Genomic DNA, 71,920 nt, shown 5'->3' with positions numbered 1-71,920 from the left:
CATCTCTTGTCAAGTCATTTCCATTACAAGTATATTTTAAAAATGTTGATCAGAACAGTCTGGATTCTTTCGGGTACTGTTGTTTTTGGAATTATGAAATTTTTTTCAAGAGCAAGGCATTTATCACCTGTTAACAAAAAGCACTTCAGTTTTGATCAAAAGCATTCACTCAAAGGTTATTGGAAAATTATATATATATATTATATATATATAATTATATCTTACTAGGGTCATCTTTTGTCCAGTTTTGTTTTTCTTCAAGTATTAACATTCACAGGTGGTTTTTCCTCTCCATGTCTCCAGAGAGCAGACATTCCTGGCACTGATTGGAGAAAGTCTACAACATTCCCGGTGCAGTGGCTGGGACCTCCACAGCCAGTGACCCATGATGCCCTGTGCTCACCCTTCCCCACACCCTATAAGGTATCACCTGCCCAGAACCTCTGAGGCTTAACGTCACCTCTTCCAAATAGCTTACAAAGGTATGCCATTCACAATCCCTCTGTTTTTAGAATTCCTTCCAGGAATCCCAGGTAGGGCTGAGCTGACATAGCAAAGCAAGTCAAGTTGAAAATGGATCTACTTTGACATTGTTATCTGCCCTTATCCTACTTGGAACTCTTCTGGATGCAGCTAGAAACCTCAGAACATCATCCTTGTCGACTCCACATGGCGACCTCCAAACAACCTTTCCTTGGCAATGAGCTTTATCAACCATTTGCTATGGACAAAATGTAATCACTGTTGAAAAATCCCAAACAGTACTCATAAAAGTCAAAGAGATTCTCACACACGGATTCTAGGTTCTTATGGCCACCCAACTTATCCAGAAGACCTATAACAGGTCAGATAGATAAGACACAATACATGTATTATCTCAAGCAATCCTAAGAATGATGGATCGTGCTGGCTACCACTGACAGACTCCCACTAGATTCCCTAAAAGCAGAGCCTGAGGCAAGGGTTATATGCTAACCCTTTGGAGTTGCATGTTTCCTTACATGGCTGGACTCAGGTATTCCTATTTATGAGAATTCTTCCTCCCTCTCTTAAGCTCTTAACATACGGAACAGGGTCCTTCTAACTCCCTTCATCTCTGCATCTCCTTTTCCCTTCAGGACCCCATAGCACCTACTTCTCATCCCCTAAAGCCACCCACAGTTAAACTGGCCTTCACTTTGTCGGTGGCATACTATGAGGTGCCTGTTTCCCATCCTGTGAGTTTATCAATTGCCTGTGGTCTTTAAGGCAACCAGAAATATTCTTTTTGGATCCAAGGTGTCTTGAGTTGAGAACACTCTAAGCTTAGACTCTAATATTACTCTTTTTCCTGTGTTCTCAGTTTGACTTTATTCAATTTGGGCAGGTAAAGAAAACTCACTCATATGGAAAGAAAATGACCCAAGCACCTGCTTTTCTCCCCAAGGGGCTGCTGATGTGAGCAGCTGCTTTGTTCTACATTCACGTGAAAACACAAGAACCCCTTGGGTTGAATTATTTTCCTTCCCCTCAAAATACATAACACTCTTTCATCTCCCACCCCATCCTGGAGGGAGACTGTGGCGGCCTCTTTATGCGCACATGCGTCCCCTTTGCAGAATTTTGGAGAGACAATAGCCCTTCTGGTCAATACATTCCCTACCGGTGGTCACTATGCATGCTGGAAGCCCATCTCCCTTCCTGGAGACCTCAGCAAATGCCCAGCCACCTAGATAACTCAGGAGAATGCATTATGTCCAGAAACTACAGGGCCCCCTCCCATCGCCAGCACAGGGGGGTGGAAACAATTCCGTGGCCCGGCTTTCACCTTTGAAGTGCGGGAGCTCCTGAATGAAAGTTTAGACCACGCGGTGCCTCAGAACAACACGAACCCTGTTTCATCCTGGACACTCCGGGTTTCATCCTTCCTCTCCCTGGACACAGTCTGGAGTTACTTTGCGGTTTTCAGAACCACAGGATAGTGTGCTTATAATATAATATCCCATTACACAAATTACATCACTGACGAGCACTGACATTCTGGTGGAAATCTACAACTGAAACGATGCTGCTGGTGGTTGTCGCCTCGAGGGTAGGTCTATTCATGAAATCCAATGTCGGTGCCAAGGTAGGAGAAAAAAGGCATTCGAATCATCGTGTTACGTTGCTCCTGGCTTCTGCTAAGAGTAGATTTTCTTCAACGTTCTACTCACTTTACCCTTCACCTTTTAATGCCTTATTCAAAACCCGAATTTAGGGGCGCCTGGGTGGCGCAGTCGGTTAGGCGTCCGACTTCAGCCAGGTCACAATCTCGCGGTCCAGGAGTTCGAGCCCCGCGTCAGGCTCTGGGCTGATGGCTCAGAGCCTGGAGCCTGTTTCCGATTCTGTGTCTCCCTCTCTCTCTGCCCCTCCCCCGTTCATGCTCTGTCTCTCTCTGTCCCAAAAATAAATAAACGTTGAAAAAAAAAATTCAAAACCCGAATTTAGAATATAAGCATAAATTAAATATATAAGTATATCCTTATATTAAACTACAGGTGACAATTTGCAAATAATACATATATGTAACTTACGCATTCAATACGTGTATGTATAAATATAAATACAAGCATACCTTGGGTGCCTGGCGGGCTCAGTCGGTAGAGCATGGAACTCTTGGTTTTGGGGTCCTGAGTTCGAGCCCCACTTTAGGGGTGGAGTTTACCTTTAAAAATCATGAAAAATATAAGCATACTTTAAGGTATAAATCTATTTGATGGATCATTGATGTTAAGGATTCAGATACATATATAGATACACTACATTATCTATTGAACCCCTTTTGTGTATGAATATATTTCTCTAGTCATCCAGGGAAATTCCTGTTACAGTTAAAGTTTTTCATGAGTGGGGCACCTGAGTAGCTCACTTGGTTGAGCTTCTGACTCTTGATTTGTGTTCAGGTCATGGTCTCACGATTTGTGAGATTCTCTCTTCCTCTCTCCTTAAGATTCTCTCTCTCTCTCTCTCTCTCTCTCTCTCTCAAACTAAAAAAAATAAATAGATGATTTTTAAAAAAATAAATAAAGTTTAGGGGTGCCTGGGTGGCTCAGTTGGTTGAGCATCTGACTTCACCTCTGGTCATGATCTCACAGTTCATGGGTTCGAGCCCCACGTCAGGCTCTGTGCTGACAGCTTGGAGCCTGGATCCTGCTTCAGATTCTGTGTCTCTCTCTCTGTCTCTGTATCTCTCTCTCTAAAATAAATAAACATCAAAAAAGTTAAACAAATAAACAAATAAATAAATAAAGTTTATCATGAGCTATCTGTGAGTCTCTCCTTATGCAACAAGGTGTTACTCTCCAATAAGTGTCTGTGTAAGATCCCCACTGAGCATCTTTAAATGGGGGCATCCCAAGTTTGTGTTTGTGGTAAACACACCAAGAGAGAGGAGATTCTTAGACATTCTCTTTCTACTTTGGGAGGAGTTTAAACAATCATATGTGTAGATAGTATGTAAAACCACCTTTCTTCTGTTTTCAGTACAAAGATGGGAAAACGCTATTGGTGGTTGGAAAAACAGGAATTATAGGTCATTAAGAGTCGGCCAGGTGTTTTGTCCTAAAAGAAAGAAAACTAACTGAAAATACGGTGGGGCAGGTACTTCATCCTTCGCTTGGTTCGTTGCTATGCTCATGGCTTCCTAAACTCGTGGAGCTGAACTTTCCAGCCTGTCACCTCGCAACCCCATCCGGTATTTTTTTTTATACAGAATACAGTGTGCTGAGAAGCACAATACAAACACATACCAGGAAAGATGCAAACAGGAAAATATGGGTCGCCACACTGTCACCTAATGATCACGTACGCGAAGATGTGTTTTCATTGGTCACGCAACAGAGCAAGTTTTGGCTCTCGATTCCAGCCACGTATTTCCACCATCTATAAAATCCATGACATTCCACGCATAGGTGTCCTTTTCCCTCCAAGAAATGACTGATCTCATTACGATAATCCATATATACATTTGTTCTCATTTTTCTTTGTTCTCATTCTCATACCTTTGCGTAGGCAATGGGTTCTTCTTTCTCTTCCTACCTGAAGACATTTTTTAACATAACCTTTTTTTTTCTTTGAATGAGGAATGGATTGTCTAGAGAACATTTTATTCATTTACATTATCTGGAAACTCTTTTCGTTGAAATTACAAAGTAGATCATGACCTGAGCCAAGCTTGGATGCTTAACTGACTGAGCCACCCAGGCGCCCCAATTACCTACTATTCTTGTGACGATTCTATGGCAGAAAGAACACAAGGAGAGTTGAAGGTAGGGAAGCTTGCTTAAATGTATGTCTGTCACCATTGAGTCTGGCCTCAGGATTAGAACACAGATAGCCACTGTTGCAGGAAAACGAACTCCTCCCTGTATCACATCATTAAATTCTATTGTATTTAATTTCAGAAGCTCCTGATCCTTTTTCTTTCCAACCAGAAGGGAGATGACATCAAGATGGTAAGAAAACACAGACGTGGAGCCAGACGTCTTGGTAGAGAAATCCTGAATCCCTCCGAGATTAAGTGTGTGGGAGCTCATGCATGCATTTACCATCCATCAAGATGTCAGTACTTTAAAATGACCCTGCAAGTTCCCAGATCATCTGTAAATGGTATCAGAGGTGGAGAGCAAGAGCGTGAGTGGGATAATGACGCTGAGCTTGGTTTCCAACGGACCTCCTCACGAAAATGATCCTGTGGTAATTTTCAAGGGTTCTTGGCTTATTTTTTGAAGAGAAGAGCCATTTCAAATATACAAAGTAGCCAAAAAGAACATAGGACGTACTTGGATGGTACATGTTCGTCTATGTGAAAATTTCAGCCACAGGGATGTTTGTGGGCTGGCTTTTCATAAAGGGGGATTGAGAGCAGAACTCTCACTGGCAGACAGCAAACACAGGAGTGGACAGAAGTCTCTGGAAAGAGAAGAGGAAGACAGGAATCATGTGTAGAGGACCTGACATCGCCTCTGTGTTAAACTATATCCTTCTTCAAACACTTGCTTCTCTCACGTCTATATGGCCTCCTGTTTGCTACACCTGAGACCAGCCGTGATAAAACCTGACTTTGACTCTGGTCCACAGTTTTTGAGGAATGATAAATTCCCTATGAGGGCAAGAAACGATTAACATGTTCTTCTGCTCATCTGTGAATGAAGGAACACATTTCTGGGCTCCCTGATAATAGATATTCAGAATTGTGCAGCCCTAACCTCTGAGCTGTTAAAACATATTTTATAAGGAGGCATTTTGGGGCAAGTTTATTTAGAACACATTGTGCCATAGAATGGGCATACGATGCAGCAATTCCACGACTGGGTATTTATTCAAAAGAATCTGGAAGCAGAGACATACAGATATTTGCAGAAGGCTGCTAACAGCATGATTCACGATGGCCAAGAAATGGAAACAACGCAAGTATCCATGGATCGATGGATGGATAAAGAAAAAGTGGCCCAGGCACACGGAGGAAGATGATGCTGTCTTGAAAAGGAAGGACGTTCTGCACCCGCTACAACGCGGACGGACCTTGAGAGCGTGATGCTCACTGACATAAGCCAGTCACTAAAGGACGCATCCTACGTGATTCCACATATGTGGGGTCCCTAGAAGAGTCACCCCGGGGGACAGAAAGTAGAAAAGTGGTTCCGGGGCTGGGACAGGGATGGGAGTTAGTGTTTAGTGGGGACAGAGTTTCAGTTTGGAAAGATAAAAAGTTCTGGACAGAGATGGCGGGGATGATTCCCCAACCAGGTAGTGTGGTTAATGCCACTGAGCTGTGTACCTCAAGTGGTTACAATGGTAAGTTTTGGGCTGTGTATTTGTCCCACAACAACAACAAAGCTGTTGCTTCATCGGGTCCCTGTGGCTCTTTTTAAAAAAAAATTTTTTAAATGTTTATTTAGTTTTGAGAGAAAGAGAGTATGTGGGAGAATGAGCAGGGGAGGGACAGAGAAAGGGTAGGACACAGAATCCTAAGCAGGATCCAGGCTCTGAGCTGTCACCACAGAGCCTGACACGGGGCTCGAACTCACAAACCGTGAGATCATGATCTGAGCTGAAGTCAGACGGTGAACCGATTGAGCCACCCAGGCGCCCCTTTGTTTTATGTTTATTTATTTATGTTTTTCATACATCAGTTATTTTATTTTATTTTATTTTATTTTATTTTATTTTATTTTATTATTTTATTTTATTTTTACTTTATTTTATTTTATTTTACTTTACTGTACTGTATTGTATTGTATTGTACTGTATTGTATTCTATTTATTTTTTAAATATAATTTATTGTCCAATTGGCTTCCTTAGGGCACACTGAGCCCTGGGTGTTGTCTGTGGTGCTCTTAAAGACATTTGTCGAAACTGAAGGAGAAATCCCGCCTCCATTCAGACGCGCCTCAAGCCAGGTCTCGGCAAGTCCCCGACAAGCAGTGTGTAACATGTGACATTTGCCAGGACCTCTCCTCACTGGCACACATCCCTGCTGCCATGTCGCACAACTGCTTGGAAGCCCCATAGCTTGCAGCCTAGCCACGCGGGACTCACTGTCCCTTTGCAATCTGTGTCTCTTGTCACCTCTCTGGTCACCCACTGAAAAACATCCTTAAAGTTCCACAAAGCCACAGGCACTTTTTGCTTCTTACCCAACACTCCTGAGTCGGCTCCGGGTCCCGTCCGCCCACAGGCAATGACAAAGTTGGCCATTTAAGAACACCTGAGACTAAACTATTTCTTTTTAAAAATCCCTTATCCCAATTTTAACTGGGCAATCGGACTCGGAAATTTCGGGGTGGGGTGGTTACAGACAGAGAAAATAATATCCCCATTCTACCTAGGGGCACGAAGCCTTCACCGAACCCGTACCATGTTCTAAAAGCTGTATAGACACTTTCCATTCATAGCAACCTCCCCCCACCCCCCAGGAAATAATTTTATTATCATCATCCCCATTTGGGGGGCAGTGTATCTTTGTTACTTCAACACTAGCAGACTAATACACCATCCATCATCTGTGGTCCAGCTCAGAGGGCTTTGCTTTGCATCGAACAAGACAGAGGATGGTCCAAGGGAGCTTCAAGCTCAGAGTGGACTCACGTTGCTGTCGCCAGGGTGATGGCCGATCTCCAGAGACAGTGTGTGGTTCGGGCAATGGCCCAGGCTGGTTCTGAGTGTGGCATCCATCCATGCGTGGGTGGGTGGAAGGTGGCTAGGAAAAAACAAGAGCATGTGTCTTGTGGGGTCTACCTGGGGCAACTTGGGTGGACAGGGCTCCCTACTAAGTGCTCCGGAGTACTCCTGACGTTCTGCAAGGGCAGACTTTCTGTGCCCACTGAGATTTAACTACCATAGACAAGAGGAAATAGTTACCACACTTACATTTTTAATAACACTTCATTCGGGCTATGTCACCTGAAGCCATTGGACTCCTCAAGACTTAGGTGATCCCATGATCATACGGTCTCTGTACGAGGGACCCTGGGACTTGTACATTCCTGCCTTTTTGTCCTCCTGCCTTACAAACACTCTGAAAGAGAAAGTACTTCTCTAAGAATTGGATTTGCCAAAACGCATGTGCGTTCATTTATTCCAAACAGAGTCCAAATGCTGAATTTTCATCATTCCCTTCTACTTTTTTTTTTTTTTTTTTAGCTTTTGGCTTGAGTTTACCTCCACCCTCCCCCCGCACCTTTTCGTTCCGAAGGCACATCCAAAGAGTACATACAGAAAATAATTTAACGAGTTTTCTCTTCCTAAAGTATTTTCATAATCTCAGATGTCAGTGCCGTCGTCCTAAATTTATGTATTTTCACAAAGAAAAATATATCATCTTACAGGCACAAGAAGCTGGACTTACAGTCAAATGAAAAAAAAAAAAAAAAAGTAGACTTGCTCCAAACACCAGAGGAATGAAGAAAACAGACTCTCTTCTCTCCGGTCAGTTAGAAATGTGTTCAGTTATTTTTATGGCTTCTCTGAGCCAACTTAACAAATGACGGAATGCAGGTGATATTGAAGTCGGGTAATTGAGGTTCTAATACTTGGGAAGTCTCTGAGATTCACGCGTGTCTCTGATCCAGCAGGTCCCAAGTAATGTTCCCAATGGAGCGCTTCTGCGGTCACGCCGAGATGGGTCACTCCCAGCTCCGTGTTGTCTGAGATACTGTCGTCCGGAGGCAGATCTTCAAGCACCGGTCTCGGTCAGAAGTCCTCTGGGCTGGCAATGGGTCCCCACATTGACCCTGCCCAAACCCAGTGTGGAAATTCTCCCAAGCTGGGTGTGACTGGAGACAAACCGCACCCCAGTGACCATTTGTTGGCATTATGTGCCCCAGGACGCTTCTCATGCCACTTTCTACAATCATTATTTTCCATCTCCCCCCACCATCCCCCACCCCGTTTCCCTAAAACGATGCTGCCTCCGTCTAAGCCAATGAGCTCACCTCAAACCTTATAGAAAGTGTACATTCTATCACCTGCCCTCAACCATAACTTCCCTCCATCAAATGTACCATTCTACCTTCAAAACCCCCCACCTTGTCCCTATTGCCTCCAATTCAAGTGGAAGAGGTGTCTGAGATCATTAACATTTCCACCTCCATCGCCTGCCCCTGGAAACTTCCCCCCGCAGTGCTGGCAAGCCCTGTCCGTGGCACATCTCCTCGGCGGTGCTCAGCTCCAGGCGCAGGCGATGTCCGTTGTCCTGTGCCCGTAGGCAACCTTCCACCTGCAGTGCCGGCTGATACCTGGTCCGTCTCAGGGTTTGTTCAAAGCTCAGATTTGGGCTCAGGGAGGTGATGGGGACTGCCTTCTGGCTTCTCCACAACCAACAGGAGTGGGTTTGGGGCATGGGATGTCCAACGCTCCAGTCCAACGTCAGGACTGGTCCCTGACACTCTTCTACAAGCATGCTGATAGAGTCCCCAGTGGGACTCAAGCCCAGCTGTCCCTCTGTCACCTTGCCTGTCTTCCTGTCTCTCTCATCCATCTTCTTCGGACAGCCTCCAAAATAAACCACCTCCTCCAGGTCTCTGGCCGGGGCTCTGGTTTTCATGGCAGCAAGAGTTAACGGAAAGCACTTCCATTTTCATCATGCAGAACAAAGACCTCATCATTTCTCTGACAGTGACAAGAGGCTCACCTCAAACAGAAAGCCCGGGGAAATTCTTCCTTGGGGCGTAGAACTAGGAGCTGGACACCATCCAATCTTCCTTCCCCCCCCCCCCCCCCCCCGCCACCCGGTCAACCCCCGATTCCTGGTAACCACTTTTCTCCCCGCAGTTTCTAGGACTCGCATTTGTATTTAGATTCTATATGGAAGGGAGATCATACAGTACATGTCTGACTTCACAGACTCTGTCTGACTTAACACATTTTCCCCGATGATGAGGGATGTGGAGCGTCTTTTCATGTGTCTGCTGGTCATCTGCATGGCTTCTTTGGAGACATGTCTGTTCTTGTCTTCTGCTCATTTTTAAACGGGATTGGTTGCTTTCTTGCTACTGAGCTGTGTGAGTTCATCGCATCTTTCTTGATGGTGTTCCGGAAACCAAAAGTGCAGTCGTTTGCAAATGGCCGCTTATTTGTGTCACAGACGGGACGCAGCATCGATGAGAGGTAAAGAGGGTCCCAGACAGCAGCACCGGTGGCTAACGGCTCCGGCCTGGGCTATGTTAGAGTTCCAAAGGGGAATCACAACAGCCTTGGGGAAAGGGCCCTGATCTGAGTAGCTCACCTTGAATGAAAGGCTTAGCTGCCTCTTGAGAAACTGTTTACAACTGGGAAGCTACGTAGCTGTTGTATCTTCATTAACATACTGAAAATGAATATTAGTTAGCAGCGGCCTGTGCTCGAAACACACTTGGAGTTTTTGACTCGGATATTGACTCAATGGCGAATACTTGGCTTACATTTCTGTTCGGAAGTGGATTGTCTTCTGAAATGTGGGTACAGCGAGAGGCCCACGTGCATAGTTCTGCCACAATAATTAGTTGAACAGCCAGAGAATTGGTTTCCCAGATTTCTTAACCTGCTAGACAGGAACTCCAAGAAGCAGAGAAAGTGCGTATGTGTTTTTCTTCTCATGGAATGTTTCTCCTTTAGCAAAGTATTACCCAAGAGTGAAGGAAACAAGAATTACAGTCTTCCCGGAAACAGGTGTATCTAATATTATAATGTTTTTTTCATCAACTGCCTCTCTCTCATGATTGTTCTTACTTTCCCTGGACTTTATGGAGGGCTGAAATGACTTTTACCTCCAGATCATAAAATATACGGTAACAAGAGGAGCGGCTTAAGGATTTCCACACAAGCAGAATCGGTGAAGAAAGCCTCTTTTGGCGAGTGGTAGTGGTTTGTTGAAGACGTTAACCCAAGGTATTCTTGGGGGCTGAGTGTCCCTTGATGGTGAATCCAGATGCAATACCCAAACCTAAAAAGAAAATCACTACCTTGAGAGGTTCTGTATATCCCAACGGATATTCCCATCTCTGTGCGTACGTTATGGGCTAAATTGTGTCATTTCCCAAATTCTTATATTGAAACCCTCATCCCCAGGACCTAAAAATGAGGCTGTATTTGGAGCTGGGATCTTTAAAGAGGCGTTTAAGGTAAAATGAGGTCACTAGGGTGCAATCTAACCCCATATGACTGGTGTCTGTGTAAGAAGAGGGGTTGGGGACATAGACACGCACGGAGGGACGGCCACGTGAGGACACGGAGAACACGGGATCGACACGCTGAGGAGAGAGGCCTCGGGAGAAACCAGAGTCAGTCCCTGCCTGGATCTCAGACCCCCAGCCTCAACCCCTCCTTGATCTCAGCCTCCCAGCCTCCCGCCCTGCCTGGATCTCAGCCTCCCAGTCTCAGCCCTGTCTGGACCTCAGCCTCCCAGCCTCAGGCCTGCCTGGGGTCGCCGACTCCCGGCCTCCAGAACCCTGAGAGACAAATCTCCATTATTTAACCACCCAGTCGATGGGCTTTTGTTATGGCCGCCTTAGCAAAATACTACAAGGCTCCAAATGGCTGTTTGATATGAAACAATGATGTCAACCAGAATCAGGATATTGTTCTCTGCTTAAGCTTCCTGATAACACAGGCATATTCAGATTTAGGCCAAGCAAGTTGTCTTTAGCATTTCCACTCTACCCTCCCTGGGGAAATGTGGTTTCAACCCAAACAGTGAGGAGGGGGGAGGGGGAACATGAGTAAATGGAAAAGAGAAAACAGCTAATGGGGGCAGGGATATGGCGGTAAAGGACGGATCCTCCATTAAATTGCATTGTTAACATTGGCTCGTTTCGTTGTTTTCCCATCGCTACGTCATGCACACAGAAGGCAGAAAAACGAAAAAAATATTGCAAAATGAAATGCCGCTTACTTGCTGGACCTTTAATGAAATGACTCAGAGCTCCCTTTTCAAGGCAAGACTTTGTACTACCCTCATTCACACTGTGGGACATTCCCTTTATGGGTGTTGGCAGCTCAAAAACCATTTTAACTCTCAGAATCTAGTCTGTCCTACCTGGGATAACTTTTCACTGCAAGAGAGAGACAGAGAGAGAGAGAAATGAATTGCATAGGTATTACATACTTCCATGAGGTTATTTAAAAACTCACGGAACTGGAGGGGCCCCTGGGGGGTTCAGTCAGTTAAGCATCCAACTTCGGCTCAGGTCATGGTCACCCAGTTCGTGGGTTCGAGCCCCGCGTCGGGCTCTGTGCTGACAGCTCGCAGCCTGGAGCCTGCTTCCGATTCTGTGTCTCCCTCTCCCTCTGTCCCTCCCTCGCTCACACACACTCTCTCTCTCTGCCTCTCTGAAAAATAAAATAAATATTCCAAAAAAAAGAGTATGCATTACAAGTAGATCACCAGAGCACAGAATTACAGGCAGACTGGAAGACTGGTGATTTACGGACTCACAGCAGCTCAGGAAGTAGAAATACACAAAGGCCACTGCACACACATGCACACAAACTGAAATTGACTTCGCATCATGTTTGTCGTGGAGCAAGAGCGGATTTATTAAATCTTAAATCTGAGAGCGGATTTATGGAGTCCATGGCCCAGGCAGCTAACCACCGGGAGATACTGTCTTAGACACCCAGGTTTCGGAGGCGTATGGCCGTGTCCACTGGCTATGGGAATGCGCCCGCTTTCCCTGTGCAATTCCTTGTAAAGCAAGAAAGGACTCGTCATCAGTTTAGAAAAAATCCATGCTGTCCATCATATATAATAAAAACACTTGATACAGGGGCAAAAACACTTTCTCATTGACTTCAGGTTGATTCAGTGCAAACATCCTTGAAAACACTTAGAGGTTTCAAAACGCCCTGATTTTACAGCCCGAATACCAACCTCTGTCATGGAGCTGAAGCGGCATTGGGGAGACGTTCCCATAAAGCGCCAGCACACTGAGCTCAACAGGATACTTTGTCTTCAACTCCAAATCTTTTCAGCGCCCGGAGTTGACGGGAGGGTCCAATTTCGGATCTCCAGAAAAGCCAATTGACCGAGTGTCCCTCAAGCAATCGTTGAATGGCGACGTTTAGCGGGAGTTCTGCACAGGGCAGAGATACAGATTTGGAAGCTGCCTCTCCGGCAAGACCCCAGAGTCCCGATGTTGACAACAAACCAGCCAGTGAAAGCCAGCATTGTGTCTCTTCATGAGCACATGGACCTGAAGCAGCGTCGTGCATCTAACCAACATCGCCACCGCGTCACGTGGAAGAAGGTTGCCTGGCACGAAAATCTCCCCAGGGAATATTTCTGCTTTGACACCAATGTTCACAGTGTGCTCGACGCCATAAGAAGCAGAACGTTGGCCACCGCTGATTATCCTGCACGAATTCGCACATTGTTTACCCTTATCAAAGCCACAGGTCTACTCACGTCCTTCATCAATTGATGTCGTGTGCCAATGTCCCACTTGGCCCGGGGGGGCTGTCGAGAAAAGTTCTCTGCTTTTCAACACTGAACATTGAAAACGAACAATCAGAACTCATCTTGCCTTAAAAGCAAGCTCAGCGTTCCAACATGGTTGATTTTACCGGGTCAGCGTCTGGGCAGAAAAAAAAAAAAATCCGTCTTTGACAAAGATACAGTGGCTTGGCCCCGCTCCCTTCTCCCCGCAGAATGGGAAGGGGCGCTTCTGCAAGGATAGTCCTGCTGTCGGTGGACCTCTTTGTTTAAAAACAGTGCTCTCATGTGAAACAGGCTGCTTGTTTTTTGTATATACTCCTTTTAACATGTTCTTGGGACATGAAACGCACATCAAGCAAACACACGGACATATGCACACACCCAGTGCAGACAACGGACGGACGTTGTACGCGCACACGCACACGTAGGTGTGGTAAGTCTCTTGCCGGCTCTGTTTCTTTGTCTGGGACCAATTAGAGCCCTGATGTGGGTGTAGCGGGAAACCTAGGTCACTCAGGTTTTGGGGGTAAAAATCTACAAAAGGGTGCAGCGTCCCGGCAAAGCCCTGCACCTTCTAATAAAATGACTTTTAGCCCGTTTGGATAAGCAGTGATTGGAAGGTCACAGATGAGATCCTGGGCGAGTGGGGCGTTTTTATCAGCTTCAGCCCTTTGGCCTCTGATCTGTAGGCTGCGCGGCCAGCCTTGGGCTCTCCACTGTCCCCCAGGGTCACCCCTTCACCTTCTTTGCTGCGTCTGCTTACTGGGATCAAGTGACGCTGTGCTCCTGATTGTCTGAGGAACGTAGCCCTGGAAGGACAGCCCAACTCAACACGTGCGGCACTTGCCAACTTTCCTGGCATTCGTGCTCTCAGCAAAGCTGATCGGAAGCCATCAGTGACTTAAGCGCCTGCCTCGTGCACACACGACCTCCGCAGAACAGAGGGTCCCAAACTTGGGTGCACATCGGCATCACCCGGGGAGCCTGCAAAAGTCCTGATGTCCAGTATGCATCCCTGGACAGTTAAACAGAACACCTAGCGTATGTCCCGGGTGTCAGTATCTTTAAAGACGTCTGGATGATTCCAATGCACGATCAAGTTGGTTCCACGGGTGAAGCCATTAATCAATCAGCCAGTTACCTCATTACAATATTTTTCTTTTTCTTTTTTTTTTTTTAATTTTTTTTAATGTTTATTTATTTTTGAGACAGAGAGAGACAGAGCATGAATGGGGGAGGGGCAGAGAGAGAGGGAGACACAGAATCGGAAGCAGGCTCCAGGCTCTGAGCCGTCAGCCCAGAGCCCGACGCGGGGCTCGAACTCACGGACCACGAGATCGTGACCTGAGCTGAAGTTGGACGCTTAACCGACTGAGCCACCCAGGCGCCCCAACGTTTATTTATTTTTGAGACAGAGAGAGACAGAGCGTGAATGGGGGAGGGGCAGAGAGAGAGGGAGACACAGAATCGGAAGCAGGCTCCAGGCTCTGAGCCGTCAGCACAGAGCCCGATGTGGGGCTCGAATTCACAGACCGTGAGATCATGACCTGAGCGGAAGTCACTTAACGCTTAACCGACTGAGCCACCCAGGCACCCCTCATTACAATATTTTTCAAAAGATCTGCTCGTGGCCAACTCTGACATGTCTGAGTGTTCAGGGCTATGTTGGAGGTCCTCACCTTGAGGTCTTTGTAACATGTATTTGCCTGTGTCCCCGTGAGTGATCAAAATTAAATCTGGCATTTCACATCAATTCATATACTAGCTTCATGGAGATGTTTTTTTAAAAACCATTTTTTTTAACACAAAATTAATGTTTACTTTTGAGAGAGAGAGGGGAGAGAGACGTGATGATGATAGTTCACGTGAAGTCATCGGTTGTACCTGACATTCCATCTGGCTGAGATGGTGATACTGGGGAGTCTGTGCCTGTGTGGGGGTTGGGCGTATACAAGCAATCTCTGTACTTTCTTCTCAATTTTGCTGAGAATCTAAAATTGCTCTTAAAACGAAAACACTTAAAAAATCCAATTTGCCTCATGCAGGTTAAATATTTTTTTTTTCCCATTTGTAATTATCTTAAAAATAGTAATTGTAGGGGCACCTGGGTGATTCAGTCAGTTAAACATCCAACTTCAGCTCAGGCCATGATCTCGTGGTCCATGAGTTCGAGCCCCGGGTCGGGTTCCGGGCTGAGAGCTCGGAACCAGGAGCTTGCTTCAGATTCTGTGTCTCCCTCTCTCTCTCTGCCCCTCCCCAGCATATTCTCTCTGTCTCTCTGAAAAAATAAATAAACATTAAAAAATAAATCAATTTTTAAATAGTAATTGTAGAAAGAATTGACCTTTTCCATTTCTTTCTTTTTTGTTTTTTTGAAGCTTGAAAGGTTTACATAAACTGAGTTAGACCCCAGGCACTGCGTTCTCGACTTGCCCTCTACTCACTGGGTGAATTTTCTTCCCAGCCCTGCTCTGCAAAAGGCAGAAGAGCTGAAGGTTTCAGGGTGTCATTAATGCGCACGCGGTAAAGCAAGGACTTGGAGGCTGGTTGACCGCAGTTCTTGAGATATTCTCTCTTGTGAACCATCTTTGGACCTTGTTGGGCTTTGGGCATGATCCAGTGAGATGCCACTCGCAGAAGCCACTCCCTTTGTCATGTACTATGTCCTACAGGCAGTCTCAAAGACTGCCAGGCCAGCAGCTGGAAACATACGATGGATCTCACCCTTGAACAACCCGGGTTGGAACGTCGCAAGGCTCCTTATACAGGTTGCTGGTTTTTTTTTTTCCCCAGTAGAAACAACACAGTCTTGTAAAAGGAGTTTCTCTTCCTTATGACTTTCTTGGTCACATGTTTCCCCCTCTAGTTTACTTTATTGCAAGGATATGGTGTAGAGAACACGGAACACAAAATAAGTGTGAATCGACCGTTTATGTATGGGTAAGGCTCCCAGTCGACAGTAAGCTATCGGTCGTGAAGGTTTGGGGAGAGTCGAAAGTTAAGTACGGGTTTTCCACAATTCAGCAGTGGGCTCCCAACCGCCATGTTGTTGAACGATCACCTGTACCAGGAGCACGTCAATCAGGGATATCGCCAGAAGTCAATGGTTGGTGAAAGTCTTTTCCTTTTCAAATGAATGAGCGCATCTGATCTGGAGAAGGACATTTCACTTGTGTGTTTGGGAACCGCCTGGCTCCCTACCAGGCATCTTGGACCCGAGTCCCTGCAGCTTGACAAAACAGATCTCCACATGCTTCCCAGCCTGGGGTCATCACCCGAATCAAGCAGTTCTTAAGATTCATATGATGTGAGGCAAACAATGCCCCCTGGAGAGTCCTCACCCTCAGGAGTCTGAAGTTTAGAAGTGAGAGAAAGCCACGTAGTCAAACGACATTAAACTCAATGTGTTGCCATGAGCTAAATAAGGAACCTCTTTCAACATTTTCGTGAACTCTGCTGTGGGAGCTACCCAAGCACATTCTTTGCTTTTCAGTATCATCAGGAAGAGCCAGAACAACCACTCCTGGGGGACAGAGTTTCCTGTTTAACGTTCCCATCCAAGACAGGCTTTCTGGTAGCTTAATCTTTAACTAGCTCGGTGGTGCAGTCCTTGTATCCATCTGTTCATGGGCCGTTGCATTCTCCCAGCCAGGCACCGAGCTAGGTGATGGGGATTAGGGAGGGAACACAACCAGACGAGTGTGGATGTGGAGCTCATAGTCTAGTGGAGGCAGGTGGTCACAAAACAGTCAGGCCAGCAGATGAGTGATGGCAGGCTGTGGGAGGTGCCATGATGCAAGTGAGGACCATTCTGGAGAAGGAGGGAGTGCGTTGGTCCCGGAGGTCAGAGATGGCTCTTCTGTGCTTCGGGCTCTTCCGGGAAGACTTGGGTACAGCCACGCATCTCCAGCAGGGCAAGTGCGGGAAAGCCATGGTGCCTGGAGGGCAATGCAAACGGGAGAGAAGTGAGAAATGGAACCAGGGACGCGAGGAGGGCCGGAGCTGAGAGTCTTGTGCACTAGGTCAAGGATATCGTGCATCGTGAGAGCAACGGCCAGCAGCTAGATGGCATAAAGAAGCAGGGCAGTCTCTAGGGCAAGGGGGTTTCAGAAACGTCACTGTGGCTGCAGGATAAGCAATACGGATCGGACCTGGTCCACAAGGTGGCCGCTTATGGAACAGAGAAAGTGTCCAGGTAAGAGTCAATGGTAGTTTCCACTGCATTGACCGTGCTGGCCGTGCAGAGACAGGCACAAATGACAGTGACCCGTGAAGGCTGAAGCTGAGTCAGAGAAGGTGGCATGGAAACCTCCAGGTGCCATCCACCCTGGACCCGCCTGGCTGGAGCACAAGTTTGCTTTTTGGTCTCGATGAGCTTACAAAAGTATGAGACAAGACACGCTGAGGACGTGCCAGGCAGTTTTGGAAACTGGAACTGAAATCACTCATGAGCAGAAGCAGCTCTCTCCCATTTAACATCACGGCCACTTGCCAAAACGCAGCCTTTGTTTTGTTTTGTTTCGTTTTGTTTTGTTTTGTTTTCTTTGAACGTTCCAAAAGTCACCAAGTCTAGGAAAAGCAGAAGACCGCTCCTGAAAATACGTGTTCACGATTTCAGGAAAGAAGCAGGATCTGTTCCTGGAGAAGTCAGGAGGTGGGTCGCAGCCAGCCAGCCCCCTCCCACCCCACCCCCCCCCCCACCCCCGTCCTCAAAATCTGATCAGTGGGAAGTGGCTGAGTTTTCCTGGATGGAAATGCATGTTCAGCAAATGTGATTTCCACGCCTAGCCTGCTGACCAGGCTGGAGGGCTTTGAAGGCCCTCTTGTCCAGATGCACGGGGCCCCCCTCCCGCGCTGTCAGTGTGTGGCCAGCAGCCAGTCCTGCTGGGCGGTGGGGGCAGGGGGACAGGAGACAGCCGGCATTGTCTGGGAAGGGGGGAGGCAAGGAACCAGCAACCAGGAGATGACACACTTTTCTTCCCTCCCAGAAAGAAACCCAGGATGGGAGTTTACACCGTGGTCTCCTGGTCTCTCAGAGGCCACGGGAAAGGTTGCTGGGGAGAGCCAGGCTGCCCCCTGACCCCAGTTTCCTCCTCCCAGGCTCCCTCCCCACCACCGTATTTCCCCAAAGACCCGCCTCTCCTCTCCTTCCATCCCCTACTCCCAGAGGATGACTTTCCCTTCAGCCGACTCACAATTCATTCTCCTTTCTCCCACCATCTCTTCCAAGCACATGGCCACTACACCCAAGTTGCCTCAACGCTGCAACCTTCGAGAAGGGACAACTGAGCAGAGTGTTGATCCGAAGAAACCTTCTGGGTGACTGGATTGAGCCACAAAGGCACCCGCTAACCTCCCCCAGGGCTTGAGGATATGGCTCAGAACACCAACGTCCATGTGAGTGTTCGTGTCTTACGGCTGCCGTAATGAAGCAACAAGCTTTTCATCTTCTACCAACCACAGAATGGGGGCTGACACAAGAGACATTGATTTCCCACCGTCCTGGAGGCTGGCCGTCCAAAATTCAGGCAGGGCCAAGGCTCAGCTCCTCCCGAGCCCTCTCTTCTTGGCGTGTAGAGGCCATCTGCCTAGAACACCAGTCATACCTGCCCACCTTGTCCACATACTTGAACTGGATAGTGTCCATCTTTCTAGGCCTTTCCATGTCAGTGAGAACCAAGGCAGTTTATTTCAACGTATTTGCCTCATGCTCTATGCCTTACCTCAACTTTCAGCTTACGTTCATGATCTATTTTATTTTATTTTATTTTATTTTAATTCCACTATATGTAACAAAAATAAACTCAGAACAGATGAAGGGCCTAAATGTGAGACCTGAAACCATAAAAATCCTACGAGAAAACACAGGCCATACTTTCTCTGACATGGGCTGTAGCAACATTTTTCTAGATGTGTCTCCTGAGGCAAGGGAAACAAAAGCAAAAACAAAACAAAACAAAAAACTATTGGGACTATGTCAAGATAAACAGCTTTTGCACAGCAAAGGAAACCAGCAAAGTAAAAGACAACCTACCCAATGGGAAAAGATATTTGCAAATGACATATCTGATAAAGGATTAGTATCCAAAATATATAAAGAATGTATACAACTGAACACCAAAAAAAAAAAAAAAAAACAAAAAAACCCCCAAAAATCCAATCAAAAATGGGCAGAAGACATGATCTTTAACTCATGTAAAGCTTTATTTTAAAACAATGGTTTATAGAGTTTTGAAACTCTGACATAGACAGTCCATGACAAAGGGTTTCAATTTTTAGAGATTAATAGATTTTGTGTATCTCTTTTCCCATTAGCAATAAAAGCTGCCATTCATTACTAGCTTGTAACAAATATTCATTGAATCAAATCTCAGTAACAGCAAATGTCCAGTCACTTGAAGGATTCCCAAGTAAATCACAAAGGTGATCAGGAGGTATCACACCCTTGAATAGGTTCATAGAAACTCATAAGTCATGAGCCCTTTTGATACACAAGAAACATAAACACAAGCAAGGTAGCATTTTTAGAGCCTCCTAACAACGTGCAAAATCAATTGAGTTGAAGCCCTACATGTGTTCACGTTTTTGTCACATTTGCACAACCACCAATACAGGGTGAAGTGTTTGTTAGGGCCAGAGTAATAAGCCAGGCAAATTAGGCAACACGCGCCCACATGCGCGTGCACCCACACACACACACGACTCATTGTTGCAAGAGGCATGCCATTTTAGATTGCAAAGAAAACATCACGGTCAGCGGCTAATGTTGCCTGCTTCAAAAGAAGCCATTGTAAGTTGGATCGCGGTGACTACTGGAGGTGAGATATGGCGGGCGTAATCTGGCACCTTACATTTGCAGCTGGCATCCTTACAAAGCTTCCATGCTTGGGTCTAATCAGCAGATTATCTCCGTGTCTAGACAGTGAGTTAGGCCTGGCAAGAGGTTGGCTTTGCTCATGGCAGATAGAGGGGGCTGGCAAAGTCTATCAAAGGTCTTTGAGTACAGAGCCCTTCCCACACATGAACTGGCTTCTTGAATTCCAATGGATGTGTTGGCTCTATCCAATGAAAAACCTCCCACACATTATTTACCTAAAAACGTTGCTTGTTGAGATCATTTTTGGCAAGAGCCATGGAGTATGATTAATCATTATTCCCCGGTCTTCATATTGGTGGTCATTTTTGTTTGCATGTGGTATTCTATCATTCCTTGGGGGACGTTTTCACATGCTAATGGTTTACCCTTTTCTGCACACAAATCTATCTAAAACTATCTCATGGCTTCAGCATCTTGTTCGTAGGTAGCATGTCTGGAATAGTAAGGCATAAAAGAAAGCTACTTGTCTGGTTGATAAAACAAAACAAAACAAAAAAAAAAAATGAAGAGAAACATGGCCATGAACGGACTCCTCCATTGTAAAGAAGGAAAGTGCTATAAAACCATCACGATAATATTGGTTGAATGTTATCTGTGCGCTAAGTCCTGTGCTAATTGCTTCACAGACATTATCTTCCTGAAACTAGTGAGTCAGGGCTATTGGGATTATTCAAGTGGGAGCTGGAGTCTGAACTCAGGGTTTGGCTTCAGCCTCTGAGTTCTTAACCACTAGTCTATACAACAGAGCATTTCAGGGCTCAGCATAATCATTCTATGTGGGTTTCTTTTTTTTCTTTTCACATCAGGATCTTGGAGTTCTTTCAAAGTATAAATAAATGGGGAATTTTTTTTTTTTGTGAAACAGAAACTTTTTGCTAGAAAAAAAAAATTTTTTTTTTTGCTTTTTCTATTTAATCTTTCTCCAAGCAGAAGATTATAACTGAGGGGAAAATGGTGAACCCGTTCAAGCAGGAATAGCTGATTATGCGTAAGAAGATACGAAACACCCTTGTGACTTTGTTCCAACACAAACTGGGAGCGGGGCCGTCGGAGAAACCAGTTCTCAGCCACCAGTTGGGCCCCTCGACTTGGAATCGATGACTTCTGTCGAGGTATTTTTCATTGGTGGTTTCTACAAGGTGCCAACGGCTTTTTCTCAATGTGAAGTTTCTCAACCAGAGACTCTGTGCATATCTGTTTCCCACGTGCTCCTGAAGGCCTCAGAGCTGTGAAAAAGAAAATCATTTGTTTCTGGAAGTGCAGAATTGGGGACAGCCCTGTGACTTCCCCATTTTGTTCAGTTGCAAAGGGACAATGCGGGTTGAAGCTCCCAGACTTCTGTTTTTCCCTCTGTACCCCTGGCCATTTTATGTTCCCATCACACCGCGTGGTGACAAATTTGTCGTCTCTTGCTGATGGCCTCGAGAGGAAGGAGTGATCGCAGTGTGTGGTTGTTACTGGTTGGGCTTCAGGTCGGGTTGGGTCCAGTGGTTCTTCAAGAAATTACTTTTATAAAAAGAAAAAGACACATATTCAGAACTAATAAGAGCGTCTTTCAGATAAAGTGGAGTGGGTGTGTCAGGAAAGGCAGACGGCTGGTAGGACATCCACCCAGCGAACAATGAGACTTTCTAAGGGTATTTCTTGAATAGGCTGGAGCCCAGTGGAGTCCTGGCTGAATGCCTCTATTTCAACCATCTGTCTGGGTCTCTTCTCTTCTTCCTCATGTTCCCTATTACCTCCTGCCTCACCATGACATCGCCTCCTCCTACGGGCTCAAAAAATGGCGTCTTCCCTTTGGACAGGCAAGGTCACCACCAACAGACTGATGGAAACAATATATTTGTGACTGAATTTCTTGCATTTGGAACTCTTCAGCCATGAGCAGTTGATTTTTTCTCCATCACGCAAAGTTCCTGAGATCACCGATACTGGCCAGAATCTGCACTGAAACGAGATCCCTGGGTGATGCATATGCACATTACAGATTTATTTAAAAAGCCTGCTCTAGAAGGATTTCTTACATCCTTATATTATGGTTCTTATCATTGCAAAGCAACACACATGATACCCTATATTAGAAAGCACCCATTTTATATTCGAAAGCTCTTACCAGGATTCCATGAAACACATTCACCCCAGATTACTCCATGTACCCCGATACTACATCTACACTTAAAATTTCTTTTTGGGTTTCTAGGGGCGCCTGGGTGGCTTGGTCGGTTGAGTGTCTGACCTTGGCTCAGGTTGCGATCTCACAGTTCGTGAGTTCGAGCCCCGCGTCGGGCTCTGTGCTGACAGCTTCACATTCTGTGTCTCTCTCTCTGTCCCTCCCCAGCTTGTGCTGTCTCTTTCTCTTTCTCAAAAATAAGTAAACACTAAAAAAAATTTTTAAAAATTCTTTTTTTTTTTTTTTAAACAGATTTGCTCTCACAATCCATTAACTCAATGCGGGTTAAGTTATGAGCCAAAGAGGAACCCTAGCCCTCTTTCAAAGTAAACAGTATTCAGAAAGACTCCTACAGTGGCTCATCGTTCCCCCCCTCAAAACCAAAGCTAAACCCCCAAAGGGCATGTGCTCCAATGCCAGGGCACCATGTGAAATCTTAGAAACAAATTATACGTTAACAATTTGCAACCACAAATTCCCAGATGACCAGTAACTGTAAGAGTTACTTACAAAGAAAAGAAAAAAGAAGAAACAAGAAACGAAAAAGAAAGGAGACATTCTTCCGGCGAAGGCTTTATTTTCTCATGTGGAAACTGGCTTCTTTATCACGTTTCTCTTCCAAAATGTGGATCAACTTAACGGCTGGCCACTTGCCACGTGCTTCATTCGCTTTGAAATGCCTCTGATCAACTTGTTTTTTGACCACTGCGTTCTCCTCCTTCTAACCTACCTGCTTAGCCACAGTTACCATGTGCATGTGGGGTAAGCGGCTGCACTTTTCAAGGTCTTTGCCAAAATTATATAAGTAGAGGCACTTGTCTTTCTTTATTAAGCTAATTTTTTTTTTTTTTTTTTTTTTTTTGCTTTCAGCTCTGATGTGCCATTGACCGCGGTTTATCCTCATTTCTACTAATCTCACTTCCACTTGTAACGGGTATTCGCCACGTGCATGATTCACCTAAAATGTGTTATATTTCCCATTTATAGTGTATCCTGTTATAGCAAAATCACGGCAGATTTTTTTTTCCTGGGTTGTGGTCTCTGTAAGAACAGTTCAAATGAAAATTTCTAAAAATGCCAACTTTCCTTTCCCAGGCCCTTCCCCCCGTTTTGGATGTAGCTGGATCGAAGATCCAAAGGGTTTTGATATCATCAAAGGTTACTTCTGACTCCAGCACCAGGATGAAGAAGTTCGAGTCTTTTGAACTCACGTCAGTTGTATTTTCAAATGCTGGTCATATAATTGTTTGCAAATGTGTGGAACGTACTTTAGAAACACCCAGAAGGCACGAGGCGGAGATGATCAAAGGAGACTAGGATTAATACTCAGGTATCACATATGGAGATGAATTTTCAAAAATACATTCAGTCTGCATTTCTACTTTCAAAGAAAAGCCTCCACTTCCTGTGGGTACGGGGGTTTATCTTTGTCCCTGAGCATCCGGACCTTGAGAAATGACCCAAGTGCTGAGGCACAGAACTCAGCAACCAGCTTTGACTTTGGACAGGTACCCCTATAGTCCCTAACAGAGTGTGATTTGAGGCAGACGGGGACATTCTCCCACCCAAAGCAACCAAAATAATCACAACAAGAAAATAAATAATAAGAATAAGAAGAATGAATCATAATAATTCTGATGTTCGAGAGCCAGGTATTTGGTCTAAAACCAACCTCCTTACCTTTCACTTCTGAAAATGCAGATGGCCAGTGGTGGGCTTGCCAGATTCAGCAAGTAAGAATACAGGACGTCCAGTGAAAGGGTGGTTTTGGGTTAACAACGGGTACAGGGGATTCTGTATCTTCGGTGCCCCAAAAAATAGGGGAGCACAAGGTTGGGTCTACCTGGGAGGAGGGCTGGGCAGCCGTCTGCAGACATAGAGCTCCAGGTAGGAGGTGGCACCTGAGGATGGGTCGCCACGAGGAAGGAGAAAGGCATCCTGGGAAACTCTGCCCCGTCCATCGCTCGGTCCTGAGCCAGCCGTGTTGCCGGGACCATCCCGACCGATCAGTGCTATCTGCTCCCTTCGCTGAAGATACAGGGGCCACAGAATGAACTCCTGAGATGTCTGCTGGGAGCTCCCAAGAACAGATGCATATTGACAAGTTTATCCTTGCATGCCTGAAGTCCTTCGGTCCCCTAACCACCCGTCCCCTAACTTGCACTTTAGGCCAGGTTATCCTTTCCTCTGTCATCCAGTCTTGCCCCGTGAGCTTCATGCTCTTGGTGATTTAGCAAAATAAAGTTTAAGGGGAAAAACAAAACGTCTTCCATTCCTGCCAAGTCCTCTCTCTCTCTGTCTCATTTCATTTGGCTTCTCTTTGCCCTTCTGTGTCCTCTTCTGTTCTCTCACGAAGCTAATGCAATACTAGTGACACGTGGGTCCTAGCTGGCTTTGAGTGGAGAGTTGGGCAATCAATGCAGGAGAATTTAATATGAAATTGAATCGCCTATGTAGAGAATCCCTGATTTACATGGATCCCAAAACTCCAGTGTACTTGGCTGGCACATAGTAATGCCTTTAATTTTGATATCTATCTATCTATCTATCTATCTAGGTATGTATGTATGTATCTATCTATCTATCCATCTATCTCTTCATCTATTATCTATCACCCATCCAGCCAGCCATCTATTATCTATCATCTATCTATCTATCTATCTATCTATCTATCTATCTCCAGTCTATCCATCTATCCATCATCTACCTATTCATCCATATATTATCTATCTATAGATATATGTATCTATTGCCCATCCATCCATCCATCTATCCATCTATCCATCCATAATCAATCATCTATCTATCTATCTATCTATCTATCTATCATCTAGCCACCCAACCATCCACCCACCCATCCATCCATCCATCCATCCATCATCCTACGTACTTATCCCTCTGTCTACCCACCTACCCCCATGGATTAACATGGTGAGGTTATCCCCTCACTTGGGTTCCAAGATCGTTATTACTTTCCCCTCACAACCATAGTCTGACCTTAGATTATTACCCAATTTTATTTTTTCTTATAAGCCAGTCCAAGCCATCGGTTGTTCTCTTTTTTTTTTGAAGAGGTGGAGATTATGCTGCTCCAGAATGCGGGCGACATCATCGCATCCTGGAAAAACAAAAGTAGACAAGCAGTGATGACTTACCTATGGGACTCTTGTACTAAGAACAATAATCATTACGGTTGGCATTATTGTAATTTTCAATGCTATGGAAGAAGATGCAATCTATCAGAAGCCAGTGGCTGTTGCTTCACTCGCTTCTCAAGAATCTATCCTGGCTAGAGTCATGCAGCTGTCGTATGAATCTTTCCAGCTCATTCTGAAGGGATGGACCAATGGAGAGATATAGGCAGATGTATAAAGATGTATAAAGATCTTTCCCTGTCACCTCTCTAGCGCAGAGCCCTGAGATTATTTAAAGTCCTCAGAAAGTCCGGTCCAGTTGCCAACACCGATGGCTAATTCACCACCGTGTCCTCAAATTGGCTTTCCCTCCTTCTCCACGTCACCCTCCCCCCACTTCCTGAAGTTTGTTCCTGGCTCTCTGTCCTCAAGTAAATGACTTGCACAGAAGCCTTGGCCTCCGGCTCTGCTCTCAGTGGTCCTCTGACGATTTTGTGCCTACAGACTAAACTCTGGGGGTAACAAACATCATCAAATGAATGCACTGAGTTCTCTGAAAGGAAATCAGTTGTGTTTTTCTCACACTGACAAAATGAACCTCATTTTATTTTAAGACTATGAACTTTTTGGCAATCTGGGTTTTTAAAAAAGTTTTTTAATGTTTATTTTTAAAAGAGAGACAGAATGTGAGTGGGGATGGGGCAGAGTGAGAGTGAGACACAGAATGCGAAGCAGGCTCCAGGCTCTGAGCTGTCAGCACAGAGCCCGACGTGGGGCTCAAACCCACAAACTGTGAGATCATGACATGAGCCAAAGTCAGACGCTTAACTGACTGAGCCACCCAGGCACCTGGCAATCTGGTTTTTAATGACTCCCACATGTATGTCATTGAAAGAAAAGTGTGCCTCAATGTATCCCCCCTGAAGCATTTGAAATCTGATAAAAAAAGGAACATATAAACTAGACAGAAAGGTACACCCCTCCACCCCCTATCCACGGGGTTAATATCTAGAATATGCAAAGCATGTCTATTAAAACAAAGAAGAAATCTAACAGAAGATGGGGCAATGTATGGAGATAAATGGTTCTTATTTTTGGTTTATTTATTTGTTTTGGTGGGGGAGGGGCAGAGAGAGAGAATCCCAAGCTCCAACCCACAAACTGTGAGACCATGAGCTGAGCCAAAATCAACAGTTGGATGTGTAACCAACGGAGCCACCCAGGCACCCCCAAAAACTGGTTCTTAGAAGAGAAATTCAAACAGTTTGAAGGGAAGGAATGTGTTCCCTTTCATGGCACTGGAGAATGAAGGCAGCAGATGAAATTCAGGTTGCCAGGCAGGTGAGGAGACTGCGGGGGGTGGGGGGCACATGGGTGGCTCAGTCAGTTAGGAGTTCCACTTCGGCTCAGGTCATGATCTCGTGGTGTATGGGTTTGAACCCTGCGTTAGGCTCTGTGCTGATGGCTCGGAGCCTGGAGCCTGCTTCAGCTTCTGTGTCTTTCTTTGCCCCTCCCCTGCTCGTGCTCTGTCTCTATGTCTCAAGAATAAACAAACATTAAAAAAAATTTTAAGAAAATCAGGAGATGGTCCTGGCTTATCCAGGTGGGCCCAATGCAAGCGAAAGAGGTCACAGGCTTGACCCAACGTTGGTGGCTCTGAAGACGGGACAAGGAGCCATGAGCCAAGATGTGCAGGCAGCCCCAGGGGGTCACTCTACACTTCTTCTCACACTTTCCAGGCACTCTTAGTTCCTCCACATTCTCCTTATTTCTTGTATTTTCTTATTTCTTGGATGGTAACACAGCCGCGTGTCCCTGACACAGGAGACGGGCAAAACCTGTTCTGGTCTATCCCGTGGGTGACAGGAGATACGGCGAAATCCTGGTTGGCTTAAACCAGCAGTCCTCAAACTGGGCACCGAACCCGTTTCGGTTAGAAAGGTGTCCCTTGATTCCCATCAAACGTTCGCAGACAAACCTACATGCTATTTACCCGTGGCCTTGGCACATTGAGAGATGGTGTGTAAATAGTTGGCAGACTTCTGCCCATACGGAGGCAACATAAACTTTGCCTGCTCTTCTCCCCGTGATATTTCTTTGTAGAAGAATTATTCCACGGCCTTCTGCCAGTTGCAAAATGCTCACTTGGCAAATGCACCCTCTCTCCCTCACGTGGTTCTGCAGAAAAGGCACAGCGTGGTTCTTACATATTCCTCAGCTGCTCCCGAGTCTTGTAATGGTGTAGGACCCCGGGCGGAGATGCTGGAGACCCGCGTTTAGCCCCCAGTCTTTCGTTTCGATGGCCTGACTGTCGTGGGGGGTCCCATGATTTTCTAGGTGGCTTGTGGAATATGGAACAGCATGCATTCCTGAGGCCGGCATCGCACAGAAAACTGGTCCCTGTTCCCCTTCAGAGTGAACCAGCAAATACGACGTACCCGCTAACTTTTCCTTCATTACGTTCCATTTCCATTACGAGTCTCTTGGACGACTTAGACTCTGCCAGGGCCCTTCATGCCTGAACGCACAGCCAGAAAACTGGGTTGGCTTCGAATAAAAGAGTATTACATTATTTTGTTGTTGTTCCCGTAAAGCACGGTGTATGTGCTTTATTTCAGACACGTGAACGGATGGTCTCTATCCGCCGATGGGGAGACCCAACCGTCTTCCCTACCTGGGTCGACATGGATGGATACCCATGAGCCCCGAATGGTTCATTGTAGACGAGCAAAGCCTGTCGTGAGGTGTCTCCACCACAACATGCACATACACGTATTTATTCTAAAGAAAAATATACAGGAAGCACAGGGATGCCCAGCGATATCTGTTAACTCAGTCGTTCCTGAGTTAAGCCCACGAGCTGTGATTTCTGTCACATGGGAGTTTTTAACAACCAGAGCTAGACAAAGGCTCAGGTCACTTGGCTTCTGGAGTCGCACACGCTTTCCCCGCATCAAGGTCACGCTGCCATTATACCAACGGCGTCGTTATCTGCAATTAATTTTGCCGCGTAGATGATATATACAGGTTATTGTTTCCGTATGTGGGGAGCATGTGTATCGTATCTGTGCTCCTTCAAAAAAGAAAAAAAAAAAAAAAAAGAAGGTCTCATTTTCCAGGTGTTGAATAGGTGGTGTGGCCCCAGGGTTGAGGTTTATGTAGGAACATGTTACTTGCTTTTTATTCGCTTCACAGTCCTGAAATGTTTAGTCTCCACTGGAAACTTACACAACCTCACGGCTTGGCGCGTGTCATGTAAGGATCCAGGATCAATGCGGCTCAGTAAACAAAAGCAGCCCCTCCTTCCTGCTCCCTTGGGCCGTGTGGGGAGGTGGGAGGTGGCTCATCAGAACACGGGTCTCATCCGTTAAGATCCTCGTCCGTGTGCACTTTCGTGTCAGGCTGATGGTCCCAGGGGCTCAGATTGTGCTGTTCAGTGCATGTGTTTCTCTGGGCACCCGGGTGGCTCAGTCAGTTAAGCCTTTGGCTCAGGTCATGATCTCATGGTTCGTGGGTTCGAGTCCCGCGTCTGGCTGTGTGCTGACAGCTCAGAGCCTGGAGCCTGCTTTGGATTTTGTGTCTCCCTCTCTCTCTGACCCTCCCCCACTCATGCTCTCTCTCTCTCTCTCTCTCTCTCTCTCTGTCTCCAAAATAAATATTCAAAAAAAGAAAGCTTTTTTTTTTTTAATTTTATTTTGGAGACAGAGAGGCAGATGAAGAGAGAGAGAGAGAGAGAGAAAGAGAGAGAGAGAATCCCAAGGAGGCTGGAGAGACCCTGCCCCACGTGCCATGTTTGCTTTCCCACGGTCGCCAAAAGAGGTCACAGGTTTGACCCAACATTGGTGGCTCGGAAGACAGGACAAGGAGCCATGAGCCAAGATGGGCAGGCAGCCCCAGGGGGTCACTCTGTATTGTCGGAAGGGATGGACCGTCTCTGTGCCAGCCAACCGCAGCCAGCCATCGAAGGATTGCAGGAGCCTGGCCGATCCCACGTGAAGGCCCTTTTTCCAAGGAGGAAAAGAAAGAAGGGCGCCAGGCCAACGAAGAAAAACGCATCCAGCCACATCAGTTTACAGTAAATCAGGAGCCGACATGTTCAACCAGAAAACACAACATGGTTCTATTCCCTAAATTGCAATATTTCTATTATTAGTTGAAAAACATGGCATTTTAAGGTTGCTATAAGGTTGCTTATTACCTCTATTGTCATTGTAATGCAACATACTTAGCCCTCGGATAGAGCGGACGGCTACTGGACAGGGGTGAATGGTGTCTCCTCAAAATGGAACACAGGATGTTCCTTATTTGTAAATAGGGTCACTGCAGATGTAATGAGTCAATATGAGTTCATCCGGGATCAGGGTGACCCTAAATCCAATGACAGGTGCCACTGTAACACACAGAAGAGGGACACACACGCAGAGGAGAAGCCACGTGAAGGCAGAGGCAGAGACGGGAGGGACGCGGCCACGAGCCCAGGGATGCCCGGAGCCCCAGAAGCTGGAAGAGGCAGGAAGGAGCCTCCCCCAGAGCCTCTGGAGGGAGCACAGCCCTGCCTGGATTTAAAGGGCCCTGCCTCTCCTGGATCTCAGGGGCCCTTCCCTGCCTGGATCTCAGTGGTCCTGCCCTGCCTGGATCTCTGCGGCCCTGCCCTGCCTGGATCTCAGGGGCCCTGCCTGGATCTCAGACTTGTGGTGTTCAGAGCTGGGAGAGGATCCATTCGTGTAGTTTTAAGACCCCTGGTTTTTGGTACTAATTTGTTAAGGCAGCCCCAGGAAACTCTTGCAGGAGGTATCCGAGTTTGAAGCCTAATTAGAAATGGTTACCACACGGCACAGTTTGTTTCAGTTAAATCTTTTCTTAGCCTTTTTTTCCCCTTTGTAAGAATTCAGTGTCTTGTGTGGGCGTGTCATTTTCTCCTCCAGAGATTTATATAATCATTTGAGTCATGTATTTCCCCCAGTTTATTCATAAATGACTTGTATTTACATCTTTTGACACCACATTCCAAGGCATGTGGATAATTTCTTTGGATTTCATTTGGGTGTTTTGTTTTGCTTGGGTTTTGCTTTGTTTTGTTTCGTTTCATTTTGTTTCCGGATGTTTAAGACAAACACACACCTGCCTTTATACCAACGGGGGAAATCAGCACATTTCTATTCCCTGACATGCAGGGTAGGGCCACTGTGCACAAGGATTCCCTCCTACTTGTAGGATTCAGAATGGCCTAAACCGTGTCCAGAAGGCATCTTCTGTCCATCAGTGAGGTTACGCAACCTACTTCGCAAAAGGAATCCCCAGGGAAATGTCCTTAGGGGACCCACTGAAGGGCTGGGTCTCAGCAGCCTTCAGCCTCAGAAGGAGCTTTTTAATGACATTGCTTCATTCTGTCGTCTGGGCCAGCTTCCCCCGGAAATACCCTAGAAGCTACTGGGTTTGCATTCCTAGAGACAGCTCGCATGTACAAAAGTAGAATCAGCATGAATGCGGGCCAAAATGGGTCGTCCAAAAAAAAAAAAAATACCTTTTTTTAAAAAGTCTTTACAACACTTTGTAGAACTTTGCATATTCACCGTTTGTAGGACCCCTTTCTCCAGTGAATATTTTCACGTTGAGGTCGAGACCTTGTGTGGTTTTTATTTTGCAAAGGGACAAAGGGCTTGGTGTTTACCAAAGTGCCATCCAGCGTGGAGGCCTTGGAGGCCATGCTCTGGAATGTGCGGACGCCCCCTCGCCTGCCCCCACGTCTGCCTGTCGCTGGCCTGCGTGGTGGGGACGGAGGACAGACTGATAATTCCCTGACCTCATCCCCCTGCGGTGGTTTTGCACCCGGCAGCATTTGGGGACCCAGCGTGAAGGACCATGTGCCCATGACCTTCCTTGTTCAAGGGGCTTCTGCTCACCTAACAGGCGGCCAGGGGTCAACACCCTTCCTGTTGCCCAGAATCCCTTCTAGACACGAGTCATGGGGAGCGGAGTCCCCACCACGGGCCTGACTGACTTCCCAGCTGCACACGATGCACTTTCTGCACGTCGCTGCCCTACTGGCTGAGCAGAGTTTTCCCCAGCCTTGTGGGCAGAGACACTAACTCGACTGTGCTCGGGAGATCTGCCCTGAGCCTCTGATGTCTTTTCCCCTTTAAATTATGCTGCCGAGAAAATCTGGAAGCGTTTTCGTACAGGCAATGGAGCAGGAGAGTTCCGAGTGCGCGGTGTGTGAACAAACAAAGGAAACAAGCCTCCTCGCTCCCAGCTACGCGAGGAGAAGTTTCCTGTGTAGGCTCTTTTCTCTGTCTCCTGGTCATGGGACAGGGTTCAGGGTCAGTCCTTCCCGGGGTGATGGAGCCTGACAGCAGCCGGCCAGGGCAGTCACGTGACTCAGAAGTGAGGTTTAAAATCCCTGTCAAGCAAAGAGCCACGTCACTCTTTGCTCATGGAGGGCCCCGCTTGGAATAGTAAACTTTCCCATTCAAAAGCCACAGCCCGTCCGTCCCTGCAGGGATCCTGCCTTGATTAGGGGGAAGGGCTGGGGGAAGGGACACAAAAGACACAAGAACGCACTAAAAATAAATGACGGTCGGTTCACCGGATCATCCGCATTAAGGACAGATACCCTACTGCCTCGCACAGCACCGACAAGGGGGCATCACTTGTGTCCTTATTTCACATGTGGAAAAGCTGATGTTAGGAAGGTCGAATAGCATATTCCAGGCCACCCAGCCAGGAAACCAGGAGGAGGGAGTGGCTTCAGCCCCGCTGTGTGACTCAGTTACCGACCGCTGGGACCGTCTGTACCCTTCTAACAAGACGGGTCCTAAGGTTCTCACAATAATTCAGATGACACACACTGATGGTGGGTCCCCCACAGCAGAGGACTGTAGGGAGCCTCTGAGCCATGAGCTTGTCTTATCCCCGTGTGCTTAGAAGAACAGTTAGGTCAAGGGCAGGAGTTGGAGGCTGGGGACTGAGCCAGCAAAGCCACTAGATCAAAGATCACGATGCCTGTGGCTCTGGCTTCCAGAACGAGGCCTCTCTGTGGCTCACAGATGGCTACCTTCTTGCCGAGACCTCCCGTGCTCGCCAGAGACATCGCGACGTCTGATCTCTACTCACAAGGGCATGAGTCCCTTCCTCGTCGGGACCTCATGGAAACCTCATCACCTCCCAGAGGCCTCACCTCCTGATACAAACCCCATGGAGGGGACTGGCCTCTGCGTAGGGCATTCGAGGGGACACCACCCAGTCCACAGCATAGCTATTGTCAAAATTCTGGTTGAAATGGGGACAAGGAAAACACTAGCTGGCAAAATCACTAGGTACACCATGCATCCATCCAGACATATGTTGTTTGGTCAGTAGCACAAATCCCATGGACCCCTGGCAATATGGACGTCAATATCCCTCCTTTGCCCCAAGCGCATTCGAAGGAGCCAGCGTTCTCTTTCCTCCCCACCCTCCACGTGGTAGAACAGCGATCACACACGTGACTGTAACTCAACCGACACGCGTTTCTACCTCTGGTGGATTCAAGGAACTCTGTGGGCACTGGTGGTGATTACACAATGCCTAAAACACGGTTCCAACCCAAGGACTCAACGCCCGACGAAGCAAACCAATGCAGCCCAAGTGAGTGTCCAAACAAAAGGAGTGAACACATCAAAGCACTGATTTCTTTCTTTCGTGGCACACTCATTGAGAACCGTAATGCCATATGCAAGGATTTGTTGTGTGAGTTGCAGACTGACCTTTTCGATCTACACGTTCCTTGGCAGATTTGAACCTCGTTCGCTCATTCATTCAGTTCACCCATCACTGGCAAGAGAAGAAGGCACGATCTCTACCATTTGTTCAAAACAGCAGCTGCAAGGGGGTGGGGACAGTCTGGGAAGAGCTTGGCAGGTCGAATGTCACCTCCGGGCACCTTGGCAACCTTCCCAGCTTGGGTGACCCACTGGGCATTGAGAAAACAAGGGACTGGTGCAGGAAGAGGCTGGCAGGAGGCCCAGAAGACTGGCAATGCGCGTCCCTCCCAAGGCAGCCGGGGAGGTGAGTACAAAGCCCCATCCACTGGGCCCAACAATCTTAGGAGCCAGGATCCACCAGACTGGGCGACCGGGTGACTGTGAGGTCCCCCCAGACAGGCACACGGGCAGAATGATGTGAGCTTCCAGTTCAGCTCAGTAGACAAACATGAGAAGATGTTGTGGGGACAAGATTTTTATAAATTGATAGAACGAGTCCCACCAAATAGGTCTGCACTTACGACTGAAAAGTAAAGCTATAGAGGAAGTGAATCAAGCCACTTATGAACCAGCGTCTACTGATGACCTACCTTGTGGATAACACCGTGGACAAGGGACGCGGAGGAACCCACGTGTGTTTCTTGGGAGAAACCGAGGCAGCCCGGACTCCAGGCATCAGAAGCAACGGAACGCCGGGCTCCTTTGCGGCTGCGTCCTACGACTCCTCGTCTCATGGCCGGCCTTGCAAAGGCTCTACCAGGACCTCTGGAATGTTCTTCTCCTGAATCTTGGCCTTTGGACACCTAGTTTTTTTTCTCTCTTCACAGAAGCCCTGTCCTTTCTTCCGGGGGCTGGGGGGGGGGAGGGGGTGTCTCTGCGCGGAATGTCCTCACCTGATCCCTTCCTAGCTTTCTCAGGCCCTCATTCCTTCTGGAAGCTGGGTGCCCTTCCCCTGCGTCCCCATCTGGCTCCTGGACGCACGGCGCTCTCCAGCCGTGCTGTCGCGCCCCCTCCCCAGGTGGCCCCCAGCTTCCCGCAGCCGGCACCGAGGGTCACCGCGGCTCCCCGCCCCCGCCCTGCCCCCCGCAGGCCGCTCGTGGGGGCGGGAGGAGCGCGCTCCCACCTTCCGGGCAGGCCGAGTCTGGCGGCCGGGAGAGGAGCCACCGGAGAGGCGGGAGGGCGTGGCTGCGGGTCTCACGTTGCAGCCGGGCCTGCCGGAGGGGGCTCCCGCCCGCACACGGGTTCGGGGGAAGCCGCCAGAGCAAACTCCGGACCGCGCGGAGGGGTGCAAAGCGCGCGCCTTGTCCCTTCCCCGGAAGGAAAGGCGGCCGTTTGGCAGCCCCGCTCGGCGCCCCGGCGCGCCCCCGGCCCCTAGTCCCCGGCCTGGCTCCGGGACCGGCGGGACTCGGTCCCAGAGCCGCTGCGCGCTGGGCCCCGGCCGCGCCCGCAGCCGCAGCGGGCGAGGCGCGATGAAGAGGCGCGAGGAGGGCTGAGCGCAGCGCGCGCGGCCAGGGTCCCTGGGCTCGGGCCCGCGCCCCGTCTCCCCGGGGTGGGGCAGGGCAGGGTGGGGGTGGGCCGAGGCGTGGACTCGGGGAAGCCTCTCGGCGACGCGAATAAAAGGGCGCCGGCTCGCCGCGCCGAGCTGGGAAGCCTCGCCGCCTCGCCCCCGGCCCGGGAAGGGCATGGCCCCGGCGGACCCCCGGCGGTGAGTGAGGGCGCCCCGCTCCCGTGTGTCGCGGCTTCCGGAGGACAGGTGAGGACCGAGGGCGGCCTGGGCGCCCGCGGGGAAGGGGGCGCGGGGTCTGCTGCGCGGGGGCAGTTGGGGGTCGGCCCAGGGTGGGGGCGAGGACGAGGGCGCACAGGCCACTGGGCCAGGGGCTTGCGGGGCCTTTTGGGAAGGACAGACAGGCTGAATCTGGCGGGAGGATCCCCGTCGCCTTAACCTCTCCGCTCCCTTCCCGGGCCACCTCGCGCCTACCCATCCCTGCTCTCCAGGGAGGCGCCCGTGGGACCCCCGAGGGAACCCGAGCCCTCCTGGCGTGGGAGGGGACAGCAGAGCCGCGGGGCCTCCCCGGAGGGCGCTAGAGTCCCCCCGCCTCCTGCTCGAATTCTGGAATGTGGGTGACCCTCGGCCCGCTGGCGGCTGAGCTGCACGGAAGCCGGACAAGTCTTCGCCCGGGAGGGACGGCGCCTGTTGCGCGGGTCCCCGCAAGGCCACCCGAGCCGCGTTCCGGGAAACCCCGTATTTTCCTTACAGCGGCGCTGGAAGCTGGCCAGCTGGTACGGCGGGGGCCAGCCTCCCCTCCCCCCACTCCCCGGGGCGGCCCCGGCGGCTCCGGCGGCTCCGGCCCAGGGCGCCTCCCCGCGCGCGGCGCCAGGTCCGGGCTTCCCTGGGGCGCGCGCTGTCGGTCTCCGGGGACGACCCGGCCAGAGCCGAGGCTTTACAGAAGGCGTCGGCGCGCGGGGGCCCGGGTAGCCCGCGGGCACAGCGCGCGTTCCGGGCGCGGTCGGCGGGGGAGGCTGCAGGAGACTGAGCCCCCCCTCCTCTGGAAAGGCGGCAAGAGAGGACGCGCTCGGGCCGAAGAAGGTGTCTATCTCGAGGTTGTTTAAAGGACCAACAGCGCCGGATTCCTAGCCTGAGCGAGTGGATCAGAGCGTGTTGCCCGCGGTTATCACCTTCCCAGAGCACGCGCGTGTCTTTTGCGCACTTTACACGTGTATTATTATTTTTAAATAAAGTCGTTGCAAGAAGTGAGAAACACATAACATGATTAACGGATGCGCAAAGCATGGACAAAATAATAATAATAATAATAATAATAATAATAATAATAATTAATAATAATAATAAATAACCACGCATATTCTAAACTGTTGCTTGAAATATCCGCGCATTTCCATGTTTGCGCGCATGGCCTCACTGATCGTGTTTCTTTGACTGCGCATGTTTTATAGGTCAATTCCTTTCCTCTTTATCTGATGTCGGATTTCACCAACTTCTTCCCCTATAGCGCACGCACCCACATGTAGTGGAATACATTTTGCTTCGGTGAGCGCGCACCCTTTAAACACTGTAAGAGGACATATGGAACACCTCAAGGAATGTCATTCGAAGAAGGGTATACTCTTAATAACGACATGTACAATATATAATGGCTCGGAATGAACATTGGAGGCGGAGACTTTAATCAGTTACTTTATTATTATAGAAACATCATAGTAATATATATTATATTGTTGTATATATGAAGTATATATTATAGTTTTTAATAAGTTACTTTATTATTATAGAAACATAATATATATATTGCTGTATATATAACTATATATTATAGTTACTTTAATCAGATACTTTATTATTATAGGAATATTATGGTATATATTATATTACTATATATATAAAAGTATATATTATAGTTACTTTAATCAGTTACTTTATTATTATAGAAACATAATATATATATTACTATATATAACTATATATTATAGTTACTTTAATCAGATACTTTATTATTATAAGAATATTATAATATATATTGTTACTATATACATAAAACTATATATTATAGTTACTTTAATCTGTTACTTTATTATTATAGAAACACCAGTATATCTCTCCTCTCTCTATATGGATAAGCAAATATACACACGAATATCTGTACATTTGTATATATGAACACACATGTACGTATATTTTTGTGTGTCTGGTCTCCATCCATTCCATACCGTCGCTCGTCACAGCGTCAGATTTCCAAACGGGAGCGTCAAAGTCAGGAATTGAGATGACCTTCGAAATAATGGTTCCAGATCGCGGGGAAAGATCAGGAAAATAAGTTTCGAGTCTCTTGGCCCGAATATCTTGTGTCAATGAAGGCCACCATGCGGTGATGTCTTGGGAAGCCCCAAACCCTCTTGCACAATTCGAAGAACGTTCGCTGCACGTGCGCGCGCTACCTGATAATAAACGGCTCTCCTTCTGTGGTCCCACGACAGGTGTCCAGGGATAACGAATCAGGACAAGATGCCATCATCCCGGGCGCGGTGGCCAGCCCTGTCCGTGGTGCTGATTCTGCTCTGGGGTCATCCACCAGCCGCGCTCGCCTGCCCTCACCCGTGCGCCTGCTATGTCCCCAGCGAGGTCCACTGCACATTTCGGTCCCTGGCTTCTGTGCCCGCCGGCATCTCTAAACATGTGGAAAGAATCAATCTGGGGTTTGTACCACATTCTTACTGAACAATTTCAGCCTCTTTCGTTGCGTGTTTGTTTTCGTTTTTGTTTTTTCACACATGTACGTGCATTTACGAAACTGTCAATGCGTACGACTTTCTGTAAATGCAATCCTTTGGGGGCGATTATATGAATTTATCCGTCAACTGGAATGCTATCATATGATTTAATAACCAGGCATCCTGGATAACTTCAGTGTATCGACAGATTTCCCTTGATAACAATTGCCTACCGTAGAGTAGATACAAATGTGTCTGATACACACATAAATATATAAACATTACTTCAATAGACTTCAGAAACTACTAAAAATAACTTAAAAATCAGTTGGACTTCTCCGACATTCTGTAAGTTATCTGGATGATGCACTTGTGCTCTTGGGGGAATAAAAAGTCCTTGTAGTTTTTAGCTATTTAAAATATGAATATTTTTTATGAGAGGTTTTATGCAGCATTTCAGGTAGATTTATATTCGTGTAGATTTATATTTATATAGATTTGTGTGGAGACATATAGTTTTGTATTTTAAAATATCGTTTCATGTGCATAAATGCTTTGTATACATAAATATTAGTTGCCTTAAATTGCAGGTACTCATGTGCAAATTAAATAATAAACAATTATTTGGACTTACTCAACAAAAAATGTAAGCTATTTTCTACCACCTACAAAACAACAAAAATAACTTAGGCTTTGGTGACTAGCCACAGACGGGATGTTTTAAGTGAAACGCAATGGCCAATGAACAAATAACTGTAAATGTGCTTGGCATCTTATAGCAGAAGCTTAAAAAAAAATCTTGTATTTGTAAAGTCCTGTAGCAGAAAAAGAGAATGAAAAGTTAAGACAGTAAGATAGAAAGTTCCCTAATCGAAGGCAGTAGACCATTGAGTAATTTTCTCAGTAAGATCTTGAGAGACCTTATGATTTGAGTATCTGAAAATCCAACCAGAATCATGATAACTCAGTGGGGGAAATAGTTTGACTTTGCCAGAAGAGGGGGTTAAATTTTTTTAAATTTTGTTTTAAAATTTATTCTTGAGAGAGAGAGCACGAGTCGGGGAGAAGGGCAGAGAGACAGGGAGACACAGAATCGGAAGCAGGTTCCAGGCTCCGAGCTGTCAGCACAGAGCCCCACGCGGGGCTCGATCCCACGAACTGTGAGATCATGACCTGAGCCCAAGTCAGGTGCTTAACCGACTGAGCCACCCAGGCACCCCCCGCCCCCGCACTTAGAAGAGGGGATTTTAATAGCTAAACCAGTTTCCCCCCCTTACAGCCTTACCATTTGGCAAGTGGGAGACAGAAAGGGAACAGCAGGTACCATTGATTTGAATCCAGGTAGGATGAGCCGTGCTTTGTAGAAAGGAAAACAGACTTTATCTGTGACTTCTCTCCTCTCTCGCGTGTCCTGATGTGCAGGATGGTCCTGTCTCCGCACCGTTTCTGTCTTTCTCAGCCTATGGTCCCACCGGCTGTGATTAGCCCCCTGGTTCCTCCAGCCCGACCCCCTGGCAGTGCACACAGTAGGATGTGGCGTCCTACAGGGCGTCGTGCAGTGAAGTATTTTGTACATGTGAAACCTAGCTTCTCAGCTGGAACATAGTTTCTGGTGGATTCATTTTAACCAACTTTATTTGTTAAACTTTCCTTATTCTGAAAGACAGAGAGAGTGAGAGAGACAGAATCCCAAGCAGGCTCCACACTGTCAGCACAGAGACTGACGTGGGGCTTGAACTCATGAACTGTGAGATCACCACCTGAGCCCAGAATCAAGACCCAGATGCTTAATGGACTGAGCCACCCAGGTGCCCCATTTTAAGCTGACTTTGTATGGTAAAGACTATAAATGACTGGGTCCCAAAAGCTTTGCCACTGGAGCAGTACATAGATACTGAGATCCTTCCTTTCCCTGTTGATGGCAATAATATTTTCGGGTGTTTTCTGTAATATTAAAGAAAAAAACAAAACAGCTAAAATATGGCTTCACTGCACGCGAGTGTATAAGTTCCGCCCGGCTAACTTGGTCATAGGAATCTACATGCCACCTTTTCAAATCACTCTTTTTCAAAAACGTTTATGTATTTCTTTTGAGAGAGTGCACACATGATCAGGGAGGGGCAGAGAGAGAGAGAATTCCAAGCAGGCTCCATGGTGTCAGCGTGGAGCTCAGTAGCAGGGCTCGAACCCATGAAATAGGAGATCATGAACCTGAGCCAAAATCAAGAATGTGACACTTAACCGCCTGAGCCAGCCCGGTGCCCACTAAATCAGTCTTATATCCCAGCACTGTCTCGGGAAATCAGTCTGCAAGGAGATGATGTTAGTGTCATTGTGCGTTTTGTTGACGGGGGGAAGGAAGAACCAAGGGCGATGTCTAATACAGACGGGACTCAGGGTCTGATTTGTGTTTTCGCCATCTGGAAGGAGCAGCATGCTCTCAAGGAATGAGGGATTGTTGGCAAAGCGCTGCTGAACTCTCCCATTCCCGCACAGATGTTTTTTCAGGGTGTTGAGTCGGCATTGAAACAGAGAACTCTGTTTCCTGTTTGGACACAGCCCCAGAGCTTTTTCAAAAATTCCTTTCCAAGTATATTTTAAATGTTTGTATTTATTTATTTATTTTAGAGAGACAGAGAGACCGAGAGAGAGACAGAGCATGAGCAGGGGAAGGGCAGAGAGAGAGAGGGAGACCCAGAATCCAAAGCAGGCTCCAGGCTCTTGAGCGGTCAGCACAGAGCCCGACGCGGGGCTTGAACAACTACCATAGATAGATAGATTATATATATATATATATATATATAGATATATATATAGATAGACAGATTATATATATATATATATATATATATATATATATATAGATGGATAGATAGATGATACATGGATGGATGAATGGATAGATGGATAGGTATATAGATATATATGATAATAGATAGATAATAGATACATGATACATGGTCAATAGATGGATGGATTGCTGGATCAGTAGATAGGTATATAGATAAATGATGCATGGATAGATGGATAGATAGATGATAGATGGATGGATCTGTGGATTGATGGATTGGTAGATAGAAGATGAATGGATGGATGGATGGATGGATCAATAATCAATGGATAGGTGGATGATGGATGGACAGATGGATGGATGGATGGATAAATAGATGATGGGTGGATAGATCAATGGATAGGTAGATGATGGATGGATGGATGGGTAGATAGATAGATGATGGGTGGATGGATCAATGGATAGGTAGATGATGGATGAACAGGTGAATGGGTTAATGGATGAATAGATAGATAGATAGATAGATGGATGGATAGGTAGAAGATGGATGGATGGATGGAATGATGGATAGGTAGAAGATGGATGGATGGATGGAATGATGGATAGGTAGATAGATGATGGATGGATGGGTGGATGCATGGGTGAATAGATAGGTAGGTAGATAGATAGATACATGCATACATACATAGATAATGGGTGGATGGATAGATAGACCAACAGGCAGCGTCTCTTCCGCGTGGGCAGTTTCCAAATCTCAACACTCTTGATATTAAGGGCTGAGCCATTCTTTGTGGGCGGCCATCCTGTGCATTGTGGGACATTCATCAGCACCCGTGGTCTCTACCCACTGGATGCCACTAACACATCCCCACTCAGCTGTGATGCCCAAATGGTTCTCTGGACACTGTCCAATATCCATGCTGTCTAATCCAGAAGGGGGAGCCTTTCTATGTAATTGTCCATTGACATGCTGCAAACAGCAGCCATGATTACTTTTTACTGTATTTCACCCGTGCATCACTCCAAAGCCCTATTGCGTTTTCTTAACGAGACAGGATACATTTCATTGCATCGAGTGTTTCCTTTGCCTAAGTTGGTCTTATAAAACAATGCAGTGTTTAAAGTCATTCTTTGTAGACGTCCAAGCGATCAAGCCGAGTGGTTTTGCTGTTGGAGGTTATTTTTCCTGGAATTTATAGCTGAAAAGTGATGCTTCCTCAGGCTGGCTCTTAGAGGAGTCATTAGCCAGATCTTGACTTTGAAATCAGGGTTTGGGCACATATGTGTTTATAAGAATGGGGCACCTGGGTGGCTCAGTCAGTTAAGCGTCTGACTCTTGATTTTGACTCCGGTCATGATCTCACGGTTCGTGAGTTCAAGCCCCAAGTCGGGCCCTGTGTTGGCTGTGCGGAGCCTGCTTGGGGATTCTTTCTCTCTCTCTCGCTCTCTCTGCCCCCTGCCCCGCTCGCATGCTCTCTCTCTCTCCCAAATTAAATAATCATTAAAAACTTATTCTTAAAAAGGAAAGAAATTGGCGTTGTCTGTTGTATTTAGCTATGAGCATTTCACCTTCACTGTCTTACACATCTATTTCCTTTTATTTAGGTGCTATGGGGAAGTCATAAATAATGTCAGGCTACATGTGTTGTATTTCAGCAGAAGCAGTGGCACAAAGCAACTGCCCTCCAATACAGAATTCTTCACTCATTTTAGAATGCCTTCTCTAGGCATTGACTCTGGGGATTCCCTTGTGCCATCAGTAAGGTAGCAATGAAGAATTTTCTTTTTTAAAAAAAATTTGTCACGTTTATTTACTGTTGAGAGAGAGACAGGCAAAGCGTGAGCAGGGGAGGGGCAGAGAGAGAGGAAGACACAGAATCCAAAGCCGGCTCCAGGCTCTGAGCTCGAACCCACACGTTGCGAGATCATGACCTGAGCCGAAGTCGGACGCTCAACCGACTGAGTCACCCAGGCGTCCCGGAGATGAAGAATTTTCAAACTGGCCAAGAAAACATCTTTACCAATGTTGACGTGACACGAAAACCAAAAGAGACCAAAATGTTTACAACTAATTCGGAGAATCCATCAGAAATGGCCACTGGTCCTGGTGAAACAGAGTGTTGGTGTTAGTCTTCGTTCTTTAATTTGGTCCTTCCTAGCCTGGAGTACCTCCTCCTGTCATTACATGATGCAAAGCTCCTTCCCAAGCTGCCTGTTCCTTGGCATCGATGCTCATTCTTTGCATTCAATGACCCATGTGTCATCCATCATCATGCACACTTTCCATTGGACGTTTCCAACAAGGGGCCATTGGACCAGCTTCCTTTAGACTCTAAATCCTACTTGTGTCCCTGAAATCACCTCTAGCTGCATTAGCACATTCTTAGTCAAAATATCCAGCGAATATTCCTGAACCGAGTGAAGGCCAGTAAGAGTAGGTCATTTTCCTTTTGACGCTAGAAACGGACAAGGATACAAAGCAGGAAATGGCACCAGTACACCTCAGACTCAACATTGGGAAGACTGCTGAATCTTTCCCAGATGGGGCTTCAGTATTCACTGTTTCTTATTCCAACTCTTCTTCTTCTTCTTTTTTTTTTTTTTTTTAGATTTAATAGTATACAGGCTTTGTCAGAAACCTCATTTGCGGGACTGAGCAAGTTGGAGCTGCTTATGATTCATGGCAACGACATCCCCAGCATCCCCGACGGGGCTTTAAGAGACCTCAGCTCTCTCCAGGTAAACCCGGGCTTTTACGAGCATCAGGAATTGCAGCTTCTACGACTGTTAATGAGTAAGGGGAAACGACATACTGCTCCCCAACGATTAATAAAATTGCCGATTTTTTCTTTCCGTTAAAAACCAGCTTAATGTCATTACCTCTCTGCCCTTTGTTCTGGTTTCTGTCCCTGCTTGTGGCTTTGTCTATTATAAACAGGCTTTTCCACTCCGCCCCTGCCTTTGTAGGTTTTCAAGTTCAGCTACAATAAGCTGCGTGTGATCACGGCTCAGACCCTGCAGGGGCTGTGGAGCTTGACGAGGGTGCACATTGACCACAACAAGATCGAATTCATCCACCCACAAGCTTTCAATGGCCTAACCTCCCTAAGGCTGCTCCACTTAGAAGGAAACAAGTTGCAGCAGCTACACCCTGGCACGTTCTCCACGTTCACGTTTCTGGATTATTTCAGACTCTCCACCATCAGACACCTCTACCTAGCGGACAACATGATTACGACTCTCCCCACGGGGATGCTTCAGAACATGCCTCTTCTGGAGAATCTTTACCTGCATGGGAATCCGTGGTCGTGTGACTGCAAGATGAAGGGGTTTCTGGAATGGGACGCCAGATCCAAAGGTAAGAGGAGAGCACGGCAAACATGGCTCCCACCTGCATGGTGCCCACCCTTCTGGAGAGCTTATGTCATCCAGCATTGTGCCATGGGTTTGTCTTGTGAAGAGAACATCACCAAATCAGCATGGCAGGAAGCTTCCCGTGTAAAGGGTTACAGCGTAGATGTTGAGGCACCTCCGTTCCATAATTCTCAGGGCTGTCTCCTTCAGGGAATTGTGAGGCAGTGATCTTTCAGTTTTATATGGTTGACTATGGTTGTCCTAAACTGAATATCTGGAGTGTTCCATGCAGCCCTGGGTTACGGCGACATGTGGGACTTTCTCTGCATCCCTGTTATATGAAGAGGTGTTCAAAGATGCTTGGAAAAGGGAAGGCTGGCAGTGGCTGTGACACGTCTCTCTTGAGAATGGGTGACAGGGATGTTCTGCACTGATCCAGAGAACAAAAAACAGGAGGGCTGTGCAGAAGTTGCAAGAAAGTAGATTTTTTTAAGTTTATTTATTTTGATGGGGGGGAGGGGGAGGAAGAAAGAGAGGATGGACAGGGGAGGGGCGGAGAGAGAGACGGAGACACAGAACCTGAAGCAGGCTCCAGGCTCCGAGCCGTCAGCACAGAGCCCGACATGAGGCTCGAACCCACGAACCACGAGATCATGACCTGGGCCGAAGTCGGACGCTCAACAAACGGAGCCACCCAGGCGCCCCTTGCTTCTTAATCCTCTTAACTAGAAAAGACACACGTCACCTCCATTCATATTTCATTGCTGGGAGATAGTCCCCAAACCCCACCGGGTACGGGGCGGGGGGTTGCAAATCAGTTTGGGTAGACCTTTACCAGCAAAACACTGGATCAGGGAAGTGAAAATATGATGTTTTCCTGCACAGACGGCCATCTTGGCCATTCTGGAGATACATGTGTGTGTGTGTTATGTGTGCATGCACATACACGTATGTCTGTGGATATTTGGTGTGTGCATGTGTTTACATGTGTGTCTGTGTATCTTTTGTGTGGGCATATGTGTCTCTATGTGTCTGCATGCACTGTATCTATATATTTGTATCTGTGCGTGTTGGGTGATGGAGTGACACAATTATATCTGCATGTTGAGGTGTTTACTCTGAAAGTCACGTGGAAAACTGCATTCAGAGAGGCAGAACCAGATCTCGTGAAACCAGTTAGGAGGCTTATCGTGCTGTGAGTCATATGATAGCCCTTTGACTGGTTTATTCCCAGCGGGGATGGAAAGAAGTGCGCAGATATCAAGATAGTTCGGTCTCATAAATGTCACCTGGGGGAGACTCTGGGACTTGGAAATAGGCACGTCAAGTAGAAAACCGGTGTGGAGTTTGTACGATGTGTATTGACTGGAGAAGCACGTATGGCAGCCCTCATTGGAAAATGGATGGTAACGAAAACCATACATGTAGGTTTCTCTCTCTCTCTCTCTCTCTCTGTGTGTGTGTGTCTCCCTGCCCTTCCCCCACTCACTCTCTCTCTCAAAATAAATTAACGTTAAAAAAGAAGAAAAATGATGGCAACAAAAAAATCATGAAAGACAGATACGATGTGATTCGTGGCAAAAGTGGGGCCTTTCACCTCGAACTCTTTGCATGGGTTGGTTGCATTTGTTTATGTAGATTCCCCTGGACCTTCAGAGAAGGTAAGTTGTATCGGGTGTGTGGACAGAGTCACTTTTTTAAAAAAATAACTTGGAAATACTTTTGGAAAAAAAGCATTCATTACTCCTTGTCAGGGAGTTCGAACACCGTGGTTCCGTACCACATTCTGTGCTAAATGGATTTCAAGTCATTGGTGAAGTCACAGAAGTGGGTGAGTGTTGAATCATTGTGCGCATGCACTGAGGAGACAAAGGTACACTGAAAGCCTTCATCCTCTGCCATGTGCAAGGCATGCTGCTCTTGGGTTCCCTGACTTACCGCACGCTTGTTGATTCCTTTTAGGGACTCTGAAGTGCAAAAAGGACAAAGCCTATGAAGGTGGTCAGCTATGCGCCACGTGCTCCAGTCCCCGAAGATTGTACAAGCAAGAGATTCACAAGTTGAAGGACATTACTTGTCTGAAGCCTTCCATAGAGTCCCCTCTGAGACAGAACATGACCAGGAACAGCGAGGAAGACCAGGAACAAGAAGAAGACGGTGATGGCCAGCTGTCCCTGGAGAGGTTTCAATCCCCCCCGTGGAACATCTCTTTGAATATGACCGATGAGCACGGGAACACAGTGAACTTGGTCTGTGACATCAGGAAGCCAACGGACGTGTACAAAATCCACCTGAACCAGACAGATCCCCAAGAGATTGATATAAATGCAACGGTTGCTTTGGACTTTGAGTGTCCCATGACTCGGGAAAACTATGAGAAGCTGTGGAAACTGATCGCGTATTACAGTGAGGTCCCTGTGAGGCTAAACCGAGAGCTCATGCTCGGCAAAGACCCCAAGGTCAGCTACCAGTACAGGCAAGACGCCAATGACGATGCCCTTTACTACACGGGTGTCAGAGCCCACATTCTTGCAGAACCAGAATGGGTCATGCAGCCGTCCATAGATATCCAACTCAACCGACGTCAGAGTACGGCCAAAAAGGTGCTGCTAGCCTATCATTCCCACTATTCGTTAACAGTGCCCGCCAAAGAGGCCAGGCAGTCTCGGAGCAGAAGCTGGGTCATGATCGAACCCAGCCGAGCAGTGCACACAGCCCAGATCGTCTTGGAAGGGGATCCGTGCCAGCTAAGCTGTAACGTGAAGGCTTCTGAGAGTCCATCCATCTCCTGGGTGCTCCCGGATGGCTCCGTGCTGAAAGCACCCGTGGAGGACCAGCATGGCAAGTTCTCCATCGTCACCAGCGGCTGGCTGAGGATCAGATCAACAGAGCAGTCAGACTCGGGTTTGTACCAGTGCATCGCCCAGGTGAGGGATGAAGTGGACCAGATGGTGTACAGGGTCTTTGTGCAACCACCTGCCACTCAGCCTCCCGACGGACATGCACTGACAATTCCAAAGAACGTAGGGGAGCCTGCGATGCTGCCTTGCAGTGCGCTGGCCGTACCCGAAGCCCAGCTCAGTTGGATCCTTCCAAACAAAAGGATAATAAACAATCTGGCTAACACGTCACATGCATCCGTGTTGGCAGACGGAACTCTTTCCATCCCAAAGGTCCAAGTCAGTGATGGCGGTTACTACAGATGTGTGGCTGTCAACCGGCAAGGGGCAGATCATTTTGCCGTGGGGGTCACCGTGAGTAGGAAAGGATCTGGCCGGTCATCCAAAAAAGGCAGACACCCAGCTGGGAAGACTCTTTCCAGAGTGCCAGGAGATGTCGTAGAGGACGAAGGTGGTTCAGGCGTAGGAGACGGAGAGAGCACTTCACGGAGATTTCTACATGCAAAGGACCAAGAGGAGCTCCTCAAAACAAAGGACGATGCCGTCGCTGGAGGTAAGAAAACCAAGAAAGGGCGAAGAAAACTCAAACCCTGGAAGAATTCTGAAAAAGAACCAGAGACGAACATCGCAGAAGGTCGCAGAGTGTTTGAGTCCAGACGAAGGATAAATATGGCAAACAAACAGATTAATCCAGAGCACTGGGCAGACATTTTAGCCAGAGTACGTGGGAAAAATCTCCCTAAGGGAACCGAGATACCCCGGGTCATTAAAACCACCACTCCCCCATCCGTGGGTCCGGAGGCGACGCCCCTTCTGCCTGCTGTCGCTCCCCCCTCGGTAGGGGAGGAGGGTCCTGCACGGACCACAACCAGTGCTGAAGAAACCTCGGCAGATGCATTTCCATTTGGTGAGGACGATCAGGTTTCCGGCACTGTGTCCTCAACCAGGATGGGACCGGACAGTGGACACGATGGAGTGATTGTCGCTGAACCCAAAGTGACAAGCACGCATCTGGAAGAATTTATTGACCATGACTTTTCTAAGACTGAGGATACAACTCCCACTCAAGTTGACCCAAAGTGGGCTACCGCCAATGTACTGATTTCCATCCCTTATGAATCTTCTCCTACTCTCCAGACCCTGCACACGGTCTACGAAGAGCCCACCAATGAAAACACAGGCACAGAGAGCTGGCCTGCAGGAGATGTTGGGTCCGTGCCAGAGCCTACGTCAAATGGGTATGAGTCTCCACTGGGTGCCATCGCCTTGGCTGAGTCTGAGACTGTGTCCTACGTTTACCCAGATGTGGAGGCTGACTCACAGCCAGATGAAGAGAACAGGAAAGAATTGGCTTTCGATCACTTTACGCCAACCCCCATCGTGTGGGTTGATGACTCCAGGACATCTGAGCCATTAGATAGTGTCCCATTAGGGGAGCCAGCTGTCCAACGACAAGGACATCCACGGAGACAAACAGACAACACCCAGCTTGTGGAAGGTGCTTCAAGCACTCAGGGAAACCCGCTGATTGAAAAGGGCACAGAGGAGAATTCTCAGACACCGCAGGAAGGAGATGTGCCCGAGAGAGACCCCACAAACTCCGGAGATCCTAAGAGTATGGGAAAGCGAGTCAAATCTACCCCTCCGCTGGACTCTGCCCCCGGAGTGATGAATGGCATCACTCCCTCGGAACATCCCAGCGACACCACACTGGGTGCTCTCTTTGACAAGGACCCCACCACGGTAACAGCAGCGATGCCAACCACAAAGGCCACTTCGGCTTGGGGGCCGGCCACTCACCCTTCTCGAAAGAGACCCAACGGGAGGAAGAGATTACGCGCCCACAGATTCCGACACAGGCATAAACAAACCCCGCCCACGACTTTCGCCCCGACGGAGACTTTTTCTACTCCACCTACTCAAGTACCTGAGGCTAAGGTTCCAGAGCACGTGGAGAGTTCACCGGTGCCGACATCTTGGATTGGCCACACAGTTGGGGTCCCCAAGCAGGTGCAAATGGAGAAGCAGGCAGAACCAGTACCCAAAGGAACCCCAAGAAGGAAACACGGGAAGAGGCCAAATAAACATTGGCATTCCACTTCTACGGTGAGCTTTCCCACGTCTGCCTCGACACCCAGCCCTTCCCCAGAAAACAAGCATAAAAATGTCATTGTCCCCAGTCCAGAAAATCCACTCTTATCTACAACCATTTCTCTGACAACTGGGGACCCACGTGAGAGGACTACCATGGAAGATTCTATGACAACCACCACAAAAAGACACTTGTCACCCAATAAACTCCAGGAGGCCATTCCAGTCACCTATAAACCTATATCGGACAGAAAGGAAATGACGAATTATGGTGTCACAAACATCAGTGAGCATAAAACGGACAACCCAGTCCCTGATGACCCCTTGAGTAATGCTGCATCACCTTCTGGCTCTGAGGTCTCCACTGTGGGAGACTTTCAGGAGGAATCTGCTCCGTCTAGCTTTCCCGGAACCTCACACTGGAATCCCCCAGGGACAGCCTGGCCTGGGAAGCCACAGACAGACATACCTGTTACCAGCTCTGTGGAAACCCTTACAAACTCACCCTTTCTGAAACGGTCGGAGGATATGGGTTTTCCTTCTGAGTTCCCTCCGTCAGTCACAGCATCTACACTGTTTCAACCAGAAGAAGCAGTTGTCTCAACCCCTCTCTTGAGCACAAAAGTAGAGCCATCTTCAACTGAGGCAGAAACCACCACCGGTGCTCATGATCATCGTGAAACCACTCCAGCTGCAATCACACTTTGGAATCCTGCCTCGACTCCTGCCCCAGCGGAGGGGACTGCATTCCCATTCCTGGCCACCACTCTTGAGTCCTTGGCACAGACCCTCACGGAGCCCACCTCTCTTTCTTCAAGGACACCACCGTTAACAGATTCCAAGGAAAACGTTTTCTTGAATTACGTGGGGAGCCCAGAAACCAAAGCAGCCCCGGTGAATAACGGGGGAACTCAGCATGTATTGAGGCCACATGATTTATCCACTCCTTCTTCCAACCAGAATAAATTTAACTTAACTCCAAAGCAAGAGTTGGGAAAGGAAGCATTTGATGGAAAGACCCAAAACAGTCTTCCACGTGGCCCCGACGGTAAGGCTGGGAGAGTCCAGCTTTTCCACCAGCCAGCCAGAGTTCCTTCCAAACCAATCCCACCGAGGGGAACGGTGAGGCCACCACATGTGGCCACAGAAGGCTCCTTTAGGTACTTTGTAACTCTCCAGCCCCCTCGTCACTTGACCAACAAACCAGAAATAACGGCGTACCCTTCAAGGGCTTTGCCAGAAAATGAGCACTTTACGACTCCGAGATTACCAAGTACGACAAGTCCCATGGTTTCAGCGCAGAAGCCCAAACCTCGCCTTCCTAGTAAGTTCACTGACCAAGGAATGGACCGGTTCAGTGCCAACCCCAAAGTGTTTGGGAATAACAACATCCCGGATCTAAGAGAACCTGGTGGCAAGCTTCCAAGCTCAAGCGTACCCCATTATCCCAATGGAAGATTCCCTTTCTTTTTCAACAGGACTCTCTCTTTCCCACAGTTGGGAGTTACTCTCAAGCCCCAGACGCCTACATCCCCTGCCCCCGGCGTAAGAGAGAAAAAAGTCAACCCAGGTCCCTACAATAGGATACATTCCCAGAGCATCATCCACATGGACTTTGGTCCCCCCGCACCTCCATTATTGCACCCTCCCCGGGCCACGGGGCCGCCCTCAACAAACGCACAGAACATCCCTGTGGTCTACTCCACCCGGAGCTCTGTCCCCAACGTGGTATCTTCTGGCCAGCCTTCCAGAAGCTTCCATCAGACCAGCTCCAAGCTGTTCTCTGCTGGAGGACCACCCGCATCCAAATTCTGGACACATGGGGAAAAGCCCCAAATTATCACCAAGTCCCCTCAGACTGTGTCTGTCACCGCGGAGACAGATGCTATGTTCCCATGTGAGGCAACGGGGAAACCCACACCTTTCATTACCTGGACAAAGGTTTCCACAGGTAAGGCGTTCAAGTGTCTGCGTTTTAACTGGGGCTTGTGTAGGAAGGGGTTACTTGGGCATGTGACCCTCGCCAAGGCTGGGAGGCTGAATTCCAGGCAAGGCTGAGGCTGGGACTCTGAGTTCCAGGCAGGGCTGAGGCTGGGGGTCTGAGGTCCACACAGGGCTGAGGCTGGGGGTCTGAGGTCCACACAGGGCTGAGGCTGGGAAGCTGAATTCCAGGCAGGGCTGAGGCTGGAGTTCTGAAGCCCAGGCAGGGCTGAAACTGGGGGTCTGAGGTTCAGACAGGGCTGAGGCTGGGCGTCTGAGATCCAGGCAGGACTTGAGTTTAGGAGTCTGAGGTCCATGCGGGGCTGAAGCTGGGGGGCTGAGATCCAGGCAGGGCCGAGGCTTGGAGGCTGAGGTCCATCGGGGGCTGAGGCTGGGAGTCAGAGAATCACACAGGGCTGAGAGTGTAAGATCCAGGCAGGGCAGAGGCTGGGAGTCTGAGGTCCAGGCAGGGCTGAGGCTGGGGCTCTGAGATCCAGGCAGGGCGGAGGCTGAGAGTCTAAGATCCAGGCAGGGTGGAGGCTGGGAGTCTGAGGTCCAGGCAGGGCTGAGGCTGGGGGTCTGAGATCCAGGCAGGGCTGAGGCTGGGGGTCTGAGATCCAGGCAGGGCTGAACCTGGGACTCTGAGATCCAGGCAGGACCAGAGGCTGGTTGCCTGAGATCCAGGCAGGGCCAAGGCTGGGAGGCTGAGTTCCGGGCAGGGCTGAAGCTGGGACTCAGAGGTCCAGGCAGGGCTGAGGCTGGGGCTCTGAGATCCAGGTTGGGCTGAGGCTGGGGGTCTGAGGTCCACACAGGGCTGAGGCTGGGAGGCTGAAGTCCACGCAGGGCTGAGGCTGGGACTCAGAGGTCCAGGCAGGGCTGAAGCTGGGGCTCTGAGATCCAGGTGGCTGAGGCTGGGGGTCTGAGATCCAGGCTGGGCTGAGGCCAAGAGTCTGAGATCCAGGCAGGGTGGAGTCGAGGAGGCTGACATCCAGGCAGGGCTGAGGCTGGGGCTCTGAGATCCAGGCAGGGCTGAGGCTGGGGGGCTGAGATCCAGGCGGGGCTGAGGCTGGGGGTCTGAGATCCAGGCAGGGCTGAGGCTGGGAGTCTGAGATCCAAGCAGAGCTGAGGCTGGGGGTCTGAGGTCCAGGCAGAGCTGAGGCTAGTTCCTCCTCTGTCCTGTCTGCTTGGCTTGTAGACCCCGTCTTCTCCCTGTGTCCTCACATGATCATCCCTCTGTGTTCGTCTGTGTCCTCATCATCCCCTCTCCCTGTTCAGACACACGCCCTCCCCAAATACAGTGCACCCCAGCGACCTCATGTTGCCCTAATTATCTCTTGAAAGACCCCATCACCAGAGAGTCCTGTCCTGAGATCCTAGGGATGCTTCTTCAATGTACAAGTTGGGGAGGGGACACAATTCAGCCCACCACAAGGGTGCATACTGGGAATGCTGGGATGTCCAAAGAGCTCTCGGCTTTGTAAGGATGAGCGTCCACTTCATCTGGACGGCAAAACAGTTTCCAGGTGACAGAGGAAAGGAACATCTGACGAGACACCACGAAAGGCCCATCGCTTCCCCTTCCCTGTCTCTCTCTCTCAACGCGGCTGTGTCCTTCAGGCCTGGATGCTGATCAGAGGGGTTTTTTTCTTCCTCTCTCCATTTTGATGATACAGGAATGATTTATGCTGATGGCAATGGCACTGGAAGGAGCTATTCATTCCTCGCTTAGGTTTATCTCACCAGCGTTTTGGAAACCTTCTGAAGTTCAGCAGAGGCTCCGCGCACGGGGGAATTAAGACCTCTTTGATCCGCTCAACATTGATGTCATATGTTTGCATAATGATCTAAGGAGGGATGTTGCTCGAAGTAGAGGGCTTTTCATCCCGAAAGCATCGTGCCTGTGTTTCTCTCCCGGCAAAACGTATTTGTATTAACCCCTAGAATCTTCGTGCCTCACGTGAGAGCAGATCACCCCCCCGGACCGGGCCCCCCTCACTAGACATACATGCGCACAGGGAGCCGTGGGTGCAGGCGGGATCCAGGAGCCCAGCTGTGTGGGAGAATGCCAGAACTCAGGGCTCGCCAGGACTTTTCGTTTTGTACACATGGGATTTGGTATTCTTCAGAAATCGTGAGGCCACGACCTCAGGGAAGGACGGCCATTGAAGACAGTGTGTTTTGCAATAAGAGGGGACCACGCAGGGAGGGGCCAGGGTCCGTCAGCAGGCAGAAGGGGCCAGGGAAACATGGACGGGAGCCTTGACTGTAGTTTGTGCAAGGAGGCTTAGGGCTGGCTGGCTTGAATCTCACCATTGGGCTCTGGGGCCTAGGGGCTTCCAGGATGTGTGGTCCCGCCCTGGGAAGCTTCCAGCAGGTGAGCGGTGGCCTGGGAACGGGAGAGCCCCATACACAAGGGGGTCGGGGTATGGGCTCTGGATTGGGTGGTTTATTTTTATTTATTTGTAATTTTTTAATGTTTATTTTTGAGACAGAGAGAGAGAGAGAGAGAGGGAGAAAGCAAGCGAGGGAGGGGCAGAGAGAGAGAGGGAGACACAGAATCCGAAGCAGGCTCCAGGCTCTGAGCTGTCAGCACAGAGCCAGACGCGGGGCTCAAACCCATGAACCGTGAGATCATGACCTGAGCCAAAGTCGGACGTTTGACTGAGCCACCCAGGCATCCCTGCATTTATTTATTTGCTGTTTATTTATTTATTTTTGAGAGTGGTGATCTACTTCTAATGCATACTTCTTTTTTTTTAAATATTTATTTTATTTTTCAGACAGGCAGAGAGAGAGAGAGCACGCGAGAGCATGTGAGCAGGGGAGGGGCAGAGAGAGAGGGAGACACAGAATCCGAAGCGGGCTCCAGGCACAGAGCCTGAGGCTGGGCTCAAACTGATGAACCCTGAGGTCGTGACCTGAGCTGAAATCAACATTCCGTCACTTGAGGGACTCAGTCACCCAGGCGCCCCTATTAGTTTGCATTTAAAAGGTGAATTGCTTGCTAACTCTGGGACCCGCTAGTTCTGGGAGGGGCCTGGGGTCCCTCCAGGGTCAGCAAAACCCAGATGTGAAAGCATCAGAAAAGCCTAGTTGCTAACACATCCTGAGCGTGCTGACAGCTCAGAGCCCGGAGCCTGCTTCACGTTCTGTGTCTCCTTCTCTCTGCCCCTCCCCTGCTTGTGCTCTGTCACTCTGTGTCAAAAATAAATAAATGTTAAAGAGAAGAAAGAAAGGAAGGAAGGAAGAAGGAAGGAAGGAAGGAAAAGAAAGAAAAAGAAAGAAAGAAAGAAAGAAAGAAAGAAAGAAAGAAAGAGGAAGAAAGGAAGGAAGGAAAAGAAAGAAAGAAAGAAAGAAAGAAAGAAAGAAAGAAAGAAAAAGAAAGCAAAATTTAAAGTTTACAAACTTCCTCGTAGAGATTTTACCATTTGGTTGGGGCACCTGGGTAGGTAGTTCGGGCAGTTAAGCGTCTGTCCGACTCCTGATTTCAGCTCAGGTCATGATTTCACAGTTCGTGGGTTCGAGCCCCGCGTCGGGCTCTGTGCTGACACCTCGGAGTCTGGAGCCTGCTTCGGATTCTGTGTCTCCCTCTCTCTCTGCCCCTCCCCCGCTCGCACTCTGTCTCTCTCTCAAAAAATAAATCAACATTAAAAAATATTTTTAAAAACCATGGGGAGGAGAGGGTGAGGGGAGAGAGAAGCACGCCCCCAGACTGCAGTGTGGGGAGGGCTCTCGACTCCGTGTGGAAGCAGGAGTTAGTCCGTCAGACATGGCACAGAGGGACCAGCTCAGTGTCACTCACGTTGTACTCGGGAGCCTGGCCACACGCAGGCGGGGGGGGGGGGGGGGGGGGGTCAGCCTCCGCACCTGTGTCTCTAGTAGCAGAAGTGACAAGGAAATCCCCCGGTGCCAGGGGTGGGGTGTGGGGGGGGGGGTGGATCTCATAGAAGCTTCCAGAAAGCCCTCCAAACCCATGCTGGCTGCTCTTCGCCGGAAGGTGGCATATCCCTCGATTCTGGGGTCGGTATAGGAGCCAGAAAGGGTGACCTTGAACGTTCTGTCGTCTCCGTGGTGGAGCTGGGGGCTGGTCTTCGCTCCTGCGGTTCCGGACATGAAGAGAAGGATTGATTCAGCTCCTTAATGAGGAATCGTCCTCCCTGGCTTGTGCGGAGAGGGTGTGTTTGCCTGGAACCTGATTGTACCTGTTTTGACTCCCAGGTGCCCTGATGACCCCCAACACCAGGCTCCAGCGTTTCGAGGTCTTGCAGAACGGCACCTTTGTCATCCGGAAGGTACAGGTGCAGGACCGTGGCCGGTACATGTGCACGGCCAAGAACCTACACGGCGCGGACAGGATGGTGGTCCTGCTGTCTGTCACCGTGCAGCAGCCCCAAATCCTAGCCTCCCACTACCAGGACGTCACCGTGTACCTGGGAGACACCATTGCCATGGAGTGTCTGGCCAAGGGCACCCCGGCGCCCCAAATCTCCTGGATTTTCCCGGACAGGAGGGTGTGGCAGACCGTGTCCCCCGTGGAGGGCAGGGTCACGCTGCACGAAAACAGGACGCTGTCCATCAAAGACGCCTCTTTCTCGGACAGAGGCGTCTACCAGTGCGTGGCCAGCAATGCGGCGGGTGCGGACAGCCTGGCCGTCCGGCTGCACGTGGCGGCCCTGCCACCCGTCATCCACCAGGAGAAGCTGGAGAACATCTCGCTGCCCCCGGGGCTCAGCATCCACATCCACTGCACGGCCAAGGCCGCGCCCCTGCCCAGCGTGCGCTGGGTGCTGTGGGACGGGACCCAGATCCGGCCGTCGCAGTTCATCAACGGGAACCTGTTCGTCTTCCCCAACGGCACGCTCTACATCCGCAACCTGGCGCCCGAGGACACTGGCCGCTACGAGTGCGTGGCCGCCAACGTGGTGGGCTCTGCGCGCAGGCTCGTGCAGCTGACGGTGCAGCGCGCGGCGGCCAACGCGCGCATCACCGGGACTTCCCCGCGGAGCACCGACGTGCGCTACGGCGCGACCCTGCGCCTGGACTGCAGCGCGTCCGGGGACCCCTGGCCTCGCATCCTCTGGCGCCTGCCGTCCAAGCGCACGATGCACTCGCTGTTCAGGTACGTGCTCGCTCCTGCCTCCCGCTCCCGCTGCGCTCCGCTCCGGGGCCTGCCTCCCCTCTGGGCGCTGGGGTCCCCTCCTGCATCCGCCCTGCAGCCATCGCGGGAGCCCTCTCCTTGGGGTCACATGGCGAGGGAAGGGACTCCGTGTCGGGACAAAGATGCTCGCACCCGGCTCCCTGCGTGTGCTCCGCGCAGGGAGCGGGCATTTCTTTCTCTGCACGGTGAGTTTTTGTCTTTGGAAAGTGGGATGTGGAAGAAACATCTGCCTTTCTCCTGCTCCTTTCCTGTTCCCCCCTCCCAAGGGGAAAAAAAATGAACCAATAACTTCTGTTTTAATGATTATATATGGACTGTATTTACAGGGATAATATTGCCTGTAGTCCCCTAGGTTGTACGATTTCGACCCAACACACACAAGAAGCTTCAGGTCTTAGGAGAGAGTGGCCTTAGCGGGAGAGAAAGGCCGTGAACACAGAAGAAGTTAAAGACATGAATAGGGCACCGTGTTGCAGTATTCCAAACATTTCTTTTGGCCGCAAAGAGAGTCACGGTCTCATCCAGTGCCTTAAGTCCCCAGATGTACCTAGACCACTGGTTCTCCCCTGTAGGCGGCTTTGGCCCCAGGGAACATTTGGCAATATTGACAGACTTTTTGATTGACAGGAATCAGGAAGTGACAATGCCACTGGCAATCACCCTACACTGCCCAGGACACCCCATTCCAGGCAGTCATCCAGCCACGGGTCTCAGTAGTGCCCAGGCTGAGACACTAACCTAGCATGAAAGACCATTCTTCTATCATCTATGTGCCCGTCTATCTATCTATCTATCTATCTATCTATCATCTATCAATGATGTATCCATCCATCCATCCATCCATCCATCCATCACCTATCTATCTATCCATCATCTATTTATCGATCTATCTATCTATCATCGGTGTATCCATCCATCCATCAGCTATCTACCTATCCATCAACTATCTATCATCTATATATCTATCCATCCATCCATCTCTCCATCCATCAGCTATGTAAGCATGTATGTACATATCTATCTGTCATCTATATGTATCATATCTGTCTATCTGTCGATCTATCTATCTATCTATCTTTGATCCATCCATTCATCCATCTGTCAGCTATCTATCTATCCATCACTTATATATGCATCTATCTATCATCTATATCCATGTATCTGTCTATCCATCCATCCATCTGTCCACTTATCTATCTATCTATATATCTGTTATTGGTCTATTTATCCATCTATCCATCCATCTATCCATCAGCTATCTATCTATCCATCAGCTATGTATGTATGTATGTATCATCTATATCCATGTATCTATCTATCTATCTATCTATCCATCCATCCATCTATCCATCAGCTATGTATGTATGTATCTATTTATCATCTATATCCATGTATCTATCTATCCATCCATCCATCCATCCATCCATCAGCTATGTATGTATGTATGTATCTATCTATTTATCATCTATATCCATGTATCTATCTATCTATTCATCCATCCATCTATCCATCAGCTATGTAAGTATGTATGTATGTATGTATCTATTTATCTATCTATCATCTATATCTATCTATCTGTCTATCATCTATGTACCTATCTATCCATCCATCCATCCATCCATCCACGAGCTATCTGTTGCGGTTTTCAGCTAGACAGATTATTCCCCCCAGGGAACACCCATAAATGCCTGGGGACATATTTGGTTGTCACACTAGAGGGGAGGCTGCTAGTTGCATCGGGTGGGTGGAGACCAGGGACACGGCTCAACACCCTACAGTGCTCAGGACACCCCACCCCAGAAAGCCACCCCTCCCAGATGTCAGCCGTGCTGAGTCTGAGAAACCGTGGGCTACATCCAGAAGAGCCAATGTCTCTTCAGGAAGCATCTCAAGATACAGAGCAAAGAGACAATGGCTGCCAAAATGCAATCAAGGAAACATCAGTGGTGCCGTGGTGTAGAAACCCTGGCTCACGGCGCGTCCTCAGCATCCACAGCCCAGCAGCTCAGGCAGGAATGCATGCGGACGTGAGTCCCACCGCAGCACGTGAGGAGGGAAGCCAGCACCCAGGGCCTCGGCGCAGCTGTGCCTGGCCTCTCCAGTTTCTTTCCAATGCAGGGAAAGGGCGAACACGCTTTCTCGAAGCCAGAATGTGAACTTTAGATGGTGGGGTGGTGCCTGGTGAACCTTGCACTCTCCTTCCAGAATACCATGCACCAGTTTTCCCTGGACTATCTCCCAGCTGAGCAGATGTACTGAATGAACGTGCAGTTAAAGAATGTGGTCCCAGGACGAATATGAGCCACTCTGCTAGTATGTCCCTATAAATTATAAATCGCTGTCTTGGCATCTTCATTAGTACGAAACTCTGACTAATTACATTCTTAGTAGAGTGTAATTAAACAACCCATGTGAGTTTTATCAAGGAGCAGGCACTTTGGCTTGCATACACATTGGGACTATTTAAAAATACAGATATCACAGCTTTTCTTGACTCCCGATCCCCTGTGATGCGTAGGCATGTATATGTTTCTGGGTTGCCCAGACAATTGTGGTTATGACCGAGGCTAGGAATCACCCCTGTGAAGTTTCGAAAAGCTGGAAGACATGAGGTACTTGCACAGAGTTTTGGATTCTAAACTCCTAAGGCACATTGAAATCTGTTTGTCTCCTCCTCTCTACTGACTCACATTGGCCTGATTCACACTTGTGGCCAGCCAAACGGTGTATTTGGTCATTTAGTTGTTGTTTGTATTTTATTAACAATAGTCAGGTTGAGTCAACTGTAGGCAGACTCTGTTTGGTTTTGTGTTTTCTCTTTTCTTTTCTCTTCTTTTCTTCTCTTTTCTTTTTTCTTCTTTCCCATTCTTCTCTTTTCTTGGTAACTGTACAACACAGTTCCAGACACGCTGTCCGAATAATGCAAAATTTAGGATACATTTATGGGTTCAAACTCAACCCCTCCTCTCCTGATACCACCATGGTAAATTATGTGTAATTGCAAATTTTCAATCTGGACACTTTTTGAGGAAGAATCTCCCAGATCTTTCCACTTGTATTGTGGGAATACCTCCAATTACGCAATGCATAGACTGGCCACTTTGCAGCTCCTTGCCTCATAATGGGACATAGTATAATATAGAATTGTCAAGAGTAGAAATTTTATTCGGGAAGAACCCTGCCTCTTTATTTGGGTCAACAGATTCATTATCTCCATGGCTGTAGCCTCTTTTATCATTACCATAAGCTCTGCCCTGACCTCCCTGCAAATACGCAGTGAATACCCACCCAGCCTAACTGGGCACAGGTCCTTGACTGCATTGCACATCCTGGGATCAGAGGCCAGGCCAGCCAAAGGTCAGGCTCTACCGAGTCAGAGTTCTTATTTGTGGCAAATCAATCATTTCCGCCTGTGAACGCAGTCCCCTGCCGGCTGCAAAGACCACGTGACATTTTGCAGCCGCGGCCGTGTGCCCAGAAAGTTCCCCAGACCACATGTTTTCCTTTCATTCTGGTGACCTAGAGTCAGGATAGAGCATATGGGAGACTGACATCCCTGTCCTTTTTGTCCCCCTCGGCCAGCTTTGACACCAGAATCAAGGTGTTTGCCAACGGGACCCTGGTGGTGAAGTCTGTCACGGACAAGGATGCGGGGGATTACCTGTGTGTTGCCCGGAATAAGGTTGGCGACGACTTTGTCGTGCTCAAGGTGAATGTGGTCATGAGACCAGCCAAGATCGAGCACAAGGAGGAGAATGACCACAAGGTCTTCTACGGGGGTGACCTGAAAGTGGACTGTGTGGCTACCGGGCTTCCCAACCCCGAGATCTCCTGGAGCCTCCCAGATGGCAGCCTGGTCAACTCCTTCATGCAGTCTGACGACGGCGGTGGCCGCACCAAGCGCTACGTGGTTTTCAACAACGGGACCCTCTACTTTAACGAAGTCGGCATGCGGGAGGAAGGGGATTACACCTGCTTTGCCGAAAACCAGGTTGGGAAGGATGAGATGACGGTGCGAGTGAAGGTGGTGACCGAGCCCGCCGCCATCCGGAACAAGACGTACACCGTGGTTCAGGTGCCCTATGGTGACGTGGTCACCGTGGCATGCGAGGCCAAAGGGGAGCCCACGCCCAGGGTGACGTGGCTCTCTCCAGCCAACAGGCTGATCCCCGCCTCCTCCGATAAGTACCACATATACCAGGATGGCACTCTTCTCATCCAGAAAGCCCAGCGCTCAGACAGCGGCAATTATACCTGCGTGGTCAGGAACAGCGCCGGGGAGGACCGGAAAACGGTCTGGATCCACGTCAACGTCCGGTCACCCACCATCAACGGGAACCCCAACGCCATCACCACGGTGCGGGAGATCGCGGCCGGGGGGAGTCGCAAACTCATTGACTGCCAGGCGGAAGGCATCCCCACTCCGAGGGTCTTGTGGGCCTTTCCCGAGGGCGTGGTTCTGCCGGCCCCTTACTATGGGAACCGGATCACCATCCATCGCAACGGCACGCTGGACATCAGGAGTCTCAGGAAGAGCGACTCCGTGCAGCTGGCGTGCATCGGCCGCAACGAGGGAGGGGAAGCCAGGTTGATTGTCCAGCTCACGGTCTTGGACCCCGTGGAGAAGCCCGTCTTCCACGACCCGGTCAGCGAGAAGATCACAGCCATGGCTGGCCACACCATCAGTCTCAACTGCTCGGCCGCAGGGACCCCGACGCCCACCCTGCTGTGGGTCCTTCCCAATGGGACAGAGCTCCCGAGCGGCCAACAGCTGCACAGATTCTACCATAAGGGTGATGGCATGTTGCACATCAGTGGCCTCTCCTCCGTGGATGCGGGGGCCTACCGCTGCGTGGCCCGCAACTCGGCCGGCTACACGGAGAGGCTGGTCTCTCTGAAGGTGGGACTGAAACCCGAGGTCAGCAACCAGTACCACAATCTGGTGAGCATCATCAACGGGGAGACCTTGCAGCTGCACTGCACCCCTCCAGGGGGCCGGTCAGCTCGCCTCTCTTGGACGCTCCCCAACACCATGCTGTTGGAGGGCCCCCAAACACGGGGGCGCTTTTCCCTCTGGGAAAATGGCACCCTCACGGTGCGCGACGCCTCCGTCTTCGACAGGGGAACCTACGTGTGCAAGGTGGATACGGAGTATGGCCCCTCTGTCATGAACTTTCCAGTTATTGTGATCGCTTACCCGCCCCGCATCACCAGTGAGCCAACCCCCGTCATCTACACGCGGCCCGGGAACACCATCAAGATAAACTGTATGGCCATGGGGATTCCCAAGGCCGAGATCACCTGGGACCTGCCGGACAAGTCGCACCTGACCGCCGGGGCGCAGGCCCGTCTCTATGGGAACAGATTCCTTCACCCCCAGGGCTCATTGACCATCCAGCAGGCCACACACAGAGACGCGGGTTTCTACAAGTGCACTGCAAAAAACATCCTAGGCACTGACTCGAAAACTACTTATATCCACGTCTACTGAAGTGCCTCCCCCAGAATGTGGACTCCACACAGCCACTGCTTGGCAAGTTAGAACAAAGGCTCATTTGTAAGGAAAGCCGCCTCAGTCAGATGGTCAGGACTCTTAACGGATCTGTCACGGGGCATGGGAGCCCCCGTCTGGGTTTCAGGTTCATGTTGACTTTGACCTACGCTTGTCGGCAAAAGGAAGCAGGGCAAACACGAGAAGGATGGTTTGGCTTCTCCAGGGACTTTCATTCATGTTTATGGGATGTCGTGTGCTCGCAGGAGCTGACTTGCACACACCACGCCATTGCCTTACTGGGCGTCTGTAGCAGACGTAAGGAACACTCCCTGAAAATAAACCATAGAGATTGCCAGTGCCTTGCTACCCCGTTGAAGATGCATCCCCTAGTTAACCTGCTGCAGTCTTAACATGATAGAATGTTCTACGATGACTACCCATCTTTCACTTATGTCCTGTCACTTTAGAACTCCAGCTTGCCCAAGAAGGGCTTAGAAGCACAGTGACTGATGTCTTTGTAATGTACAAGTTTCATACAATATGGCTACCATTTTATATGGGACTCACTTTTTATATAATGGACTCACTTTCTCCCTGGAACTCACTTTTTATATAAGGTCTTACCTAAAGACTTTTTTTATATTTTCTTTCCAATCAGACGATGAGGCTAGAAAGAAAGGAACACTTTCTGTCTCATTAAAAATAATAAATTATTGGTCTTTACAAGACTTGGATACATGAGAGCAGGCATGGAAATACAATTGAAAAAAAAAATAGCCTCCAAACCTCCTTCGGCAAATTCAGTAACCGTGATTATATTACCTTCCCCAGCAACCCTACAGTGTGGGAAGCTGGGAGATTGGATTTCCTTGTTTGTGGATTTATCTTGAGAGCTGAAGTCAGGGAGGGGGAAGGAGAGGGTAGGAGAGAGCTAAGCCGTGTCCCTGAACAATGAATCCAGAGCCTCCTGGAAAAGCCCAGAAAGGTGTCTCCCTCATGCAACGCCCCGTCGTGTGTGCTCATGGAAAATAGGAGACATGTTATCCCCATGACTGCTTTACTGTATTTTTAAGGTCAATATAATGTACATTTGATAATAAAATAATATTTTCCAAATAACCAGGCAATGATAGTAGTCCTATTTTCCAGGGCAAGACCATTTCACGTGAATTTGGGTATAAAGCAGTGTTTAAAGAGCTGCCTATACCAGCACATTGGAATTATTTTATTATCTGCAAGGGTTTAACAGGCAAGGAAACTGAGTGGCTCTAAGCATGTATTTTACAGGAAGGTATGGTGGGACCCTTCCATCCCAGGGGGTGCTGGTTCAGTAAAAAGCAAGACAATCAGGGGCACCTGGTTGGTTCAGTCGGTTGACCATCTATCTGACTTTGGCTGAGGTCACGATCTCTTGGTTCATGAGTTTGAGCTCCAAATCTGGCTCTGTGCTGACAGCTCAGGGCCTGGAGCCTGCTTCAGATTCTGTGTCTCCCTCTGTCTCTCTGCCCCTCCCCTGCTCACACTCCGTCTCTGTCTCTCAGAAATGAATAAAGGTTAAAGAAATTAAAAAAAAAAAAGAAGCAAGACAATGGCGGGGGGTGGGGGTTGGGGACGTGGTGCCTTTGCAATCGCTCAGGAAATTCTCTTTGGGAAAGACACATCTGGGGCACATGTCCCAGCCTTCCTCAAATATGCCAAACTGTCATTCTTCTGTTTCCCCTAAGAGGAAAAACAAAACTCGAGATAAGTATTTGGGAAGAACATGACTCTCAGCGTTGACACCAAGTGAAATGCTGCCAATCTTTAATGAATGGCAGTCACTGATGCAAAACAGTGCTTGGCTCTCCATGACCTGTGGGATGCACAGAGGGTCTCTCGTCTGTCCCTCATTAATCCATTTATTTGCTTACACATATTCGCAGTGCCCTTACCATGTGCGGGATACGAGAGCAGGCCCTGAGAGAACCACGTGTGCGGGAAACACGTCTTGCCTCAAGAGTTCATGCTCCGTAGACAAGTCTTCAGCCAAAGGAGGGCTTCTCGACCTCTGTACTCATTTGGGTTAATGAGGGACAGACGAGAGACCCTCTGTGCACCACTCTCTGGCGTGGGGTGTCCTGTGCACTGTAGGGTGTTGAGCAGTGTCCCTGTTCTCCACCCACCAGATGCCGGTAGCACGTGCCAATCCAGGTGTGACAACCAAAAGATGGCTCCAGATATTGGCAAACGTGCCTGCTAAGATTGCCCCTGCTTGAGAACCACTGCCATGGATGCCAGATATATGGTGGAGGACAAAGATGAAAACAATACATAGGTAAATAGATGGACAGATGATGAAGAGGAAGATGATGATGATGATGGTGGTGGTGATAAATAAATAGATTGGTGACACACGGGTGGGCTCCACACACCTCTGTAAGGACTTGCCCTGTCCTGCCGGAGGCAAGATAGCACGGCACAAAGACGCCTTTGGTGGTCTCCACGCACAGTCTTCTCAAAGGATGGAAAACAGTTGCCCAGGTCAGCTGGACACAAGCCTGAGACATTCAGAACCATTACACGTGGTTCAAAGAGCTTTCAGAGCCCAGGAGACTCAAAGGCCACATCAGACGGAAAGGTGAGTGACATTTTTATGATGGGAAGTCATAACAGGGATGGCTGGAGCGAGTCAGATGGACTTGTTCCCCAGGAGTAAACACATTTAAGTCCGTTTGCCCACAATATGGATGTGTGTGATTTCAGATTGTTAATTGGCACCACATATGTATGGTTCTCTCATGACTTGTAAATACTATATTAACGACATAATACATTAACTAAAAGAAGGTCTCCCCCACCCGCCCTCCACGAACTTCTAACAGTGGGTACATGTGCTTGTAAATCTGTGTGCACGAGCAAAACTCTTAGCTAGCAGACAGTTGTCCCTCTTTGCTCCCAGGGTTTCACTGGAAAAGAGAACCCAAACCGGGCAGTTTGGTTTCCAATTGCAAATAGAGCTCTCATTCCAATGAAGCTGGACAGGACTCTAGATCTGGTGAAGCCAGCCTCTCTCCTGCTACTAAATGGAAAGTGTAGGATGCTACGTCCTGCAGAGGACTTTTCTGCACTTTTTATCCCGTGAGACCAAGCTACAGATGGGCAGTGTGGTGAGTTTCTGGGTTCTGGGAGGACCTGATATTTTGGGAAAGGAAACTGCATCTCACGTGTCTGGCTATTCAGCCTTCCTAACGGACTTAAACTTGTTACGTCATGAGAACGTAACAAGTGGCTCTCCTTCTTGGCTTTGTGGTGTGATCACCTGGGGAGATTAAAAATTCCTCATGTCCTGGTGTGTTCATTTCCTGGGGCTGCCATAACAAATTACCACAAATTGGGAGGGGGATGGGTAGGGCTTAAAAGAATTGAAATTTATGCTCTCCCAGTTCTGGGGAGCAGATTTCTGAGATCCAGGTGGGGCAGGACCACGGAGACCCAGGAGGGGCAGGGCCACGGAGACCCAGGAGGGGCAGGACCACGGAGACCCAGGAGGAGCAGGACCATGGAGATCCAGGCAGGGCAGGGCTGTGCTCCCTCCAGAGGCTCCAGGGGAAGATCCTTCCCAGCTTTTCCAGCTTCTGGGGCTCCAGGCATCCCTGGACTTTTGGCCACGTCCCTCCCATCTCTGCCTCCGTTCTCTGTGTCTGTGTCTCCCCTTTTTTGTCCCTTATAAGGACACCTCCCATTAGATTTAGGGTCTACTTGGATAATCTAGGATGAGCTCATCCAGAGATGTTTTACCTAATTATGTCTTCAAAACTTGTTTTCCTAAATAAGGTCCACTCATAGGTTTCAGGGTTTAGGACGTGGACATATCTTTTGGGGGCCATCATTCAACCTAATACACCAACCCATATGTCTAGCTAATTAAGTCAGAATCTTAGAAGGAGAAGGCCCTGTAATTATAATCTGTGTCAAGGTAGAGGTGAACAAGTGGCTGGTGTAGTGCTGAGATCCATCAGGGGGTTTGGCAAATCTATACCATGGTCCATTCTGCATTTCCTTATGGGTTAACACTCTGTGGGGCAATCTAATGTGCTCTTTTCTGCCATATTGCAGGGCCCCTGCCCGTATAGACATCAGAGCCTTGGTACGTGCTATTTAACCTCCTGTGCTCTGTTTGCAGACTTGGGAGAGAGAGGAAGCTCCCTGCACACCCACCTTAGAGGGTCATCGTTCAGATAGAAAATAATGTGCTTAGAACAGAGACTTTCCCATTGCGTGTGTTTCCTATGCTTTGCGATTTCCATACTTAGTGCTTTTATTTCCCAAACTTTTAAAAATAGCTCTGGCTTCCAATGCACGTTCACACACTGTGTTCCATTCAATCTTCACAAAGGCACGTGGAAGGCTTGAATTCTGAGGACGCGTCTTCGTGATGATATAGTCTGCTCCTACGCCATGAGTCTTTGGCTGTGACCCGCCCATCCGAAGCCACGTAACAGGACCAGAACCAGAAGCAGAAGCAACCTGTGTACTGGGCTGGGCTCTGCTCAACTATGAGGCTTCTTAGAATATGGCAGAAAAAAAACAAAGCTTTGAAATCAATGAGATGCGGTCTTGAATTTAGGTTCTGCCCCTTATCAGCTATGAGAACCTAAGTATGATCTATGCTAGCTTCCATTTCCTTGTATGTCAGAGGACGTTAACACTCCTCACTTTATAGGATTACTAGGAAATCCACTGAGATAACATACAGATAGTGAGACAATGGTTAAAAGTCCAATTAAAAAAAAAAAATCCTACAGCTGTACCTATCACATATTAGAGTAACATAAATCATCTGAAAGAGAAATACACATATTTTTGTTGTTTTAGAAACTCTACAACACCTTTTGATTATGTAAAAAGAAAGTCCAGCCCCAGTTTGGACTCTCAGAAACATGTTGAGGTGTGAGAGCAAAGAAGTGAGGGGGCGCAAACAGAAAAATAGAGGAAAGAGAGAGGGGTAGATAGATAGATAGATAGATAAGTGATAGATAGATAGATAGGTGATGATGATAGATAGATAGATGATAGGTAGATAGATAGATGATAGATGGATAGATAATAGATGATAGATAGATATGGTACACAATATATAAAATATTTACAAATCAATATAAAATTACGTATGTATGAATATTGGGATTCAAGACTCAAGAAACCATAGTTGAGCCGACTATTAAATCAATGTTTACATTTCCTGCTGAATCTTTCGGTATCCAAAATGTCTACGTAAACCTCACATTGTGCACACTATGTCCTGGCTGCCTGTTTTACACACCGTAAAACGAACATCCCTAGCACCTTGCAGGATCCGTTTGCCCCAGTGACTGTACATCATGTGAGCAGATAACTCTCATTGGTCTATGAAACGTCTTCCATTCATAAAGCAAAATGCCACAATCCTGAATAGTATCCAGACCTTCCCACACATCTTAACACAAGTCTTCTTAATAATTATTTCTTATTTTAAAAGTTAGGTAAGAAGAGACAGAAAAATGAACAGGTGGGATTCCAAGGGTAAAGCTGGATAATTGCAGAAGTCACACATAGAAGGGAAAATATAACTTGGGTAGCACTTTCAACCCTAAAAAATGAAATTTAAAAAATCTTCGCACTATTTTCTTTGGTACCTATTCCCATTTTACTACATAGAAAACACTTTTATTTTTATTTTTATTGAAGTTTATTTATTTTGAGAGAGAAAGAGAGTGGGGGAGGGGCAGAGAGAGGGAGAGACAGAATCCCCCGTAGGCTCCATGACATCAGGGGTGCCATCAACGCATGGCAGGGCTCGAACTCATCAACTGTGAGACCATGACCTGAGCCAAAATCAAGAGTCAGAGGGTTAACCGACTGAGCCACCCAGGTGCCCCTAGAAAACATTTTTAAAAGGCAACCCTACCACATACTGTCGACAGCAATGCCATTTCCCTAACACCAAGGTGATTAGCTATCCTTGAAGCCTGAAGCATCTCTTGACACATTGCGGAATATTGGTGAGGTCCATCTTCCCAGGCAGGCTGAGACTACATTTCCCAGGCTCCCTTGCTTCTAGATGGAGTCATGTGACTACTTCTCACCAATGATGTGTCTCCTTTCAAGGTAAAGATGGTGAAGAAGCAGGGACGCATGGTATTTGCCAGGATCCCTTTCCTCCAGATGCAGTCATGTGATCAAGTCTCACCAAACAGGTGACTTCCTTCCAGGCTAAAATGATGGATATAGAAATTATAAGATGCTAGAGGACGGAGGGGCTGCAGATAGGAAGAGCCTGAGTTTCTGAATAGCTCCGGGGCTTTTCAGAAAGCATGGCCTGCCATGTGGACTCTCTGTTATGCTACCGTGCTCTGAAACCCTTCCTCTTATGGCCGCCATAACTCTTGGGAACCACTCTCCCCCTGGCAAGTAGACACTCATGCTTATTGGGTTATGACTTTGCAAGTCTGAGGTTTATTCTACCCATAGGATGGTCCCATATAAGACCATGAGCCATAACAACACTGTGATGTTTAAATAATACTTGGGAAGAGCTTTCTTTGGAAATGTGGGGGAAAACCAGTGGTTACTTCTTTTATCATTATTACAATGATCTTTATGGATGGATCGTATAACTCAAATTTGTACACGAGTTGTGATTTTCTAAATCTCTCATATGCTGCGATTTAAAATGCATGATAGGACTTTTGGTATTAATTATTTATTCTAGAGCAAGGAACTAGGGCCCATGAGATCCCAAATTTCTCCCATCTGTGAGCCGTAGAGAACCACTGCCTGCAGTCCAGGCCAATATTTCAGCTGAATTTGTAAACATGGCATACATTAAAATTTCCTACAACGTTTTTGTCAAAACATCCAGACTCTGAGGTTTCCCCTCCTGATTGTTTAAGAAATAGAAAGAGAAAAGTATATTTTCATTTAAAAAAATACATAAAGTGGGTTGAGAGCAGGAATGCGTTGTTAGTGAAACTGAATTCAACTTTTCTGTTATGAAAAAGAAAATGTAGACACAGTGCTTTGGGAAGGAAGAAACCAGGCTCTTTTCCATTAATGTCTGGCAACATGCATTTTAAAACAATGATAAAAAGTAAATAAGCAAAATCTTTAACGGATTTCACATATAACATGAAGAGTCACAAAGCCCCTTTTATTATTTTAGGTTGTATAGGCTTTTGTACAATATGTCAAAATAATTCAATGGTGCTTTGAATGAGATGGTGGGTTTTATGCCATTCCTTACGATTTGGCTCTCAATGATTATAAAAATAGATGATGTGTAAAAGCTTTTTTTTTTTTCTATTTTTCTTTCTGGATGATGGGAGGAGGTCAAGGTCTATTTTAAATAAATAGTTAAAGAAAGATTAAAAACACAAGTTTCAGAGGACAGGATTAGTACCCACTACAGTTTCATTTTCTTCTTGTTGACCCTGGAAAATGAGACTTTTGTCAAGCCAGGATTTAAACTAATAAGAAAAAAGTAACCGCAGAGATTTTTTTTTTCCTACAGAAAATACTGGGTTTAGTACATTTCAAACGGGGGAAAATAATCTTTCTTGACAGCTTTCCAGCAGAAACCAGAAAAGTGGACCAAAGGCCACCCACCATGTGGCCAGGTTTCTGGAGGGCCCAAAGGAATTGGCCAGAAGGAAGGCAGATCCGGGGCCATCTGGGAGAGAAAGACCAAGCTCCTAGTTTCCACACATAAAGCTTATACTACAGTGAGTTTCTGTAAAGCCTTTATTTCATATTATAAATGTTATAGGTAAGATATCACAATATAGAAGAAAAGGAATAAATAAACATTACTCGCAATCGCATTACTCAACATACACTGAGCATACTCGGACTTGGCTAAGTGTATACACAAACAAAAATCAGTTATATATATAATTTCAGTTTTGTTTGTATGACAAACCATGTGGTTTAAGGTTCATTTATTCCCCATAACAATCTATGATTTTAATACTCCAACGCCATCAGAGGGACTAATATCCCATTATTTGGATGCACCATTAAGTGTTCAACCATTTCTTGGTGGACGTCTGGATTGTTTCATATTTTGCACAGTCTCCCATTAAACTCCGAAATCCTATGGCACAGGATTGCTCCAGTAAAGAATGTGAATGTATGTGAGGTTGTTGCCAGACATTTGGAAGTACCCTCTAAAACGGGTTTCCAGGGGCGCTTGGGTGGCTCAGTCGGTGAAGCGTCCGACTTCGGCTCAGCTCATGATCTCGCGGTCCATGGGTTCGAGCCCCACGTCGGGCTCTGTGCTGACAGCTCAGAACCTGGAGCCTGTTTCAGATTCTGTGTCTTCCTCTTTCTCTGACCCTCCCCTGTTCATGCTCTCTCTCTCTCTGTCTCAAAAATAAATAAACGTCAAAAAAATGTTTTAAAACGGGTTTCCAATTTCTACAGCTCCCATCTAGCATATGACAGTACTATTTCCCCACACTTTATGCCCAAGATTTCCTATCATGTTAATAACTCCTAGTTTGGTACTTAGAGAGAAGTGTGTGTTTTCTATCCTTCATGCATATTAACTAACAAACTGCATACCTTGGCAATTTCATAAAGGCAGCATTTATCAGCCTGTCCCCACATTTCTGTTGAGCTGTTTAGACTTGCTTTTTCAGTAACAATAATTTACATCACAAGGCATTAACACATCCTAAATATAGCAAATGCTCTATGAGGCATTAAGGTCCTAAATAGAGCAAGTGTTTTGTTACATTTTGGTAGTCATTCTTTTCCTTTCAAATTTGTTTACAGAACTTCATTTTTTTGAAGACAAGTTTTAAAATTTGTTAGTAGCTGTATTTCCCATGTTCTCCTGTTTTCACCCTTGCTTAGAAAGCCTTTCTTCATTCTGAGATTAGATATTGCCCTACCTTCTTTTATACTGTTTAGATTTTTAAAAATTGTTTTAAGTTTATTCATTTATTTTGAGAGAGAGAGAGAGAGAGAGAGAGAGAGAGAAGCAGAGACAGAATCGAAAGCAGGCTCCATACTATCAATGCAGAGCCCAGTGTGGGGCTCGAACTCATGAACTGTGAGATCACAACGTGATCTGAGATCAGGAGTCAAATGCTCAACCAACTGCACCACCAAGGTGCCCCTACTTTCCATTTCTAAACATGAAGATCGTAAACATGTGGGACCTATTGTAGAGTGTTTTAGAACACGTTTTCATATGTCAGTGCAACTTTCTTAAACCTTTTTCTGACTGTCATGTGCATTCTTACCCACTTTTGCCTTGAGATACATTTCATTAAAATTTTTCATTAAAAAAAGGTCATTAGATTTCAACTGGAATGTCTTAAACAGATGAACGTTTGCAGTATGTTGCAGATTTTTTTTAGGTGTTATTATATACTGTATATTAATATAAGATTGTGTCTTCCCATGCAAGGTCATGAGTTGTGCCCCTTTTAATAAGCATCTTTCTGATCATCAGATCAGAAATGGTCTGATCTTAGGGGCACCTGACTGGCTCAATTGGTTAAGCGTCCGACTCGTGGCTTTGGCTCAGGTCATGATCTCACGGTTCTTGGGACTGAGCCCCACACGGGGCTCTGCACTGACAGTGTGGAGCCTGTTTGGGATTCTCTCTCTCCCTCTCTCCCTCTCTCCCTGCCCCTTCCCCATTTGTGCTCTCTCTCTCTCTGTCTCTCTCAAAACAAATAAATAAATAAGCATTAAAGAAAAAAGGAAGTGGTGTAATCTTGTCTGCATAGACATCTTGAACCCTTTTGCTACATATCTTGTGGAGGTATTTTGTTATCTGCCTAATTTTAAGCTATTTAACAGATTGTATTATCTGTGCACACTTAGAATGTATTCCCCTCTCCACAGTGGTGCCTCTTACTTATTGTTCTTAAGTATGGTGCACTGGCTTCTTCTTACTTATGGTGCACTGGCTACAGGTTCCGTCGCAACGGTTGGCAACGCTCCTGGCTCTTGCAGGAGGAAAAGGTCTAAGGAACAGCTTTTCCCAGGTCACCCTCAGAACTCTGCTTTGAAGTCAGGTTTCTGGTTCTGCCAGATGCTCTCCAGACAAACGGGGGCTGTTCTACTCAAGCAAATGTGCACCAGGCAGCCTGAAGCAAAAGTTCACAACATCTAAGAATAATCTTTCGGACTCTGAATTACAAAGTGTGTTCTTTGGTTGAGAAGGGGTGTTGAATGAACCAAAGTCCTTTCTCGCATAGCTGTGCATGAGCTGCGTGCTGGAGAAGCTCGCCGTGGCTCTGAGGAGCCAGGGGTAGACCATCCAGGAATCCTGCGAGACATGTGTTCAACCACAGGTAGCTTGGAATCAACTGCACTGGAGTGTTTACACCACAGAAATGGGCAAATGCTACAAATCGGAGTGTGTGTGTTGGAGAGTTGGTTTGCTTAGCTTGCCACTTACTATCAAGGATATGTCATCCATGCATTCATTCAGTAAGTATTTTTTGAGCATATTCTATGTGCCCAACAAGTCGAAAAAGAAAAGATAAAAATTTTAATAATGGGGGCAAAGATTCAGCAGTAATCAGTTGATGCACACAGTTGCCATAGGGATTAGGCAGAGGAAGACGCTCTCAGAGTTTGTAACACACATAAATCACCAGGCCAGGAGCTCCCAGGTTTCCCTGAGGAAATGATGCATCGGCTTGGACCTCGTCACTTCCCAAGACTTTCTATCCACCCCACAAATATATAAGCAACTCTTTCCTGACCGGAGTATCTACATCAAAGACAGAAAGGCCCCTCCCTCTATTTTAAAAAGCTTCAAGCACAATAAACAGAACCCCCTCCAGTAAGCGTATCCAAGCCACAGAGTCGAGTAATAAAGGTTTACTACTCTGAGCGAGATCTGGGATCAAAGGGACAGGGTCAGACATTTATAGCGGAATTCACAGGCGATCGTCAGTGCCCATCATCTCACCCTGAAGCCTCTTCTGGTTGAAGCTCCACACATTCACTTCCTCAGAAGACCACTTACCTCCAACTCTGGCCCTTTTACTTTCCAGATAAATCATTCTCTTTTCGGACCAGAGTGCT

General features: G+C 47.9%; 2 protein-coding genes across 2 annotated transcripts; one reads left to right on the top strand and one right to left on the bottom strand.

Moving 5' to 3' along the window:
• Positions 1–30,615: 30,615 nt before the first annotated feature.
• On the bottom strand, positions 30,616–34,539 carry LOC113597174 (translation initiation factor IF-2-like). The gene is made up of 2 exons (XM_053202024.1): positions 33,446–34,539; positions 30,616–32,925 (listed from the first exon to the last, which is right to left on the bottom strand). Exon 1 carries the CDS (start codon positions 34,537–34,539, stop codon positions 33,769–33,771), a length of 771 nt encoding a protein of 256 aa, XP_053057999.1. The 3' UTR covers positions 30,616–32,925; positions 33,446–33,768.
• MXRA5 (matrix remodeling associated 5) lies at positions 34,471–61,969 on the top strand. Its single transcript, XM_027052918.2, has 7 exons — positions 34,471–34,608; positions 36,849–37,067; positions 42,483–42,612; positions 42,841–43,231; positions 45,190–50,169; positions 54,417–55,317; positions 58,939–61,969. Exons 2-7 carry the CDS (start codon positions 36,877–36,879, stop codon positions 60,845–60,847), a joined length of 8,502 nt encoding a protein of 2,833 aa, XP_026908719.1. The 5' UTR covers positions 34,471–34,608; positions 36,849–36,876; the 3' UTR covers positions 60,848–61,969.
• The last annotated feature ends 9,951 nt before the right edge of the window (positions 61,970–71,920 follow it).

Source organism: Acinonyx jubatus, chromosome X (genome assembly GCF_027475565.1).
Source record: "Acinonyx jubatus isolate Ajub_Pintada_27869175 chromosome X, VMU_Ajub_asm_v1.0, whole genome shotgun sequence".
Taxonomy (NCBI): domain Eukaryota; kingdom Metazoa; phylum Chordata; class Mammalia; order Carnivora; family Felidae; genus Acinonyx; species Acinonyx jubatus.
Note: the sequence above shows the minus strand (reverse complement) of the source record. Positions and strands in the feature narration are given on the sequence as shown.

Excerpts from the sequence above, each read along its gene's own strand:
- MXRA5 (XM_027052918.2), top strand. The coding sequence starts at position 36,877 with ATGCCATCATCCCGGGCGCGGTGGCCAGCCCTGTCCGTGGTGCTGATT. Across the intron at positions 37,068-42,482 it reads GTGGAAAGAATCAATCTGGG|ATTTAATAGTATACAGGCTT; the intron begins GTTTGTACCACA and ends TTTTTTTTTTAG. Across the intron at positions 42,613-42,840 it reads GAGACCTCAGCTCTCTCCAG|GTTTTCAAGTTCAGCTACAA; the intron begins GTAAACCCGGGC and ends CTGCCTTTGTAG.
- LOC113597174 (XM_053202024.1), bottom strand. The coding sequence starts at position 34,539 with ATGCCCTTCCCGGGCCGGGGGCGAGGCGGCGAGGCTTCCCAGCTCGGC.